Source organism: Dreissena polymorpha, chromosome 15 (assembly GCF_020536995.1).
Source record: "Dreissena polymorpha isolate Duluth1 chromosome 15, UMN_Dpol_1.0, whole genome shotgun sequence".
In the NCBI taxonomy this organism is placed as follows: Eukaryota; Metazoa; Mollusca; class Bivalvia; order Myida; family Dreissenidae; genus Dreissena; species Dreissena polymorpha.
In genome coordinates this window covers 21,724,694-21,796,782 of record NC_068369.1, presented here as the reverse complement: position 1 = coordinate 21,796,782, position 72,089 = coordinate 21,724,694, and the positions used below count along the sequence as shown (strand labels likewise).

The following is a 72,089-nucleotide window of genomic DNA, read 5'->3' as shown; positions in this document are numbered from 1 at the left end:
ACGCTGTTTGCCAAGGCCTTTTTTCTTTACGCTAGGCATACATAGGTTAAGATTCAATTGAACAGCTAAGATGTTAAATTTGCGTTCAAATTGAACATTTTGGTGACTTTCGCAACGAAAAACATTTAATGGTTGCTGTTTGATAGAAGTTTGTACAATCACCTAAATGTGAAGAACTAACGCTCCAAGTTTTAACGTCCTTAATGACCACGGCACATCAGAATGACGTCTATCCTGTGACTGAAACAGACTTTGTGTTTCTGGAAAAGGCCCATATAATACTCAATGTCTTTATATTCCAATGTATCACCATCTATCTATCACATCTGGTGCTTGTCTAGGCTTTCTGCGAATTTTTACTGCACCAGAAACGTGACCATACAACTTCATGCGCGTGATTTTGTGTTTTCCACCAATGTCATGTATTATGTTTGATAGTATGAATACTACTTATTACTGTATTATTACTTTTGTTTCACATCACAGATTGATATGTTTATTATAATCTGGTAGATAAAATGAGGTATACACATTGTATAATCATAATCGAATAATCGTTTGTGTGATACAGCTATAATAATCAATATAATATATTGGTTTCTGTTTTTTTTTCCATTTTGTGTTCACATATTGCTGTCAGTATTCTGTATAGCATAATAAAGGGGCGTAACAACGCAAAACAGCATAAGCGCTGTTGACATAGTTCCTATAGATGAATTTTATGTTATAAAATACACACATAACCGTTGAATAATGCTAGATCTACTTATTTTGTACAAAACGGACCTTTGTTCACCAATGTCCATTATTGCCCGATGCCTTATATAAATGATAATTAATTATTTTTTTGCTATTTCCTCGTCGAAAAAGTAATGCTACAATGTTTTAAACTGTTACCGGTGAATATTTCGAACTGTTGACCGGACAATAGTTTGAACTGTTGCCCGTTCGTGCAGACTACCCCTGTGGTACCTCATATTTTATATTATAGATTATAATACATTTGTATATAATATATAATATTTTTTCTTTTATACTTTATGATAAAATATGCCATTTCTGCAGTGAAATAACAGCAGTGAAAATAAACATATTGTTATTTTCACCGGTGAAAACACATTTTCGGAACTCCTTTTTCTATGTTTAGATTATCTTATCAAGATTTACTTCCCTTGTTTATATCCTTGTTTATACTTTTGTCTATGAGCACGAGTGAAATAAAATCGATATTCCACCGAATCCAACCCCCTTTTTGCTTTTTTACCGTTTATTTACATTGTAAAAGAGTTTAACTGAAGAATATCGCTGGAATAATGACGTCATTTCGTCAACAAAATGACGTAATTTCGTCAACAAAATGGCGTCATTTCAATCTATTGAGGTACGCTACGGGAAAAAAGGGTAACATTTTTTAGCGAAAGGGAAACAGCTGTTAATTATTTTCATAGAAAAATAATATTTTAACTCGTGGCTGCGCCACTCGTGAAAATATATTTTCGATGATCACTCGTAAAATAACAAACAATCTTACACTGACAAGAACAAATATCCTCTATATAATACATAATATATAATATATAATATATTATATATATTATATATAATATATAAAATATAATATAAAATATATAATATATTTTATATGATATATAATATATAATATAATTTAATTTGCTCTTTTTTTCTATGTATGAAATTTGATAAGGTAAAAAAACAGTTATGTCATGGATGGTTGGTTAACAGTAAAAAAACTGTTGTCCATCGGTATCAGAGCTGACATTTGCAACTGTTGCCCACGGCCTATCGGTTCCAAAGTCATCCCTGATACCTTCGGACAACAGTTTTGACTGTTCATCGCGCATCCACGAAATAACTGTATATTATTTGCAGTCTGGTCATAGCAGCTGTCCGAGCAACAAACACCGTTTATGACGATGGGATTGTTGCATTGGAAAGGCGAAACAGGCGTGCTGCCGTCTCTACTCTCAACTACAGCGGATGTGGTCACTGGACGGACTGGATAAGTCGACAAACACCAACATTGTCCTCACCTAACGAATACGAGCACTTTACGGACAACGACTTAGATGTAATGTGCCCATCAGCGAGCGGCAACACTGTAAAAAACTTTCGTTGCAGGGACGAAAAGACTGAACCGATACATGATAACATTAATCGAACAGATGTATACAATGCGTACGTGTACATTTGCAGTAATATGTATGCCACGTGTTTCATGGTAAAACAAAATGCACCGAATTCCACAGAAAAGTGCCCTGACTTCGCTATTCGAATAATGTGCGTTTGTCCGCCAACGACATCAACATCGAGTTCAACGTTACACACTTCTTTAGGAACCGGCGGCCGATCAGTGACAGAAATTGGTACTAACGGAAGCGGTACCGGGGTAGGATCAGTGACGAGTACTGGTGGAAGCGGTACCGGTGGGTCAGTGACGGGAAGTGGTACTGGTGGAAGCAGTACCGGCGTAGGATTAGTGACGGAACGTGGTACTGGCGGAAGAAGTACCGGCGGAAGATTAGTAACGGAAATTGGTACTGGCGGAATAGGTACCGGCGGAAGATTAGTTACGGGATATGGTACTAGTGGAAGAGGTACCGGCGGGAGATTAGTGACGGGAACTGGTTCGAGCGGAAGTAGTACCGGTGGTGGATCAGTTACAGGAAGTGGTACTGATGGAAGTAGTACCGTGACCGGGCGTGTATCAAGGACTGGAAGCGATGCTGGAGAAAGTGGTTATGAATCCTTCAGTGGATCAGGGACGGGGAGTAATTCTGGAAGGGGAGAAAGTGTTAATGCTTCGGAGATAGGCGGAAATACTTCTGGTACTGGTCGTAAATCTGGAGCCGATAATCAAGGTAGAAAAGATATTAAACACTAATCTTACTAAATATATTTAAAGGAACTATGACATGCCCATTAAATATTTCGTTCTTCACACTTCAGCATTACTGTTTTCCATTTTTTTTTCAGAAAATCACAAATGTTTATCCGGATCGTCGTCCGTTGACGGGAACCTCTCATTAGGCGGCATCAGCCTGCAGTGGTGGCTCATACCATTGGTTGTGTCCTTGATGATTTTTGTCGCCAATGTGATACTGGTCCTTTGTGTGTACATTAAGCTGAAAAGGCAAATTAGAAACAACAAAGTTAGACCTATATTACGATTGTTTTAATGGAAACTTGTAATTATTATTCATTCCATTTGTGTCTCTGGAACACCTTTTCATTATTAATTTTACTATTAACCCAACGTCATAGTCTATAGCACTGACGCAAGGATATGTACATTATGTTGTTTTTTTTCTGTGATAATCCAAATGGTTATACTCTTGTATCATTTTTTGTACCATGCAAGATGTGTCATCTTCAAATATAATGACTTGTTTGATATATGGAGACAATTTATGGTGCTGGGTTTTATTAAATAGTTTAATGTCAAGCCTTGTTCTTTTTGTACACAAATATTAAATACCGTTGAATGTAAATAATTGCTAACGTAAACACGATGAAATTTTCTTAAGGGACTTGTTCACAGATTTTGGCATGTTTTGAAGTTTGTCATTAAATGCTTTAAATTGATAATTGTTAACATCAGAACTAAATAGCTTCAGTATAAAACAAGAAGAAAAAATAAAGAAAGACCAAAAAGTAATCCACGCCGGAACTCGAACCACTGACCCTTGGAGTAAAGTCTAGCAATTCTCGTAATGTCATAAAATATGACGATAACAACAGAACTCTCCAAATTATTCAATCGTTTCGCGTTTATAACGCTTTATAATTCTCAGGTTTTAAAATCGTCAAAATATGCATATAATGGATACATTAGAGCAAGGTAAATGTTCAGCATTACTGTTTTCTTGCAAATATCATACCCACAGCGAAAATTTGCAGATCTGAAACTTTTTTGTGTGTCATGACCAGGTCCGATAATCAGGTAATTAATATCTTTGAAATTAAATATTTATTATATGTATTGTAGTTACTATAACAATTTATCCGTAAATTTTAGGAACACGGATACCATACAGACCCTTCTAAAAATGTATACCACACAGATAATATTACAATGAGAATGTTTTTCTTGAACTGTTTTTCATAAATATATAACAGAAACCTGAAAATGCATACAGTACACAATGATATATTATAAGCTCCGCTCTTAACGTTTATTGCTTAATTTTACCAGAGGTGATGTTTCTGTGTCAAAGTAATATAAAGTGCGGACATTGATCATTCATTTTTCTACCCGTTTAAACGCGCGGTTGCACTTTACTGACAAAATACTTATTTGTTTAAAAAAAATTATGAAACATATAGAAAACTCACACGAATTATCCATTAAAAATGGTGAAATATTTAAAAAGAAATCCTTGAAAATGTTACCTGAGTCGCGCTTTTGTTGATGTTTTTCTCCCCACACAGATCCCAAAAAAGACACGTGGTATAGGCACCGTGTAAACGTCGGCTCTGAATATAATATTTGAGTTCTTCCTTCAACAACGGCAGTATTTTGCCCGTCCTGAGTGACGAAAGCACCGCCTGCTAAAATATCAAGTCTTCGGCAGTGTTTGAGGTCCACATGTTTCTCAGAAACTTGCACGGTGGTTAAACATTGCGCCGTTGTTGAATTACGCGTGCGTCAGCATTTAGGCGAAACGTTAATACTGAGATCGATGAAGTCACGTTAGTTCTTTTAAGACGTTTGATATTGTGTTAACGACGCGGGTAAGCACTATTTTTAGTCAAAATATGTTTGGTGTTTAGTTTAAGGGAAACAACTCGTGCTTTCTTTGTGTTTTGTTTGATAAGAGTTAGCCATTCCATGCACTGAGTGTTTCAGCCTAATACACATAGACATTCAGGTTTGTTTTGATTGACCGTTTTGAAGGTAAAAAAGACAAAGAATTCAAATATCAGACTGTTTAACGTTTACGTCGACCGGTAGTCAATAAATGCATCAGCCAATATCGCAATGCTTTATGCATTTCAATAAATACTTTTTTGATGAACTTTGCCCGAAAAACGAACGCGCTTGAATGGTTTGAGAGGCGCATTTAGGTGGGGGGCTATGGGGCTAAAGCCCCCCTAGCTGGCTGGCTAGATATGATTTTTTAACAAGAGCACCGCCTTGCGGGTGCAGACCGCTCATCTATTTTCTTTTTAAAGGTGAAGGGACTCTCATTTTCAATCACAAAGGAGGGAGGGGTGGAGTGAAGAGGGATGTATAGTGTGGGGGGAGGACATTTATTACATTATTTTCCAAAAATGCGAAAAAAATGGGGGGGTGGGGGGGTTCAAACATAAATTAATAAAAATTAAAATTTGTGTTTTTAACCGTTTCAAAAAAAAAGAAATTTGGGAGGGTGGGTGGGGGGGGTATAGTGTGAGGGTGTGGTGGTCATTTGTGAGATGATCTTAAAAAAAAAAAAAATTAGGGGGAGTGGGATTCGGGTGGGGGGGAGGGGGGGGGGGGATTCTTGGATGCGATGGTTGGACGGTAGTTCAAACATAAATTAATGAAAATAAAAATTTGTGTTTTTTAACCGTTTCAAAAAAAAAGAAATTTGGGAGGGTGGGGTGGGGGGTATAGTGTGAGGGTGTGGTGGTCATTTGTGAGATGATCTTAAAAAAAAAAATTAGGGGGGGGTGGGATTCGGTGGGGGAGGGGGGGATTCTTGGGTGCGATGGTTGGACGGTAGTCAGGCTTTTTCCGCTCCATTTTGGGAACACGCCATACTGGAATTTTGGGAATTTCGCGTCGTGAAAACCCCCATTTTGGGAAAAAAAATATTCGCAAAATTGGCTCAATTTTGAAAAATTATCGCATGTAAATAGTGTTTCTTATATTTCCAAGAAGCCGTTAACTGGTAAATAACGACAATTTGATAACTTATTATAAAAAATTTACAAAGTATTATGAACATGTGAGATAAGTGCAGGTTTTTTAATCTGAATTCGGGGAAAAGGCCTGGCCTTTTTGAGGTGAAAAAAATCGTGCGAAGCGCCGGATTTTGAGGAAAATAAGGAAAGTCTTAAATAATCATTAACATATTTTACAGTTTTTTAAACAAATTCAAGGCAACAGATAATTTAATTATGCAACACTTTCTATTTTCTACACTGGATCAGGTTAACTTATATATTTTAAGGTAAAAAAAAAAAAAAAAAAAAAAATTTCTTTTGGAATTGGGAACAAAAAATTCAATTGGGAAAAAAACAACCAGATTTGCATTGGGAATGGGGCCGAATTTCGGACCCGTGGCATAGGGCGGAAAAAGCCTGGTAGTTCAAACATAAATTAATAGAAATAAAAATTTGTGTTGTTTAACTGTTTCAAAAAAAAAAGAAATTTGGGAGGGTGGGGTGGGGGGGGGGGTATAGTGTGAGGGTGTGGTGGTCATTTGTGAGATGATCTTAAAAAAAAAAAAAAAAATAGGAGGGGGGTGGGATTTGGGTGGGGGGATGGGGGGATTCTTGGGTGCTCTGGTTGGACGGTAGTTTAAACATAAATTAATAAAAATAAAAATTTGTGTTTTTTAACCGTTTCAAAAAAAAAAAAAAGAAATTTGGGAGGGTGGGGTGGGGGGTATAGTGTGAGGGTGTGGTGGTCATTTGTAAGATGATCTTAAAAAAAAAAAATAGGGGGGGTGGGATTCGGTGGGGGGAGGGGGGGATTCTTGGGTGCGATGGTTGGACGGTAGTTCAAACATAAATTAATAAAAATAAAAATTTGTGTTTTTTAACTGTTTCAAAAAAAAGAAATTTGGGAGGATGGGGTGGGGGGGGGGTTAGAGTTGAGGGTGTGGTGGTCATTTGTGAGATGATCTTAAAAAAAAAAAAAAAATAGGGGGAGGGGTGGGATTCGGGTGGGGGGAGGGGGGGGTTCTACGGTGCGATGGTTGGACGGTATTTCAAACATAAAATAATAAAAATAAATCTTTGTTTTTTTTACAGTTTCAAAAAAAATAATTTGGGGGGGGGGGGGGGGTGGGGGGGTATAGTGTGAGGGTGTGGTGGTCATTTGTGAGATGATCTTAAAAAAAAAATAGGGGGGGATTCGGGGGGGGAGGGCACGGGGGATGGTTTGGGTGGAGTCTATTGTGGTATGTCAGGTAAGAGTAGTTTTGTCAAAGTATCAATCAAATCTAATCATAAATAAAGAAGTTATGGCAATTTTAGCAATATTTAATAATTTGACCTTGAGAGTCAAGGTCATTCAAAGGTCAAGGTAAAATTCAACTTGCCAGGTACAGGAACCTCATGATAGCATGAAAGTATTTGAAGTTTGAAAGCAATAGCCTTAATAGTTAAGAAGTAATGTGGATCGAAACACAAAATTTAACCATATATTCAAAGTTACTAAGTCAAAAAAGGGCCATAATTCCGTAAAAATGACAACCAGAGTTATGCATCTTGTCCTTTTACTGTACCCTTATGATAATTTGCGAGTGTTCCAAGTATGAAAGCAATATCTATGATACTTTAGGGGTAAAGTGGACCAAAACACAAAACTTAACCAAATTTTCTAAGTATAAAGGACCCATAATTCCGTCCAAATGCCAGTCAGAGTTACATAACTTTGCCTGCACAGTCCCCTCATGATAGTTAATAAGTGTTGCAAGTATGAAAGCAATAGCTTTGATACTGTAGGAATAAAGTGGACCTAAACACAAAACTTAACCAAATTTTCAATTCTCTAAGTATAAAAAGGGCACATAATTCTGTCAAAATGCCAGTCAGAGTTACATTACTTTGCCTGCACAGTCCGCTTTTGATAGTTAGTAAGTGTTGCAAGTATGAAAGCAATAGCTTTGATACTTACGGAATAAAATGGACCTAAACACAAAACTTAACCAAAATTTTCAATTTTCTAAGTATAAAAAGGGCACATAATTCTGTCAAAATGCACGCCAGAGTTATCTAACTTTGCCTGCCCAGTCCCCTCATGATAGTAAGTAAGTGTTCCAAGTTTGAATGCAATAGCATTGATACTTTCTGAGAAAAGTGGACCTAAACGCAAAACTTTACCAAAATTTTCAATTTTCTAAGTATAAAAAGGGCACATAATTTTGTCAAATTGCATGCCAGAGTTATCTAACTTTGCCTGCCCAGTCCTCTCATGATAGTAAGTAAGTGTACCAAGTTTGAATGCAATAGCATTGATACTTTCTGAGAAAAGTGGACTTAAACGCAAAACTTAACCGGACGCCGACGCCAACGCCGACGCCGACGCAGACGCCGACGCCAAGGTGATGACAATAGCTCTTTTTTTTTTCAAAAAATAGATGAGCTAAAAATGAGTTTGAACTCAAGTTTTTCTTTTACATGCACTTTTATCATGCAAAATGCTGATTAGATAGCATGAAATTGCATCATTTGAAGGTACCATTTAAAAAAATCAACGACGGAAGGATACACCCCTCCCGCACCCTCCCAAGTTGAGCCCCCCCCCCCCCCCCCCCCCCCCCCCCTCGGAAAAAATTCTGGATACGCTTATGAGTTGTGTCATGACCGGCGCCTTTCATTCATTTCCGAACAAGCGCGGCTCGCGTGAATTTATGTACATTTTGTTTAATTACATTTGCTCAATAATTTTTTTTGTTTATCATATGTCTTTTTGATTGTGAACAAATGCGCGTCTTTTTCATCAGCAATTTGTTTATTGCTTTAGGGGCCTTTTCACAGATTTTGGCATGTTTTAACTTATTCATTAAATGCTTTATATTGATAAATGTAAACATTGGATCGTAAAAGCTCCAGTAAAAAATCAAGAATAAAATTTAAAAAAAAGGAAAAGAACATTGTCCGGAGCAGGTTTCGAACCAGTGACCCTAGGAGTCCTGCCAGCGTCCTAAAGTAAAAACGCTTTAGCCTACTGAGCTATTTCGCCGAGTACACATAATTTACGTATTTTATACATTAAATAAGCAATCTTTGTAGTTGCACAAAATTTAACGACAAAAACAGAACTCTCCAAATTATTCAATCGTTACGCGTTGCAACGCTTTATAATTTTTAGGTTTTAAAATCGTCAAAAGATGCATATAATGGCTATATTAGAGCATGGTAATTGTTCAGTATTACTGTTTCCTCACAAATATTATAACTAAAACGAAAATTTGCGAATCTGAAACAACTTTTTTCAATTTTGTAAATTTACCAAAGCGTGAAAAGATCCCTTTAATATATGCTTGTTTGATCTTTGTAAATAAATGTAAATATATATATATACATTTATATTTTTGTCTATTTTATCCTTCAGTAATAAATATTTTCTCCCATCATAAATTATTCGTTTTATTACCGTCTTGATTAATTCGAACTACCAAGTATCTTTCAAATGGGTCAATTATCACGATAACGATGCTTGAGATACACAGCTTGAATATTTAAAGTGTATCATTAACAACTTGTGAACAAACGAAAGGTACACTTCTTGAATCAGATTTTCGCACCTTCATTTAAAGTGATATTATGCGCATTTTTTACTGTTAAATTGGGCCGAAGCTGAGAAGAATTAACAGGTCAAAAGAGTTAGTTAAAATGTGGTAACTGACCAATTACCAACAACTCATTTTTTTTACCAGTTGTTTATAAAAAATATATATTATATCCGATATTTTACATGACTGTCCCAGTTCTCTAAGCCGAAATGATTCGTAAAACAAAATTGTGTCTTTGTGTCGTATGAATGAATTTGCGCTAAAACTAAATTTAGATTCACATCATTTCTGTCGTCAGTTGTCAAAACGAAAGTACGGTTGATATTCAATTGCACTATTTTCCTCTTTCCGGGATATTGTTTTAGTATGTTGATGCTGCATTAAAAATTATAAGTATATATGAAGTGAAAATTAGGGATGGCATCGAATACCAATATCGGTATTCGAATGTTCGCAAATTCATTCAATCGAATATTCGAATATTCGCATAAAACGGCTGGATTGATTTTTACATTGTTATGTGTTAATTTACATTGGTTTGTAAGTTATATCCGTTTGCTAAATACGAGGCTGTTTATTAACGTTGCTATCGAATAATTGTATCGCTGTCGACTAATACTATGACCGATACTGTGATCGGGCACAAATAGAATGAAAAACACCGTGTCATAGAATTTTATTTTTTAATGATTCCACAGATTTGTAGCAGACCGCGCATATGTAAAACTAAGTTTACACACATTACACGTTGCGGTCTTCTTATCCACAGACCGTGTAAAGTATTCCATACTGCAGAAGGGGCTGGTGGCATTTTCAGATTTGAATTATGATTCCTTGATGATTGTTTAATTTATATCATCTGTTACTTTTGAGTAATTCACATATTTAAATGTCTGTTCAAACTGTGATCACATAAACTAAATTATTATTCGCAAGTAAATTGAAGCCCTTTATTGGTACCTAATTGACAAACAACAGTTCGGGCCCTTTCCTATAGTAAGTATATTGCATTGCGCGATTTGAGTAATTCACACATTTTAATGGCTGTACATACTGTGATCACAAAACTTAATTATTAATCGCCAGTCAATTGAAACCGTTAATTGGCACCCCATTGGCAAACAACAGTCGGGGCCTTTCTTAGAGCGTGTATATTGCATTGCGCAATCAACACTGATACGGGCCGCGTTATCAGTTTGACACGAAGAACGTCACGTCAATCATGTTACTCCCAAGTGATTTCGGTTGCTTTTTAGTAAGCGATTCGCAGGTCATTAAATATTAGTGAAATTACGTTTGAAAAAAAAATGCGAATATCATTTTTATTATTCGAATGCTGACCATTCAATCGAATATTCGAATAATTTTGCCATCCCTAGTGAAAATACCAAAAATAAACAACGGTTGCGATGGACACCTATAAAAATAGCATATACTGTTAGATGCGCATAATATTACTTTAATAACGCATTTTTGATAACACTTAGGAAGGGGGTTTATTCCGCCTGTCTGAAAACTTGAAGGGGGTTTGTTCCGCTATGGAAGGGTGTTTCTTCCGTGTATGCAAAATGTGAAAGCGGGCTTATTCCGCTATGCCGTTTTTAGGGAAGGTTGCTTCTTCCGAAGGGGGTTTATGAATATATACGCACGTTTTACTTGTGTTGTTGTGTTATGATTTGATAAAGTAGCACTTTTTGTAGACTTCATATCTTTACTTAATGCAACGTTTCGCCAGAACAAAATCATGTCTGTTAACAGCAAGGATCTAAAAAAAATGACAAGTTGCATTTGTAATTGATTTTAATTTAACTATAGCCATAAAACAATTTGAACTGCAAACTCTTAACTTACGATATCATTCATTTATAACTATATTAAAGCATAATCCGTTAATAATTAATTAATTAAAGTAACACTGATATCCCTCTTATTGAAATTATTAATTCGTGGCGAATTCCAATTTCATAAATAAAGATTGTCTCAAAATGAACACCCATAAAACCGTTAATTTTTTTTATTAAAGGTCTGGTTGCGTCAGTTACACAATAATTATTATTGTGTTATTTGCTTCAGACCTTCAGGGCTTGATGTGTAAGTAGGTCCATAAACAATGGCTCGGAAAATCTAAAAACAAAGTGCACATATGTATTTACCTTGACGATATGTTAGCATTGTTAATGCAAATCATAGACATCGGGATACTTTGCAAGAATAATGCCTTTGAATCATTTAGCCCCGAGAATGCCTACCGGCCTCTTATAAAACCAACATCGCATGAGACATGCTCCCATGTATTGGTTTGTTAAATTACAACCAATCAGAATAGTGATTCCAATCTCCACTCAGAGTTGTCGTTCCTTGCTCTCACATACACGGGAGGCGGAAAACTACAACGGGCGAGGCATGGTCAGGGGTGATAACCCCAAAAAAAGGTTAGGGTAAGGGTTAGGATTAGGGGTCGGGTTAGGGTTAGGGTTAGGGTTGGGTTTAGGCTAACCCAAACCCTAACCCGACCCCTAACACTAACCCAAACCCTAACCCTAACCCTCTAACCCCCCCCCCCTTGCGCAATACCATACCATGCCTCGCCCGTTGTAGTTTTCCGCCTCCCCACATACACCTATGCGGGTTCCAGTCAAATCTCTGCGAGGTGTTTGTAGCGATGCTGGCCACCTACCGCCACTCCTAATGACATTTAAGTATATCACGAGTTGAATACCCGCTTCGGATTTTTATTTAACACACACATTTACGGGTTTGTTTTATCGAATGACGCACGGAATTATCTATTTAATGTACAAGTTTAGCGCACCATTATGATCTTTGATAACGTATGTTATTATAGTGGATCAGAAAACACATGTTTCGTTGTCCCACTGAGTCCCTTTAAATGTATGTTTAAGCGCTGAGTCACGCTTCCTCATGTTTACAAAAGTATTCTGAACGAAAACGTGCAACTTACCTTGTACTGAAAAGGATCCGCTGATTGTCCTAAAATCGCTGTCGCGGCACAACTATGCATTGATCCCAATTTTATATTGTAGTGTTTTTACCGGTTAGCTATTCGTGGGTTTCGTCTTCAACAACAGCAATCACTAGCAACGACACTTAATATAATACTCACATGGGCATCGACTGGAATCCACGTCAGGACTGCAACAATCGTCCTCGTCGTCTTCGAGGGAACTCGTCGGCTTCACGCGTCGGGTACCCTCGTCGGCTCGTCCGGTACACTCGAGGGCTACGGCTCGTCCACGTCACGGAATGGCACTTAACTTCTGGGAATGGCCTTCCAGGGAAATACGTGTCATTGACACAATCACAGGCAAACACTTACAACTCACAGACTCACATACACAGTCACAGACTCACTTATATCTTCTGGGAATGGCCCTTCAAGGAAATGCGTATTGAAACACGCAGTCACCGGTTTACACACACAAAACATGTACCATAAAATACAATATAATACAATTTAATACAATATAACCTATACACAGGCTCACAATTACACACACATTACTCATATAGGGACATAGACACATAAACACATCTACTCACCTCAACTATGAATGGTTGAAATCATGCCAATCATAAATTTTGCGAAATAATGGTTAGATTTAACATTTTTTAAATCAGAAATTTCTTACCACTTAATTTGTAAAATCTTTTAAGCAATTGTAAATCACGGCAGTCATCTTAACGAAATATCACCAATCATATTAAAAAAAAATATTGTGCACTCAATATTATTTGTTAAAATAAATGTAAATCTGTCGTGATTTTTCGTTCATTTAAACTAACATAAACACGTTAACGTCTGCGCTTTACTGTATTTAAAAGCTGTATACGCACTCAGACCAGGGACCTATTTGTCTGTATAGGTCCCTGCTCAGACGTAACCTCACTATCAGTACAGGCCGGTTACATTCCACACGTTAATAACTTTTACGACGTACACATTAATTTACTAATTTAATCTTACTGTCCTCTTGTGCGGTTTGATCTCCGTTTGGAACACAGTATTTACTAATAATCCGCCGACATTTATCAGAATTAAAGAATTATAGGCGACAAAACTTACCTCGGTGTAAATACATCAGAAATAACGCACAGAGTCCCGTTGGTAAACACTGCTATTTATTGATCAGCGTATAAGTAAATTTATAATAACGACTCTCTGATCACTTATCAATTACTAAATGCAAATGACAAGGCGCTCCGATTTGATCCGGATTTGATGTGTAAATGACATCGTAAGCTTGTTAAGAAATCGTGGACGACGTCAAATAAATAGCGGTTGCTGTTTTCAAAAGGATTACCCGAGCTATTGACCAATAAAAACGCCAAGTTTAACTGAAACCGGATAAGAAACGTGTATTTGGAAAAATACGTGAGACAGCGTGGACGTTTGTGCAGCGTGGACGTTTGTGGTATCGCTAATTGTAAATACTCGCAATGGTTAAATTGAGCACTACTTATCAAATTGAACCGACCAATCAATGTTCAGGGTGAGAAGGCAATTTTCCGTTGTAAAACTATATATTGGAGAAATAATCGCATACTTTTTAGATTCTTTATGCAACGAACTAAAAATAATAAGGACTTCAAAAAGAAATGTTCAAGTAAGTCTTTAGAGTAATGATATTGAGGTAAATGATGATGATGATGATGATGATGATGATGATGATGATGATGATGATGATGATGATGATGATGATGATGATGATGATCATGATGATCATGATGATGATGATGATGATGATGATGATGATGATGATGATGATGATTAATATAATTATTATTATTATTATTATTATTATTGTTGTTGTTGTTGTTGTTGTTGTTATTATCATCAGTATTATCATTATGCTAGCATTATTATTATTATTATTATTATTATTATTATTATTATTATTATTATTATTATTATTATTATCATTAATATTATTATTATCAATTATATTATTTTTTAATATTATTTATAATTAATCAGTTTTGTTATTTTTAGCTCGGCTGTTTTCGGAGAAAACCCGAGGTATTGTCATAGCCAGCTCGTCGTGTCCGTGTCCGTCGTCGTCCGCTAAAACCATAACATTTTGTTAAGGTTTTGAACATTGCTTCTAACATAAAAGTGCTTCCACCTACACCATTTAAACTTCATATGTAGCTGCACCTTGATGAGTTCTACACACCACACCCATTTTTGGGTCACTAGGTCAAAGGTCAAGGTCACTGTGACCTCTAAAAAAATCCAAAAAAAATCTGATAAGCTTTCGCAGCAGAGCGTGGCACACGTTATGCGGTGCTCTTGTTTCAAATGACTTTAGGCAAAATTATAATAGTTTGCTATCAATAAAAGGTAAAATAGGATGATTTATTCAAAGGTGACTTCTCATTGTTGACGATTTATTTAAATGATTACACATGTCTAAGTTTTCTGATATTTTTCGTTGAGCTTTTATTTCTATACGTATTTTCAATTTCTTGTTATGCAAACCAGTTACATTATTCTCCGAGGTTGATCGGTGTTGTGCAACCTGATATTACGTACCAAGTTGCTTATAGACTTTGTTTTAATTAATAACTTAAAATAAATGGTATTGATTGTATTTCATACATATATTATACATTTTTTTTAACATTGACGCCGGCAAGAAACTATTTGATTATTTGTCAGAGATATATCTATTGTTACAGAGCTTCCAAATCGTTGCAGCGAGTAAATTATGAATACTTTTAATTTGTATTCAAACTAGTTTATTTGTCTACACTTATGTTCTTTGTACACCTGTTAATCATTGACAACACAGAAAAAAAGCAAACAGGGAAGAGAAAATATCGTTGTCACTGAAATTGACGAATGCAACCTTAGATATGTTTTGATTGTACGTCATTGAGCTCTATACTCCCTCTGAGAAGTTCATTCAATATTATTTGTGGAACTATTCGAGAATTTTCGAAACGCACTATAAACTCCAAAATACCGATTAATGGTTTATGCCACTCAGCACTAATAAAGTATTGCTCTGTATATGAACGTAATAAAATGAACCCGTTATATAGTTGATAGTTTTTGTACTTTAACTACGCACTGCCGCATATTTGTTCTTTATCGTTAAACGTATAAGTTCCATTTGAATCCCAACTATGCGTGTGTACTAATAACTTACAAAGTAAATTATACAAAGGACAACCGCTCCCTTACAAAAGACTTCGAGTGTTTAATAATGCTTTATTAAGGACGTGCAATACATTGTTTGTCTTTGCAAAATAATGCGAACTCGAAATGTATTTCTTGCTTTCACTTTTCATTTTAAAGGGACCTTTTTCACAGAATTTGGCATGTATTGGAGTTTGTCATTAAATTCTTTAACTTTGATGATTGTAAACATTGGCTCTAAAAAGCTCCATGTATTATCCGGTACAGTTTCGATACCTGATTTTGTGAGTGTGATTCGAATGTATAATGTGTGCTCCTTCGAAAGTATAATTATAGCTATATTTCGAAATTAAAATTATTTTTATATTTTACTGATTATAGACTATGCCGATGTATTATGATACAAGTTCAACTATAATTTGTAATTGTGCCGTTGCTACTTAATTGTACGTGGTTTGGATGCGCACTGTTATATTCTATGCTCCTTCAAATTACAATTAATGTTTTACCTTAATGATTACAAAAGTAGTAAAAAGCATTCATATGTAGCAATATACACTGTTAACATGTGATTTAAAACGAGTTTTGTTTAAGCATCTGTTAAGTTCATTCATAACTATTATATAACATTTCTGCTAAATCCACTTACTATATTCATGTATTTTGTATTATTGTTTTTGTTTAACACTAGAAACTGTAAAGTTTATGTGTAATAAAATTATGTTCTGTTTTGTTTAGTATAAATATAATTTATCTAGATGGGATTGGACTTCAGCAGGTGACTTGCCTACAATAGCCATGTCGTCAGCAAATAATAGTAAAATCAACACAATATCTTCTATTCTCAATCAAGAGTTAATATTATCTTGTAAGAAAAGTTCAAGGTCTTCGACAAATAAAGAAAACAAAATCGGCGACATTACCTCCCCCTGCCTCAGTCCAGCCGCAAAACTAAAATAATCAGAATAACATGAACATGATTTAACACGTGACTTAACTTTTGCATACACATCCTTCACAATTCTAAGCAATTTGCCTTGAATACCCGACTTAAACATTTTCAACCATAATGCATTACGGTATATGCTATCAAAACATTTCAACATATCGACGTATATAACATATAGACGTTTATTTTCATTTAAATAATTGTGTACAATCGACATCAATATATAAATAGCATCAACAGTTAAATATCCTTTCCTAAATCCGAACTGTGCATCCGAAATAATGGTATTCTCATTGCAAAAAGATTCAATACGTTTGTTTAAAATCGTGGTAAATAATTTTGAAAAACAACTCACTAGAGTAATCCCTCTATAGTTATTAACATCATTTACATCACCTTCTTTATGCAAAGGGATTATAATTCCTTCTGTCCTTTTATCGGGAAAAAAGCCCGATACAAAAATACCGTTAAACATATCACACAAATGTGCGGACAAAATATCGCTACATTTAAGAAAATATTCATTCAAAATACAATCACTACCCGATGATTTATTGCGTTTTAAATGTTTAATCGCATTGCGAACTTCCTCAACAGATATAGGAACGTCAAGTTCTGGGAATGTACAATTTTCCAAATTAAAATCATTATTTAAACAAAATTCTTCAGCTTCATTATTACAAAAATCAGACATATTGCTACTGAGGTTTTTAAAAACATTGTAAATTCTTCTAATGATATTTTATTTGATAACACATTATTTTTATATTTGAAACAACGCCATAAGTCTCTCGGTTTTTGTTTTTTTAAATGTTCAATCTTTAACATCTTTTGCCTATAGCATCATGCTTTCGTCTTCCGGATTAAGTCTTTATAATACTTTTTACGTGTACATAAATGTTCTCTGTTTGTATCTGTTTTACTTGAGTTAAAAATACGTAAAGCGTCGTGGTACAATTTTTGTGCATCGTCGCACTCGTGATCAAACCATTCTGCATTCTTGATACAGCTATTAACATGAAAACTAGGATCTGTTTAATACACAGATGTTTTTGAAAATAATGGGTCCGCAACACTGCGAATAGTTTCAGTAAATCTAATCAAAACTTCATTAATTGACGTTCTACGTGAATAATCAATATGTTGTACAATATTGTTAAAAACAGGTAACATACAAATAATCCTTGAGCGATATGGCCCACATAATTCATCATTCCATTTATATTTGACATCGGTGTAAGACTGATACTGAGTCGATGCATTGTTACATAATAAAGTAAACTGTAACGGGGCGTGATCACTAAATACGTTAAAATCGTGCACGGTAAAATCTGCTATAGATGAAAAGTTGTATTCGTTTGTCAATAAGTAATCAATGACACTAGTACCGTTATATGAATAAAAAAAAACTATTACCAACTCTACCATTAACAATACGTAGGCATGTGGATTTACATAAATCAAGTAATTTCACACCATGGTTATTAAGAACATTATCTACTGAGGCCCTAACAGAGGCAATATCTGGATAGTAATCGATATCATCATTAACAGTATTGATTTTATCATGCACAATATAATCGCATTTATTACTAACTCTACTATTGAGATCGCCAGCAACAAAAACGGAAAAATAAGAGATATCGTTTTCTAATAATTCAAACAAATCTACATTGAATGTGTTATATACGGGAGACTCTTGCCCCCATATATACGTTGCACAAATATACAACTCATCTGATATATTAAAAAATGTGTGGTCCAGTTTTAACCAGATAATTGTGTCATAATGATTTTTTACAATAACAATACCTTTAGCTACTTCTTCTTTTATGTATATTGCAATGCCACCACTATTTCTGCGAGATTTTCTATTCTGGAATTTTCTAAAGAAGTTAAAAGATATGTATCCACTCTAGTCAATATCACTACTACTATTCGTCAAAGTTTCATACAAAAAGCATATATCATCAGTACACAAAATATTCACATAGGAAGGGTTACTTTTTTACAATTCGTAAAGCCATTCACATGCCACGAAAGAATGCTAAATTCTCCCCCGTCGTGCCCCTAATCGCGCACTGGTCGCCCATCGACGTAGAGAGTGTCGTAAGTAATTTAAGAAATGACTTAAGATGTTTATGAAATACCATCCCAGGACTATTGTGTGTACTCAAGCGCCCTCTAGCAAAATCGTCAAAAACGCATCATTCTGGTATGCAGTTTTCAAGCAAAAACATTTGTGCCGCGTTCTGAGAAAACTGGGCTTAATGTATGTGCGTAAAGTGTCGTCCCAGATTAGCCTGTGCAGTCTACACAGGCTAATCAGGGACGACACTTTCCGCTTTTATGGTATTTTTAATTTCAAGGAAGTCTCTCCTTACCGAAAAACAAGTAAAGGCGGAAAGTGTCGTCCCTGATTAGCCTATGCGGACTGCACAGGTTAATCTGGGATGACACTTTACGCTCGTGAGTTAAGCCCAGTTTTCTCAGAACGAGGCTATTTTTGTTTTACTTAATTTCTAACGAACATTATTTGAGACATTTATTAATCATATTGTCAAATAATCATTTTCAAAAGTGCTAAGACCAGACGATGTCAATCGGAAAATTTCAATTACCGGCTAATGGATGTTGCTAAAGAGAGACCAACGTAATTTAGCGTTGTAATTTGGCATTTTACAACCTGATTGCGGCTTTTTCCTAAATTGTGCAACGATAATCTTCATGTTAAACTATATGTTGACATGTCTCTAAAACTTTATTATGAAGACGAAATTAAGTTAATTACGGTTTCATTTCCTCGTACCTTAGATAAGGTTCTGGTGGTCTGGTCTGTTTATAACCATCGAGCCGTTAAATGGTAACTAAAGTGTATTATATTTGAATCTATTACATTTGAATTGTAATGTTGTGAGGTTAGTTTTTTAACACTTAAATTTTTAATGAATAATTCTTGGCAAAGTGTGATGTTTGGAACTCCTTAAAACCGTCTTAAACCTGTATTGCTTTGACATGACCATGGTGACCCCAGTCTTGTTAGTTTTTTAGTTTTTTAGTATGTTGTGTACGTGTGTGTCTTGTGAACATTTGGTTTGTACCTCGTTTTTTGGCATTTTATTCCTTGCCATATATAAAATAACTCATTTTTCTTCTATTGTTGGTAAACCTGAAGTTCACTTTGTTTATATTTGAGTCTGAGAAAACTTGGCATAATGCATGTGCGTAAAGTGTCGTCCCAGATTAGCCTGTGCAGTCCGCACAGGCTAATCAGGGACGACACTTTCCGCCTAAATTGGATTTTTGCTAAGAAGAGACTTCATTTAAACGAAAAATTTCATAAAGGCGGAAAGTGTCGTCCCTGATTAGCATGTGCGGACTGCACAGGCTAATCTGGGACGACACTTTACGCACATGCATTATGCCCAGTTTTCTCAGAGCACCTCTGATTTCGGTGCTTATTTCAACCACTATAAATAACTATCGTTATTGAACTCTTTGTTTTAGTTGTGGTTGCAAATGTTCAGCCCAATTGATGCGCTTCCTCACTTTAGGCTTCTTTATACTGAAGAATGCTCATGATAAATATAGGATCTGGCACAAGTTGCCATATCATACCATATTTTATTAAACGAGTTCAGGAATTTTGTTAGTAAGCGAGCCTTTGGCGAGCTTACTAACGAATTTTCTGGACGAGTTAAATAAAATATGGTATAATATGACAACGAGTGTCAGATCTTTTTATCAAATGCTTTGATATGAGCAAATTAAATAAATATTTACGCAAACATAATGATAAATCCCGAATGTTGTTTAAATTTCGTGATGTCATTTGACGTTGCAACGTCATTTCAGCAAAATAAATAAATGCGATTGGTCAATAAACGAAAACTAAGCCAATGAAAACGCTTTTAAATGGTTTATTACACATGTGTAATATATACGGAATATTACGCTAGTCAATTGTTCCAAGAGTTTGTATTCAGTCGAGTGGCTTGTGTGATGACGTATCACACGAGAAGCGGAGCCTCGAGTGTGATGCGAAATAACACAAGACACGAGACTGAAAACAAACTCTTGGAACAATTGACTAGGGTAATATTCCTTTTATTATATACACAACTAACGAAAACAGTTAACAATTGTATTTTTGCTTTAACAAAACTGACAAAACAATAACTTCAACGGTACGCCATAGTAAAACGCGTATGAATACAGTTTATGTAAATTACCGTGTAAACATTTGAACCGGGAAAACACAGGGTTCCGACACGCTTACCTTAATGACATCGTTAATCCAATGTTTATACATGTAACAACTAAGTTGATATGATTCGATGTTTATAACAAAAGCGTTGAAACGATATGCACTTCCACTTCTATTCTTCCATGTCTCTATCGAAACTTATTTTAAACCACACTATCTTATTGTATTCCTATCGAAATTTATATTGATGCATGATAAACACACACTCTGAAAAACGTTCTGCATTCGTTTGTTTTAAACAAATAGTTAACTGTTAAAAAAACACCACGCCCGACTGTATTTAAATTCCAGAGAGTTTAAATGAAACTATTGTATTTCGTCATATAAATGACGTCACACGATGTACTACGTAATATATTGCGTAATATGGGGGTTTCCTATTTTCGGTGCGCGCTATGTGACGTCATTAAATGGATCGAAGAAAGTAGTCCGGCTAGTATGGCAATACGGAATCGGAAACAGCGAGTAGCGTAATACGGGATTTTTTATTTCAACGATTGATACAACCTGTATTTTGTTAAAAGCATTAAACAGGTATATAATTAAAAAATATATGTAATTGTTGTATTACATCGGAAACAGGGTATAGCATGTGATACACATAGCTTATACTTTTTACATTCAGCGTAGTTTTGATTAAAATGACGTTGTATTGGATCTTCAATTTCTACAAATGAATGTCACGCATTCGCTCAATTTTTATAAATTCAAATGGATACCATATTGTTTTGATTGCGTCATTGATACGCGCGGATGAATGTACTTAAAAGCATAATGCAAATTCAATATTTTCAAGTATAAACATTCGTTTTATAAATAAAAAAGGAAATATCATCTTTTTTAGAATTTAAACCGTATAAGCGATCAATTTGCCCCTTTAGGAGAATTAATTAACGCCTGCACGAATGCAGCGAAATGATAACGTCAATCCAAATGCTTACAAACAAGGCAGGATTTCTTAGCCCTACCATGCAACGTTCCCTATTGCCAATTTATCCTTAAATGTTCGCAATGATCCTTCGCCGTTGTTATCGGGAATCGAACTTGATTTTTCGATGTCGCAATATTTCAATATCAAACAATCCTTTACGGTTATCCATCGCAAATATCGAGCATGTTATAAGGCTAACGTTTACTCGGAAAAGAACAATCATGCACAAACGCACGTATCCGTAAACAATATGACACACCACATTTTGCCTTCTCAAAACAGCAAAAAGCGTCGGCTCGCGGGAAATTTGATGTCATACTGTTAAAGAAGAGATTTACATGTCATTTGCATGCATACATATGGAAGTGTAAATGTAAAATTCAACAACAAAGGCTTTTGCTGTTTTTGCAACTTAAATTAACCTGTCCGCACTAGCTATTTGTTTGGATTGATGGTCAAATAATCTTTACATCATACAACATTAATATCGTTCAGCGGTTATCTGAAATTTCAGGGATCCGTTCTGTTAAAAGATATCCGATTATTTTGAATATAAACACTAACAAAATAGCTGTATGCCTTTATTTGTAGTATATGCAACTTTGAATGCATTAAGTACTGGCATTACAGACGTTACCAATTTGAAGAAGGATCAAATTATTTAAGATAACGGAAACAGTACACAATTTTTGCAGCTTTAAATATAGTAGGTAAACACCCCTTATATTGCAGTCTTTACAAGACATTTGAAATAGATTAATGGTTGACCTATCATGTATTGATTTTAATGCCAATCTTATGTACGGAAGATCGTGGCGGTTATTTATTGAATATTTATGTTTACCCAAAGACAATCATTAACGGAATTTTAGGTAAAAGCCCCTTTTATTGCAGTCTTACAAGACATTTGATATAGATTAATGGTTGACCTATCATGTATTGACTTTAATGCCAATCTTTTGTACGGAATATTGTGGCGGTTATTTATTGAAGATTTTTTTTTGCCCATAGACAAACATTAACTGAATTTTAATCAAACCTCTCCAAGTAATAACAAATACACTGGTAAGACAGTATTAGCTGAGCCATTTATCTGAATTTAGTAGCTTTATTTCCAATATTTTCACTGCCAGTAAAGTTGACATTCCTATTATAGGTATTGCGTTTATCTCCTAAGCGGTCAACGGTGTTGACATAGAGATAACTATTATGCAATAAACTTTCAATTTTAATATACAACATTTAAGTTAAAATATATAATGCATGCATCTATTGCATATTGCATACAAGAAGCAAAATTCACAGTAAACATGAATAAGAATGGTAGAGGTACCAACATCCAAAAAACTATTTGTCCGTCAGTTTCTTCATATATTTGGAAAAATGCATAAATGCGTTGTTGTTTTTTACATTAATTTGAATATTGATTGTGCAACATTTCGGTATTTTTTATTTCGATGTCAGCATATCATCTAGGTAAAAGGCCAATGAATGACGATTTACTCTAGCTTCCAGAATTATTGTGTGTTTTTTAATTTATGTAACATACATTTTTTATCTTTACATTGTAAATCAGCTGCATTACTTGTAATGTAACTTTAAACTTTATTTTTGCGTCGCCGAAATTACAAGACGTACGCATGTCTGGATGCCTATGCAACCAAAACAAAGCGTGAGTCTGTCGCTTATCTGCATACCTTGTAATACTTTGCGAACCCAGTGACCCGTCTGCTTTCTGGGTGCAAAACTGTTGACCTTGAAACCACATAATGCGCATGTTTTCATTCCACAGTTAAATCGGTCATCAATTTTACTATGATTTATTGTGATAATACGTGCACGTTTTTTTGTCATGGTCATTGCACATTTTCTTCTGCTTCTATAAACGTCAAAGAACCATAGTGTTTGTATGATACATCAAAGCTTATTTAATGTTTGATAATTTTGAATGGTCGGTTGTGTAGATTTATATCATGCGAATCGAAAAAAGTATTTAATTGGCACACTTTTTACATACGTTTAAATCTTTAATTAAAAAGTTAAAATGGTGTAACAAATTGTATTCGTTTTGTTTTGTTCCTTTTTTTTTTGTTATGACTTTTGACAGTTTTGAAAAGTACTTCAGACATAACACGGCTTTTGGTTAACCTTCTTCCAATTCCCTGAATAATCTGGTTTGCTAATACCTAATGCATTTACGTATGCTAAACAGCGTCAACGTCCCCTCTTGCATCAGAGATATGGGAGAGAATGGCCGTACAAATTATTGCATAACCAATGCCTACAAAAGTAAAGAGGTAGGACTTAAAACTTTTATTCAGGAGTACCTTTGCTCGTGCAGCTGAAGTTTCATGTTGTGTATATTTCTTGTTGTAATGTGAGACAATGACGCACAGTTGCAACAGTTCACTGTCATAAACGATAGAGCCGATGCTTTCAGTATAACATATCTTCTGTTGTCGAAGCGCTTTGTAGGAGTTTTACTTTAATTTGCACACAGTGTAATTTTGTGGCTGTATTTCTTCATCAACGTTCCTTATTTTAACTCCAACGCACATCCATAAATGATTAATGCCACGTGCAAGAGGAAACTGTCAATGTGATGTATTGATGATTTCGTGATTCATTTACACATTTTAAATTTCGAATTTAGTTTATACGACAGCCCGCTTAAGCATGAATGCTAATTTTCTCCACCACCATGTGTCGAAATCCTTCAATACTGCGGTTTATTGTCGCTTTTATTGGACCCTGTACTTCGTACTAGTATTTACTTTAACAAGCATTAAAACATACAGACTTAGAGAAATACAATTGCGGAGCGCCATGCGAAAAATAGTGTTATGTAGCAAGCGCCTTTGCAGCTTCAGATAAGCCTGCGTTGTCGCGCAGTCTGGTCAGAAGCTACCTCGTCCGCCAATGATACAAATAACCCTTGCGTGATGTTGTAGCAGATAGGGTTACTCCTGACTTGACTATGTGGACACGGCATATGACGATTTTAGAATGACGCGGCTTAAACATTGATATAAAACATCGTTCTTAGTAAATTGAGGCTTGTCGCGCAAGCTTTGGCATATAAAAATTCAAACTTTCTGGATCAAACCTCATTAATACATTATGTGTTAAACAAATCGAGATCACGGGATCCATTTCAAGACTAAAATTCAAATACAGAGCAAGTTCATTTACTTGTTGGACATAAATAAACAACATCTATGCCACATACAGTGAATGAGGGGGTCTAAAGTGATACTACTGACCGGCCAACGGCCTTGACCTTTTTAAGGTGTCTTTACGACAAATGGCACACGTATGCATTTTAATACTGATACATTGCCCATTCCCGATGTAGTTGTACGAAGTCAGTTCGGTGTACATTTATATTAAACTTATTGCGTCCATCTGTATTCATAGCCCATGTAATTAACTGCCTGATACGAATGATTGTTTCATAATTCCAAAGGCATATACATTTAGTATGACTACGTATTTATTATTGCTGAAAAAAACCATTTAATAATCTGCACTTGGGCATCAATATATTCGTAGCTGAATTTTGACACATTTCTTTCATTTAGTAAAGGCTTATATATGTGTAACTTGTCAAAGCTAAAATTAATACTATTAGCAACGAACGAAAGAAAACATAACTTTCAACTTGTAATATGTAACTTGTTAAAGCTAAAATGTCTACTACTATTAGCAATCGAACAGAACGAACTAAAGGAAACATAACTTACAACGAATCTTGCTTTTAATGAAATCGCAGCGTTAGCCTTTGACATACATAAAACTTTAAAAAAAAATAATTTATTATATATTTGATTGCTCTATGAGATATAGTTTTCATTAGTTAATACAATGACAAATCATAAAACATAAAAAAAAAACAATTATAAATACCTGGAACAGCGTACGCGTTAATTAATGTTATATTTATAAGTTTAACCTGTAATTGGGACACGTTAAATGCACATGTAAGTGACTGTGTAAATTGAGTTTAACGAGCTACATGCATTATAATACTTAATATGAACTAATAATCGAAATGTACTCACCATTTCGCGGTGCCCGAAGCCTGTTTTCATTTCTTGCAGTAAATAAAGTTTGATGTGTCATTGTATTAAAAAAAGTAATCAAGAAACCACTTTTAAAGTATGTTCGTAGATTACATCAAGTGTTTTGAGAGGGGCGATCGTGCTTATTTGTATCGCTCTCAACACAAATTTAACACGTTTCGTTAATTTACATCAAACTGGCTTCCTTGGGGGCTATTGTCTATTCAGCAAAACACGTGTTGTACTTGAGGTTACATCGGATATCGTACAGCAAAACACGTGTTGTACTTGAGGTTACATCGGATATCGTACAGCAAAACGCGTGTTGTACTTGAGGTTACATCGGATATCGTACAGCAAAACACGTGTTGTACTTGAGGTTACATCGGATATCGTACAGCAAAACGCGTGTTGTACTTGAGGTTACATCGGATATCGTACAGCAAAACACGTGTTGTACTTGAGGTTACATCGGATATCGTACTGTAATACGTACAATTAACTGGCCACGCGCTTTGATATAAGTCCAGATTGCCTAAAATAGAGACATATTTGGACTCAAACTTCCCTCATAAAATAAGTCAAACAATCACAGCCTTAACACGTATTACTATATATATTTTATCGCTTTAAGAAATCACTTTTCATTTCAATTTTCACAATGAAGAAAATACAACATCATAAACTATAGCCTTACATTTTAATCCTAAAAGCCGCCTTGTAGAAAATAGTTAGTATTTAACGACCGGAATTCAGGAAAGAAAATATAATAAAAATCCAGTACTTTAACGGAAACGTCTGAAACGTTACTGAACATAAATGACGCTCGGCATGATACACAAATGGGCTCATTTGAAAAAAGTTGTTTCACAAAACGTTTGTATGGAGAGGCTTGTATTACTGTGCTACATCAACACTTAAACAGCTTGTTAACTGACGTCCCCATTACGTTACGTGATAAACGCTGAGTAACGCGCATTGACGGAAAAGAAACACACGGCATTGCCCTGTCGAACTGTGCTCAATCAGCAATTTGAAAACAGTCTTAACTGTGCTATGATTTTTTTTTAAATAGGTCTCAAGAAAATAGTATTCGTTGAATAATATGTGTAAAGATATGCAAAATGGCAGTCACGTCTATGTATGGTTATATGACAAGCTGAGAGTGTATATGATAAATTGTGTGTAATTATAGTGACGTGTAGGGGAGACGGTTTAATTGTTTATTTATAATATGCTATTATAGGAAATATGATAATTCTGATATATTATACTTGCATTTGTCAATCAGAAATATTGCTAATATTAATAATTGGTAATAAACATGTATGTCGACGGCAAAAGTAAATCTGAATTCTATGTGAGTGGTGCTATCTATGGATTTTAAAATATCAACGCTAGTAAAATTGCTAGAGCATAGAGTACTATTGTGAAGAAAAACGTGTATTTAGTGTTTGAATTTCGTTCAGCGATAAACTTTGAAATGAATCATGTTGTCACCAACATTAAGGTGAATAACAGCATAACAGTTGATGGAAATAGCACACATGGGTAAGATGATATTAAACTAAAAAATGACAATTATATATCCTTCTTTTCTATTGTTTCATCCATTCCTATAGATTCATCCACCCCCTTATTTTGGTAATTATGACATATTTCTGATAAAACTTAAGTTAGTTATGCTTATTTAAAACAATCTATAACATAGATGTTGTAATTTGGTTAAAAACATGTGAATTTTGAAAAAAAGGGAAAAATTAAATTTAGGTAGAAATAAAGTAAAATCAGCTACACATGCTGTGTAAATACCAATAATTTTGAAAATATATATGTTTAAACAGTAATTTTGTGTTTATTAGTCTATATGTATATTTATTTATTGACTTATGTCCAAATTACTTACAAAGTTTTATGTTTTCCTATAAAAATGATGACTGAACAGATTGATAGGAAAGACAAATTAGGTTGCTAGGGTGCGCACATAGAATTGGCCTGTTACTGAGGAAATACCTGCGTTGTAAATTATTTTGCCATACATTTGTGGGGAAGATATAAAATGTTTAATTAAATGTCTCACTTGTGCTGAAAATCTTTTCATTCAGTAGAAAAAGTCGATTTCACTCTTAAGTGGTCGAATATACAGGAAAAGAAGCTATGTTTGCAATAAAGATTTGGATCAATTATAACATAAATATATGCATACGTACTATGAAAAATGAGGCCATGGTCGTTTTTTATAAATATATAAAAACAAATCTATTATAAAGTGTTTTTTTAGGATTGAGATATTCATTAGTTAGTATTAGCTTATCAATTATCTTTAACATGGGCGAAATATTTTTATATCTTTACCATAGTTGTTTAGACATGTGGGTTAATTTTATTCATCATTATCATCATCGTCACCGCCACCATCCTATAAAAACAATGTAATATAGTTAATGGCACATGCTACTAAAACATGATGCAATCGTACACCTTCGTATGAGTTAAATATATTTGGACGATTGGGCTGACAAGCAATTCAATAAAGACAATTAATAAAACAACATTTTTGTTTGTATTCCATGATTATAATGATCTATACTCAAGACACGCGGAGCGAGTTGAGGCTGAAGCCGTTGTATCTTGTAAACAATTTCTATGCTCAACACTAACAGTTGATGAATCAACATCCGACTCAAATACATGATCTTTCTAAAGGAAGGCGCCCAGTTATTTTAAACGTAACATATTTAAAACTAAACAATTCTGGCCGGATGTATTATGTCTCTATCTCACTCTTTCCATTTACAGCATGCCGTGGTTCACAGCATTTCGTGGCAACTTTGGCAACGCATATTACGGCGAGTACCGGACGTCCGTCACTGCGGACATCTCGTTCGCCGCCACCGCTTACACGTGCGTCCTAATCTCCATAGCTGCCATAGTGGCCGCGGCCGGTATCAGAGGCCGAGAGGTGAGTGTGCATGGTGTGAAATTATTGTATACGTTTAACTCTTATTTTTATTTTGCGATGTTCTTGTCGTTTTTTTAGTTTTCTACTACTACTTCTACTACTGCTACTACTACTACTACTACTACTACTACTACTACTACTACTACTACTACTACTACTACTACTACTACTACTACTACTACAACTACTACTACTACTACTACTACTACCACTACTACTACTACTACTACTACTACTACTACTACTACTACTTCTACTACTACTACCACAACTACCACTACTTCCACTACTACCACTACTACCACTACTACCACTATTACCACTACTACCACTACTACCACTACTACCACTACTACCACTACTACCACTAGTACCACTACTACCACTACTACCACTACTACCACTACTATCACTACTACCACTACTACCACTGCTACCACTGCTACTGATATTCGAATATTCGTTTGTCATTATTCGAATATTATCGAATATTCGATTTTTAAACCTTATATTAAAATGTCCGAATTTATGACCGTCCGGAGCAAACTATTCCTGATTGCCACAAATGCCACTATAAATCGTATCTTATGTGCAGCTTTGAAAAACAGGATCGAGTAAAAAAAAATAAGATCATTGATTATTATGCTCTTTTTAAAATAAATACTGTTTAGTTTCATTAGATGTAAGATATTTCAGGAAAGCACATAGCCGTACTTCTATTTTATTTCAATACTTATAATTGATCTGGATTAAGTTCCATAATATGTATGCTTTTGGTTTCGCTATTTTTTTCTGGTATAAAGAACCTTTTAAGAACGATTTAATTGGTTTAGATTTGAGAAACTAAATTCTGATTAGATAATCATTGATTTGCATATATGGATAACGAAATATGCCATTTCTCGACGGGACAGTCCCGCCAGTTTGGTGATTGTTCCAGCGTCCCGATATGAGACAATTTGTCCAGTTAGTCGTTAAAACGTTCTTTAAATTCACAATAAAATTCGCTATTCAAGCTTTGTCTCAGTCTGGCTAAAAGTTACCATCGCTATATATATAATCCCTTATTGCCCCCTATTGACAACCAACTTCTACTTCTCGAGTGCAACATTACCGGTATGTTAGGCGTAGACAGCTCTGTTAGACTGCATTTAAGATTAAAGGTTAACCAATCGCGAGAAAACATCACCATTTACAAAGCTTTAACAATGTTTTGTTTTCTGTACTTTTCAATATGCATAAGGTACAGCAGGCTTAGTGAACAAAGCAATAAGTAGACTTATCAACTATGTAAGAATGTAAATATATTTTGTTAAATCTATGTTACCAGACCATCACCCCATTGGTGCAAAAAGGTACCATGTTCACATTTTGGCTATTGCTTTAAGGAACAATGATTGTGTATGGGTCAACTTTATTTTACGAAATATTTTATGAAATATTCGTTGATTTTGAGTGTTAATGGGGCTTTAAATAATGTCTTATACCAAGTTTCTGACTACAACGAGCATGGTGTCCATTAGTTATTAGGTAACGAGTGGCCGCTTTGGTTTGCTTTGAGTTTATGAAGATTTTCTTTCATTAAGTTCTTAAAAACGTCCACCTCTCGGTCACTAAAGGGTTTAGCCCGTTTTTCGCTTATTTCTTTTGTGACAGAGTAAGAGGCCATATTGGACAATGTTCATCTGAAAAATTCCGCGAAAACGACGTCATTTTCAGGGTTGCATTGTTGGTAATTTTACTGTGGTAAGTTAACAAAGTTCAATGGTAAGGTTACAACGAAGTAACCATCGTTTATACAAATACAATTATCTTGCGGTAACATAACCATGTAAATAACTGCGTTAATCAAGTAACTAAAGTTAATATTAACCACTGTTTATACAATTGACCGCTGAGGTTAAAAAACCTGTCAAAACACATTTTTTTTTAATGTTTATCAACATACGTAAATGCTTTACATAAATTTACTTTCATTTTCGACTGATTTTCAGAAAACAGTTTGTACATATTGCATAACTATGAATTGATAGTAAATCGACGATTAGTCCCTCTCCTTATACCATCCCGTCTGCCAATTATCATCTCGTTCATTGATGGAAGCTGTTATCAAAGCAATGACTTATAATGGAAACCAAAACTGCGACTTTGCACATGTACTCATAACTTTTTGGAAGTATATTTGCATAAAAATAGAATATTCGAATATGAATTTTGGATTCGAATATTCGGCCGATTTTCGAATATTCGGATATTCGGTCCCATTCCTAATTTTTAGTCTAAAGGAAGTCTCTTCTAAGCGAAAATCTCATAAAGGCGGAAAGTGTCTTCCTTGATAAGCCTTTGCGGACTGCACAGGCTACTCTGTGACGTCATTTTACGCACGTATTAAACTTCTTTTCACAATGGAGGTTCAAATACATCTTTGTCATTTATTATGTTCAATATCATCAAAAAACACAATTATCATCGCTTTGGTCAGATCCTCATGCTGAGAAGTAGCGAAATAATACCAGCATTACAGCGATATATAAACGAGCATACACATGTATCTAGTTTTCTTTGCTTATGCCAACAACATTACAGTTGTCGCCTAACCTACGTATGCTGTCATTAAATAACGCATTGCTCTATATTGTCTTTAACCGACTATTCGTTTAAGGTCTGTCCCACGGTTTAACGTTGGTTTAAAGTTGCGTTTGTCAAATCATCGACTATTTAAATTATGAATCGGAATGTGCTATTAGCATTAACGATGCTGCGGAATGCATAAGTCATTAAACGACTACATTTTTCATCTTAACACCTGATTAAATTGCAATTAAATTTCAAATGTAGTTCGAATGATGAATGATGCATTTGTTTTGCAGCATAAAATCTTCCACTGATGAAACATTTGATGCACAACTGATCAGCGAAAATCAATTTCTTTCCTATTGGTATAAAATGATGTTTTAAGCGATTAACACGATCGCATTGACAGTTTAATTTTGAATGTGTTTGTGCTGGTATCTTGTTATTCTACAAACGCAAGTGTTGACATCAAGACCTAGTGAAGCATTTGCAATAAACAATTTAAAACGTCATTACTTTCGAATTTTACCAAGCTACTGGAATGCAATCGATACATTCCTGTTCTGTCGCATACAAATTTAATTTATTTTCGCATTGACACCCATTCAACCACATTAACATAGTTACATCTTCATCATTGAGCAACATTAATCTATGTGACATACTTATATCCCCGCGAAAAGCAGGTAGGGGTTTTGCGTAGCAAACAATATTTCCGTCAGTGTCTCATTTAAATCTAAGTTAGGCAAAATTGAAAAAACGTATACATCACTGCTAAATTGTGGCAGCTTTACCGTTGTTAAATCAATCTTTATAGCAGTGTGTAGCGCCGTTAAATGTCGCATCGCCGTTATATGTCGCAGGCTACGAGATTTGTCGCAATATTGACGATAAATGTCGCAAGGAACGATACATGTCGGAAATCCTAATGACGATATATGTCGCAACTTTAACGATGAATGTCGCAAACATTTCAACTGCCGATATATGTCGCAACCTTAACGTTAAATGTCGCACACCTTTGTAAGTCATGTTAAACATGAAAAGTTGAAGTAAAAATAACTAGAAATGGCGCGGCAGAGGCCGACGCGTATCCCCACGCCGAATGTTTGACCTAGGTGTGCCCCAGGGTTGGTAATGGGGCCATGCATAGCTGAGATTGACCGTATTGTCATAAGAGAAGTTCATCATCAATTAGAAGTGAATTGGTGTAGAAATGAAGAAGTTATAGTAAAAGGCAATTTTGGGTGGGTGTGACATATGTGGGCAGGGCGCCCCAGGGTTGGTAATTGTGCCATGCATAGTTGAGATTGACCGTATTGTCATAAGAGAGGTTCAGTATCAATTTGAAGTGAATCGGTGTAGAAATGAAGAAATTATAGTAAAAGGCAATTTTGGGTGGGTGTGGTCTATGTGGGCGGGGCGCCCCAGGGTTGGTAATGGGGCCATGCATAGTTGAGATTGACTGTATTGTCATAAGAGAAGTTCAATATCAATTTGAAGTGAATCGGTATAGAAATGAAGAAATTATAGTAAAGGCAATTTTGGGTGGGTGTGGTCTATGTGGGCGGGGCCCCAGGGTTGGTTATGGGGCCATGCATAGTTGAGATTGACCCTAATGTCATAAGAGAAGTTCAGTATCAATTTGAAGTGAATCCGTGTAGAAATGAAAAAATTATAGTAAATGGAATTTTTTGGTGGGTGTGGCCTATGTGGGCGGGCGCCCCAGGGTTGGGATTGGGGCCATGCATAGTTGAGATTGACCCTAATGTCATAACAAAAGTTCAGTATCAATTTGAAGTGAATCCGTGTAGAAATGAAAAAATTATAGTAAATGGAAATTTTTGGTGGGTGTGGCCTATGTGGGCGGGGCGCCCCAGGGTTGGGAATGGGGCCATGCATGGTTGAGATTGACCGTATTGTCATAGGTGAGGTCCAGTATCAATTTGAAGTGAATCGGTGTAGAAATAAAGAAGTAAATGTAAAATAACCTAAAAAAATGAGTGATAATTTCTGACGCGGCCCCACCCCAACCCCTATAACTTTTGACCCAGGGGTCAGATCAAAATTCCAAATAGTGCCGGGTCGCACATATGCTCATAGCTACCATGTGTGTAAATTTCAAGGTTCTAGTGCTTTTAGTGTAGGAGGAGATAGTGGCCAGGACGGACGGACAGACGGACGGACGGACGGACGGACGGACGGACGGCGGAGATCACCACAATATCCCCACCTTTTTTTCAAAAAGCGTGGGGATAACTAAAACTTTAAGGTAAGATTACCCGACGAGGTTCTTTGGGCCGACTTCCATCACAATGGTCAGTTTTAGTTAGCATTTTAATAAATTTCCATTAAGTCTAATGCCCAGGGTTGCGAGAGAATTTACATATTTTACTTGCATATATTAAGTTAACCCTTAAATTTTATGTAGTGTCATTTTAATATTCAGGGTTGCTCATGCATTGAAAATTATTTTTATATCTTGAGGAAAAATATTATTGTTATGAGTTTTCACCAAATTTAATGTTCAAAGCAAGTCGCAATATTTAGCTTACCAGGATTTTTTTTTTAAATCTTGTATACAATATATTTTGCTTAATAAAAGAAAGAAAATTACTACCAATCTTGTGCTATATATATAGATATAAAGTCTATGATTTTTTTGTTCGATTATTTATGCGTGAAAAAAACGCATGGGTAATAATACACGTATTGTAAAATCGTTACCATGCGCTATTTATAGAAATATTAACTACTTAATTTACAAAATCCGAGTTTTTTTAGAACGTACAATACTCGTTTTACAAAGAAATTAAACGTTAGCCAATGTAGTAATTGCATCTCGGGTGGCGTCAGGTATTCCGAATCAAGCCACTTATTCCGAATCGCAATACTGGTGGTATTTTGTCTCATCAACCTTGTAAAAGTATTGAACAGGCTTTACCATTTTTGGTTCTTCATTCCACTTTTATTGCACGTCAATTTGATTGTATTGTGTTATAACTGGCGCTGCACTTAGACGTTGTCTTATATTTTGTTTGATAGGTGGATTTTCATGTACATTTAGCTTTCTAGAGCGCCACACACATGGAAACGCAAATCAGCTTTGTATGGAAGCGTGACGCTTGTATGTAAGTGAAGTTACCAATGTATCCGATTGAGGTAATATACCGTTATTGAAGCATGTCTCTTTAAATCGTAAAAAAATAACAACTTATTCGGTCGATTCACCATATTTTGCTAAAATACCACTTTTAAAATATTTAGATACAGGTCACAAATCCAATGTATGTAGTAAACAGTCACTTTGTCGCTTTTATTATTTTGTTCAATGTCCTGCGCCCATAGCTCAGCAGCCAAATCAAGTCCAAATCAAGATTTTTCTCGAACAATTGACTATCAGATTCTTGTAGAAAACTCAACAACCACCACGCTGATAGTGACGTTCCGTCTGAATTCGTCACATGCACGTGACCATTAATGCACGTAAAAGTTCCTTTTTTTTATTTTAACGTTTATTATTGCATAAAATGTATCTATAATGCCCTCTGGCGGGGTGCAGAAACTTGGCAAAAGGAGGGCTTGAACGGGAGAAATCGTGTATTAACAAGGCGATTCCCTGCTTTGTGTTTTTCATATCCATAAACTGGTCCACGCGCAGTTACTTACCTTAACTTTGTTAATAACACCAGCCTACGACGACTATCCAAGCATAAATGGGGAACTAAATAAGCACCATTTTCTCATGCATGCAGGGATAAAGGCAATGAATATTTAAATCCACTCCAATCAAATTATACCATCTGCACTCTCTTGAAAACAGCTTTATTTAATTGGGAACGTCAATGAAGTTAAGGTTATTTACTCAACACTTTCAAAAGACTATGCTGTAAATGTAAGTGTTTATGTACCTTCAACGTTCCTGCTGTATGCTTGTATACTTCAGTGACAATATGTTGGCAGTAAAAGCCAGTATTAATTTTAAGAAAATTTAGTTGGAACGAAATAAGATAGACCTGTACGAAAGAAACATCTATGAAAACAATTACTTATTCTGACGATATTTTTATCCGTCACAACCAGAAAATTCCAAAATAGTTCCTCATTTCTTACTTTGCGCGGCTGCATTTCAAATTTGCATTAATCCACTGTTTTAACACATTTTAAATCGAAAACTGCCTATCCGAAGGTAAAGCCTCGTCATTTCTGATGATGACCGAGTGAGGCATATGTAAAACACAACCTTGAACTGCATGACGTCATATGAAATAATCGAATAATTTTGTCGATGTCGAATGAACATGACATATTTTTTTGCAATGTTATTTTAATTTATTTTGGTATGTGTGATTTGTTTTGCAATAATACAATTATACACACAAAAATACACATTTTCTCGGACATGATCATCTGCGGACGCTCTCAAAATCCGTTCCTGACCTCTTGCTGCGCACTCGGGCAGGAACGGATTTTTCGAGCGCCCGCAGATGATCATGCCCTCGAAAACGTGTATTATCCCTGTAGTGCCAATGTTTCAGTTGCCAAAAGTTTCATACAAGAGTTTTCCAACCATCAGCTTATACGTGCTAGTAGAACACATGACAGCCACGTGACTTTATCACCGTGAAAGCTGCTTGTCTCATCTACACGTAATTTTGTTATTGTCGTTTGGTTATTGAAACAAAGTCACTGTACGTGAAAAGTCATCCGTCTACACATTTTTATCTAGTGTTTACTGTACATATTGCCCATGAGTCTGAGAGATCATGGACTAAAGACTAACACAAGTCCCTGCAACGTTGGTGTACGTGACAGACCATTAAGCCAATTTGCTTACAGCGCAAGTATTTATATGGTAACTTACAGCGACCAAATTGTAGAAGCCTTAGTCCCAATTAAGAATTTTCCCGGTCTATGGATGAACACGTACTCGAAGAGAACACAAACAAATATAAAGCTGATATAGGCACACGCCATTTGAATTCGTCACGTCCACATGGTCATTAATCCAATTAAGCGTTTGCATAGTTTTTTTTTAACGTACAGTGACCATTTAAGTGGCCAAAAGAAGCAACCGAGAGTTTCCGGACTAAGGCCCTTTATTTGCTTGTACACTACCAGAACATAATCGTTACAACTCAAGTTCTTTACCAGCGAGTGTTTACTGATCCATGGCTAACTCCCCACGGATACTAGCGATACTCACTGCCATCACAAGAAAATCCATCCAGAGTTGGAAGGATTTTTTGTTTAAGTTTTCATTATGAAAAGTAGTATTATTTACTTTAATATTTTGAAAATAGCGTATAAGTTTAGGTTCACTATAAAGAAATACCTTAATTAAAAGAAAAGTAAAAAAAAAACAATTAGTTGGTCGTTGATACTGTAAGACGCAATTAGTGTACCACGTGGCTCAGCTATCATCACGTGGCTGGTTATAACGGCAAGATTTGATATATACAGCTATGCTCGGAACCAGTCAAATCTCCGCGCGGAGGTTAGAACCGCGGGGCTAATACCTGAAGTTCTTACTTTCGGTAAAATTAGCTTTAGTTTGATATATTCGAAAAACAAACGTTTCGCGTGAGACAATTAGTACAGAAGATAGTGCACGAATACACATGATTTAAAGTTTAACGTGGTAAAAGAACCAAGGTAAAATAAGCAATTAATTTTAACACTTTAATATATATCACATTTCATTATTTTGCAAGTGATTATAATCTACCAGGGACATTATTTTAATCAATATGATAACATAGTATCACTTTTACCAGACATCTTGAAAGTGTTCTAGATTTGGGAAACCTATTTATCCGGTTAATGTCGGCTTTGAGTTGAATAAATGTAAACTATATTTTCTGTAACCTCACTAGTCAGTGAACATATCAGGTTATAAAACACAAATTGCGCAAAGTACTTCACTTTATGGCATGTTAATGGGTTCGGGATAGGTGGGTTTGTTACGAAGGGATGTTTAATAATATGTTTTTTATGTCGATATTTTTGGATTTCAGCTATTTTGTAGCCTTTTAGGCGCTGTGTATGTCAATATTATTACGATAGTATCTTTAAATGCGGCACATGTAATAAAATAACCACAAATTTACCATGTTTATTGGAACCTTATAGAAAACATGAATGTCTGAATTAATCAGTTTTAATCAGTCAGCAATACTTAAGGTCATCAAAATGTTATTCAAATAATTATGTTCTTTGGGTAAAAATACTGTGGGAAAGAAAACACATTTTTTTATTGCATTTGAACAAATATGAATATTCATAAAATCCTACTAAAGTTAATAGAACATTTAACAGTATTTATCACTGCTCCTGTATGTACATGCATATAAACGCATGCCCTTATCACACTGTATTTTTTTCCGGACTGTTAATGATGTATTTGCGATTTTAAAATAACTTGACACAACTGATTACCATGTGGAGACAACTTGTTGCACAAAACACCCGTGCCTTAAGCTCCTAGGGTCAAGATGAAACATTAAGATCAAAACGAAAGAATGGCAATTCTACTAGAGGATTTAATTCCGTGACGAGTACGAGTTCAAATTCCAAAAGGATCGGGAGTCTAATAAAACAAAAATACTGAGCACGGAGGATGATCTTTTACACTGTTACTCACCAAATATTTTTATATTCACGAAAGTAAAGGAAATAACTTACAGAAGGCTAAGTTCACTGATAAACGGTGATGAGGTATTTTTCACTAGATTGATACTGTGCAGCGAGTCAGTGACTTAGAATACCGATACCTATATGTTAAGCATTAATTGAAGGCAACGATATTGAAAAAATAAAAAAGAACATATCAGTCTTCAGACAGTTCTTCAGTATTCCAGTACAAACTACGGCATATGCCAGTGCGTCTGCAAAATAGTAATATATTAACTAAGAAAATGATACATGTACTACAGTCATGTAACTAATATACAATATTCAATACAATTTATCGTAATTTGTGTTGCTGTAATATGTTACAGTTTTATCACATCTTACAACCTTGGACAATCTTGATGACAGCAGTCCATTTAGCACAGGAAAATCATCAACTGGCTACTTGAGCCAAGAATTATAAAAATTGATGGGTAAATATTGACCACAACCGACCATTACGGACAATACTGACCGCAACTGACATTTATGGAAAATACTGACCACAACTGAACATTTCGGACAATACTAACGAAAAACTGACCATTCTGGTGGAACCTTGTCGTGTAATCTAGATCTAACCTTAAAGTTTTACTTCAAATTTTATTTTTTTTATTTATGAGCAAAGCTTACAAATAATGCAGACGCAATTTTGCAAATCAGTATGGCTTAGCTACGGAAAGAACCGTAACCCATGACTGCCTGTGTGGATAACTGCAGTAAATTTAGCAGACGACCAATGCTTAAAGCGTTTGCTCTAACCACATCATCTGCCTGTTCTCACTAGTACACTACATGGTGTGTATTTAACAGCTTGTAAGACAACGTTTGCCAGTCTAGTGTTTATCATTGAAATCTGTACATATTGGCTGCTTTCAGGGAAAACGGGGATTAATGCATGTCAACTAAGATTAGCCTGTGCACACTTATTAGCTGCATCAATGATTTGGAAAAAAACACACACATCTCGACCTGTGCTTTAAGACACACTCTTTATAAATTTAAATGGGTTGTGGTCATTTCAAACTTGCGATATTAAAAGCTATAACATAATTTTGAAAACTGAGTTGCGTCTAAGGTTATACCACAGCGAACAAATTCAGTGCCTTCAGCACTTTGATTACATAACTTACAAAGGTGAGCGACATTTATCGTTAATGTTGCGACATATATCGGCAGTTATCGTTTTTGCGACATTAATCGTTTAAGTTGCGACATATATCGTCATAAGGATTTGCGACATGTATCGTTCCTTGCGACATTTATCGTCAACGTTGCGACAAATCTCGTAGCCTGCGACATATAACGGCGATGCGACATTTAACGGCGCTACACAGTGCAAAATAGATAACAACAGCAGATAGCACGATTATTAAAAGAAAAAGTTAATTCAAGACGCTTTAATGTCTAATGTCGGGAAGCTGTCGGGACACGACCTAGATCACAGTTAAGAAAATCGTCACGACTAACTACGTTTAGATTGTTTACCTTTAATTATCGCCATCGTACAATCGCATTGTCGCCATCGTACTATCGCATTGTCGCCATCGTACTATCGCACTATCGCATTGTCGCCCTCTGGATTTTAATTTGTAACCACGATGGCCCTAACGGTATTCAACAGAGCAGAGAATGTAAGCTATCTCGAAGGAACGACTTAGCTAACTCGTGGCCACGAGTTAGTCAGCCGATCAAATTGTTTGTTATGTCAATATAACTTTGACTTATGAGCATCATGGTCGACAGAAACGGAATTCTTCTAGTTTCATATGGTCGTCCATGGTGATCTTTATATAAATGGAAGTAATCATCACTGTTGTCAGAAAGTGAGTGAATTTAATTCATTTACAGTAAAAGCTCGCTTTGGCCAGCTATATTTATGCGTACAGAATATTTGCAAACATGTTACGCAATTTTTGATTAGCTGACTAACTCGTTCCCTCGAGAAAGCTAAAATTCTCTCCTCTTTTGTTTAATGCACCCCTCCTGTATTTACTGCACCACTCTTTTTTAAATCGCACTCCTCTTTTATTTAGATTTACACTCCTTTTTTTCTATCTCGAGGCCACGAGATAGAAAAAAGAGGAGTGAATGTCACCTCTATGCCACCGTATAGATGAGATAATAAGATGTTTTGTCCCGTTTCAGAGGTGGTACACTTTGGTCCGTCTTACATACAGTTTGGCCGTAGGAAGCATAATTCTGGGTATGTAATATATGTTTTATGAACTCCACTTTTAAAGGATCTTGTTAAAAGATTTTCGTTTTTGTGAAAATTACATTACATTTTATGTAAAATAATTTTCTAACAAAACTGTAATATCTGAAATAGTTTTCAATAGTTGCGATCAAAAGGCAACATATTAAAAAAATCTGCATTCCCGGGGGACTAACTCGGTACCCCTGGAAGCAAAAACTAAAGCGCATCCACAATTTAACGAAGGTTTTTGAATAAGATTGTTGTGTTAACGCAGTCGGCAGTGCATGTTTTAGCAAAACTTTCTATGAAAAGCGTTACAAAAGCTTTATTTTTTCCGACTTCGATTGATTACTATCAACAAGTGAACATATATTTAAAACATTGTTCTTAACCAGAAGTGTTATTTTGTTTGCTGAATAATATACAAACATTCTTGTTTTAATCAATGACTTGTTTGTCATTTTGCCTTAACTGTGAACGAGTAACAAAATTGAGGGGGTCATATATCCATACATCCGACTATCTTTACATCCGCAAAATTAAAACCCTGATCACAGTCATTGGGCAAACATATGAGGAAGGCATGAAACCGAATAACTAACACACATTTAAAAAAAGGAAAAATGAAGTCCGCTTGTAACAAATTCGAGCGGACCATACACTTATCATCGTGGCTGTATCCGAATTTTGTCAATCTGCAAACAGGCAACTAAGGCAATAGATAGGGACAATATTTAAGTGCAACATCACATCAATAATATTTAATAATGTTAATTATATTACATGGAGACTATACACAATAATATTACCGTCCATTGAAATCAAAGAAAGGTAATCACGAACGTGTAAATAATATAAGGTCACATGACATTCCTGGCTGTCAATAATGTCGATGGCTATAATTGTTGAATTAAGTAAACGTTTGCGATTTCTCTCCGAATCCGAATAAATAAAGTGGTGTGGGCAGGTCAAATATGAGTTTAAATAAAGTACAAGATAAGTATTGATGCAAAGCATCAAAGGGCGTCGGGAATTTCAGTGTAAAAGGCACTCAATGAAGTTACATGGAACGATTTTTTTTCTACTGTAAATATAAATATATTGGCCGATTATTTTAAACAAAATAGAAAAAGACAATGGTATAACCATTATCTATGATTTTGTGTTATAACCCCCAAATAACCATTATCTATGAGGTTGTGTTATAACCCCCAAATAACCATTATCTATGATTTTGTGCTGTAACCCCCAAATATTTTATAGTTCATTTTATTTACATTGGTTTCCCTTTTTTTACTGGCACCCGTGTGCAGTTTTCATTAATGGAACAGAACTGTGTAGATTTAAAAAATCTGCTTCATCTTGTAAGCGTAATTTCATATTTTTCTCAACTTCAAGGGGAGATGATTCTGAACGTACGACCCCCCCCCCCCCCCCAACACTCTCACACATATATTTCATGGGCATAATAAAACAAAAATGGTTGCAATAAAACAGCATATTTATTTTAACTAAAATGTCTACATCAAAACAAAAAGTTAACATAGAACACAAATAAAATAATTTGATTCTACTGGAGTTCGAACCTTGGGCCTCACACATGTGAAGCTCGCGTGTAACCACTACACTACGGAACCGCTTGAAAAATCACCTTCTAACTAAGATATTAATAAGCTATTAATAGTCGGTTTAAATGTAAACCCGGAAGTTTAAATGCTGGATAGTGAGCGGGGTTAAAGGTCCATACCAAAGGGTCCGTACCACTGGCAAGATACGGGTCAGGCCTGCGGCCTTCTATATGTGGTTCTTAAAAAACAAACACTGTAGGATGACTTGATAGTAATGAGACTGGGGTGCTGTGATGGTGCTCCTCATTGATAAGCGACTGCTTCCTTTATCAAGACTCATTATTACAATTAAAAATACGTGTCGCGCTTTGCGCTCTTTGGCGCCTTTATAAGTAACTAGGTGGTTGCTAGGATAGTGGAACAAAGAAGTTTTTTTATACAAAACATAAAGTTTCACCGGTTCGCGTATTTGCCCAGTCTCTGTGATCTTTTATTATTGCCTAGTCCCTGTGATCAGTTATTAATTAAAAGAATTAGCTTTGCATTCATGGCAATAAATGTTGTAGTAAATGTAATAGGCACAAATGCAGTACTTATTTACACTAATTTACACAAAAAATCACCACTATGCAAGATATTCCGACAACAAAAATATATACATTGATCCTTAAAATAACTTCTCCTCCCATAAGCGAAAAAAAAGTATTACATACTAGTCGCCGCACTTCAGTGCGACGCCAATAATTTTGTTAAATCTGTGAACCGTTTCAGTTCAAGCATGTTTAAATATACTCGAGTGCAGCTTTTAAGTAAAGAAGAATGATGATATTAAATAAACCACGAAATATGCTTTAAATGTCCACGTTTTTGTGTTTAATCGTTAAACTGCCTTTTACCCGCTAAAATAATGACACAAGAGGTTTGTTTTTGTTATGTTTATCAAAGAAATACAAATATGTATCGTGCTGAAAGGCATTTGTTTGTTCAAATACGGATGCTCCTTGATAAGAAGTGCACTGTGTGCACTTTGTACGTTTTTGTTCAGTGTTAAGCACGGTTTGCTATCAAAGTTAAACAGGAAGATTGAAAAGGAGGAATATATTTTTTGGTCGTAATTTGGTATATGCACCCATTGAACAATTATCAACCGAAATAGCCTTATATCTATTGACAAAACATGTCTGTCAAAAGATGTTTGGACATGCACGGTTTGAAGACACGATTTTGTGCACTTAATCCTCGATTCTCCGCAGACCATCGAAGCGCGCATGTTATTCCAGTTTTTAATTGATTATTCCAGAATTAGCAACGAGACGTTGAATTTTGATATACGTTAAGTTTATTTGAACGTATTGGTATCAGTGTCTGTATTTCGAATAATACGAAGAACCACGTGTGTTAACGCTTCATTGTCCATAGAAACAGAAAACCGTAATCCTTGGTTACGGTTGTCTTGAAAATCATAATGGCATTCATGTGCATGCATTGCTGCGTCTGTCAATATGGTACGTGAGTATTGGCATTATCGTTCCATATTACGACATTTTTTGTTCATCAGTCATCATGACACAACATCTGGTGTACATAGCCACCCATGTTATCAACCTATCTATATTTAGCATGACTTGGATAAAGCCAACATGCGCAGTTCAATTAAATGATTTGATTTTTTTAATCACGTCATTTCATGGCAATCGTATTTTATGCTTTTTTCTCTTATTTTGTTTATCAAAACAAAGACAAGACAAAATGTAAGATATTGGCCAAGTAGAATACTAGTACTATTTACATGCCGACTACAGAAAAGGGAATATTTTGTTTTCTGGAAAACGTGTACGTCAAGGCTCTTGGTTAAGGTTTTTAACTCTTTCAGTGCTGGAACCGAATTTTGAAGGCCTTTCCAAACAGTTTGGATCCAGATGAGACGCCACAGAACGTGGCGTCTCATCAGGATCCAAACTGTTTGCTATTCTAATAGTATTCTTTGAAAAAAAATCGAAGAAAATGCTAATTTTAGAAATTCAGCAGACGACATTTTAGCAGACGACAAATTTCCCAGCATGCAAAGGGTTAAGCGTCGATACGTAAACATGTATCTCTATTTAACACTGACATAGGTCTCTGTTTGTCGATTTGCCCGCAAGATTTGATAACGACGATTTCCTGGTAGTCAATATTATAAAATATTAACAGTGCAAATACATGCATCTAAACAAGAAATCATTGGATGTACACTGTTTGCCTTATGCGATAAGCCGTTCTTGAATCGGATAATCTTAGCGTCTATAACTGATAGCCACGAGTGTGTGCCCCATGTAAGACTTGCACTTAATCCAATCGGTTGCACTTTATTTGAACTTCCTGTTCTTGTCGAAAAGTGGGTGCGTTAATTTCTTAGACTGCCATTATTATCTACCTTGATACTGTTGACTAAAACCATACCATGACTAGAAATGGCGCGGCAGAGGCCGACGCGTATCCCCACGCCGAATGTTTGACCTAGGTGTGCCCCAGGGTTGGTAATGGGGCCATGCATAGCTGAGATTGACCGTATTGTCATAAGAGAAGTTCATCATCAATTAGAAGTGAATCGGTGTAGAAAAGAAGAAATCATAGTAAAAGGCAATTTTGGGTGGGTGTGGTCTATGTGGGCGGGGCCCCAGGGTTGGTAATGGGGCCATGCATAGTTGAGATTGACCGTATTGTCATAAGAGAGGTTCAGTATCAATTTGAAGTGAATCGGTGTAGAAATGAAGAAATTATAGAAAAAGGCAATTTTGGGCGGGTGTGGTCTATGTGGGCGGGGCCCCAGGGTTGGGATTGGGGCCATGCATAGTTGAGATTGACTGTATTGTCATAAGAGAAGTTCAATATCAATTTGAAGTGAATCGGTGTAGAAATGAAGAAATTATAGTAAAGGCAATTTTGGGTGGGTGTGGTCTATGTGGGCGGGGCCCCAGGGTTGGTTATGGGGCCATGCATAGTTGAGATTGACCCTAATGTCATAAGAGAAGTTCAGTATCAATTTGAAGTGAATCCGTGTAGAAATGAAAAAAATATAGTAAATGGATTTTTTTGGTGGGTGTGGCCTATGTGGGCGGGCGCCCCAGGGTTGAGATTGGGGCCATGCATAGTTGAGATTGACCCTAATGTCATAACAAAAGTTCAGTATCAATTTGAAGTGAATCCGTGTAGAAATGAAAAAATTATAGTAAATGGAAATTTTTGGTGGGTGTGGCCTATGTGGGCGGGGCGCCCCAGGGTTGGGAATGGGGCCATGCATGGTTGAGATTGACCGTATTGTCATAAGAGAGGTCCAGTATCAATTTGAAGTGAATTGGTGTAGAAATAAAGAAGTAAATGTAAAATAACCTTAAAAAATGAGTGATAATTTCTGACGCGGCCCCACCCCAACCGCTATAACTTTTGACCCAGGGGTCAGATCAAAATTCCAAATAGTGCAGGGTCGCACATATGCTCATAGCTACCATATGTGTAAGTTTCAAGGTTCTAGTGCTTTTAGTGTAGGAGGAGATAGTGGCCAGGACGGACGGACAGACAGACGGACGGACGGCGGAGATAACCACAATATCCCCACCTTTTTTTCAAAAAGCGTGGGGATAATAAATTGGGAGTGACAAGTGGCTCAGTCGTTTATTGCTTCCGTATAGATACATGTACTGCTGATCATACATCAAAACGCTGATCGCATGAACAGTCTTGATCCAAGAAAAGGAAATCGAAGCCAAACGTAAATTATGATATAAAATTAAACTAAACAATAAAGATTTTTACAATGACATTTGATTCCTACATTGCCATTTTACACTATTCTGGTACCCTGCCTCTTTTAATGCGGTACAAGAAGTTACGTAGTGAAAGGGGAGGGAACTCCAGACAAATTTTACACATGATGCATCAATGTTGTATTGATATTTAATTGCCATAGTTGATCATGTTCTATGTTCTCTTTACCTAATTAGTTATATAGACACGTAAAGACGTGTGTGCAATCCGCTACATTCAAATATTGTTATGTACACAAGAGATACGCGTCGACTGATCCTGAACGAGCCTAAATACGCCTGGAAATACTTTATTTATGCTATAAATAATAATTGATGATACTTAGAATAATGACAACAAAGGTACATGTATAACATAGGTATATTATCAAAGGTGTAACAAACGTACATGATAAAAAAAATCACCAAATGATCTGTAAAATGTGCTTAAATTTGAATTAAATTAAGTAAGATATGCATTTGTTTGTCATTTGTAAACATTATTTCGTGGTATTGTGTTTCGAGATGTTTGACCGCAATAGCCGGCCTGCTAAGTTGCGCTTTGCTGCTAATCCGAGGATCTCGGGTTTTATCCAGGCCCGACCACATGACTTGTGAGAAGATAATTCATGAAGCCCTTTTTACTACTGATTTGATAAGTGCAGTTGTCTTCTACTGGCACACGTATGTGCACTTACTTTTTGTAAAACATCTTACCCAAGTATTGGTAAACTTTACGCCTATATATGACTCAAATACTCTTAAAATTCTGCTAAAATACTGTTAAAATTCAACTAAAATACTGTTGAAATTCAGCTAAAATACTCTTAAAATTCAGCTAAAATACTGTTAAAATTCAACTAAAATACTGTTGAAATTCAGCTAAAATACTCTTAAAAATTCAGCTAAAATACTGTTGAAATTCAGCTAAAATACTGTTGAAATTCAGCTAAAATTCTGTTGAAATTCAGCTAAATACAAACAAATGCATAATTAATCTGTTTTGTATTTTAAGCAAGCATAATTGTCCAATCCGTTGAGCAGATAATCTCCATGTATAAAGAACCATGACGTGCCATGACATCATGTTTCCAAATTTGTAATAAAATACATGTCATCTATTAAAAATAGTTCCGTGGTATTGCGATTCGCCGAACTGCTTTTACATAATAACGTTATCACCGCGAATTTTCTTTGATTTCGAGATATCAATTTTTCACATTGGCCAAGTTCTGGCCAATCCAAAGCGCATACATTTTGGGGTTATAACGTGCTTGGTTTCAATGTACTCATGATTTTAAACATTCTGACGAAACATGTGTTGAGAACTTAACCCGACATTTTTACGTTTCTAAACCCATAACATATGACCTCAGTTTAGTGCGAATCAATCTATAATTTGTAATCTTTAAAACATTTATATTATAATCACTATTTGGAAAGATTTTAACATGTGTTAATCAAGACAAAAAATCACGATATGCATGCACTTGTTGGCGCTATCATATCTTTTTGATAATGTTTGGTATATTATCAGCTATTCGGCTTTTAAAACCGTCGTTTTGTTTTCCGATTAAAGGGACCTTTTCACTTGTTGATATATTGAAAAAAAATGAGAAAAAAATGTTTTAGATTTGCAAATTGTGTTGTAGTTATGTTTTTGGATAGGAAAAAGTAATACTGAACATTAACCAGTCTCTAAAAAATCCATTATATTCATCTCTTGACGATTTAAAACCTGAAAAGTATAAAGCATTACAAACGCAAAACCAGTGTATACTTTGGATAATTTGGAAAGTTCTGTTGTTATCGTTATATTTTATTACATTACGATGATTTCTTATATAAAGAAAAAAAATACATGGATTGAATCGTGAGCACAAATGGCAGAGTGGTTTTAACGCTAGGCTTTTACTCCAAGGGACAGTGGTTCGAGCCCAGGTGTGAATGACTTTTCTTTCTTTAATTTTATGTTTGTTTTATACATGATCGTTTTAGTTCCGATGTTCACATTTATCAATTTAAAGCATTGGCCGACAAACTTTAAAACAGGACGAAATCTTTGAAAAGGTCCCTTTAAGATTTTCGTTTGGTAAACATATTATAAAGAAAGGCTCTAAAACCTTATCGCGTAAACGCTAATAATAATGTAAAAGTTACCGTAAATATTTTGTTATTTGTTGATACCAATAGCACACTACAAAATGGTTTATTTTTTCTAGGAAAATATGTGAACTCTCCTGAGTGTATTATATGGTTAAAACATGCCTCTGGTGCTGTCGTTAATGTCACCAGTTAGTGCAGTTTCAGTATGGCCTCACGCCAGGGTTGGTAGTACTCAGTTTTTCTGAGCATATTCACGACCTCTCCGACGGCAAACGACATCAGAAAGAATAAAAGTACGCCTCTCTCTGGAAAAACGGGGCTAAATGCTTGTGCGTAAAGTGTCGTCCAGAAAGCCTGTGCTGTCAAAACAGGCTAATTTGGGACTATAATTTTCCCTTTTTATGTATTATTCTTTTATAGTAAGTCTTTCCTTAACAAAACGTCCGTGTTTGCCGTAAGTGTCGTCCGTGATTAGCCTGTATGGACTGGTTTGCCGTAAGTGTCGTCCGTGATTAGCCTGTATGGACTGGTTTGCCGTAAGTGTCGTCCGTGATTAGCCTGTACGGACTGCTGTGTTTGCCGTAAGTGTCGTCCGTGATTAGCCTGTATGGACTGGTTTGCCGTAAGTGTCGTCCGTGATTAGCCTGTATGGACTGGTTTGCCGTAAGTGTCGTCCGTGATTAGCCTGTATGGACTGGTTTGCCGTAAGTGTCGTCCGTGATTAGCCTGTATGGACTGGTTTGCCGTAAGTTTCGTCCGTGATTAGCCTGTACGGACTGCTGTGTTTGCCGTAAGTGTCGTCCGTGATTAGCCTGTACGGACTGTGTTTGCCGTAAGTGTCGTCCGTGATTAGCCTGTACGGACTGCACAGTAAGTGTCGTCCGTGATTAGCCTGTACGGACTGCACAGGCTTATTATGAACTATACTTTACGCACATGCACTTAACCCCGTTTTATCAGAGCGAGGCTCAATTTAATGTTTCAATACTGTTTAAGCACGTCCTCATTATCGTTTTCGTTCTTTTCAGTGAGCATCTTCGGATACTGCTGGCAGATCGGAGAGGTAGGAGTTCATTCCCCCTACATATACCGGAGCAAAGGTCAGATTTCAGGACGACTGGGCGTCCACGTTGGTTTGCAAACAGTCAATCTGACTCTTGTAGGTGAGCGTCGTGTTTTTGTTTTTCTATTATGTAAATTATCACGTACTTTATCTGGATTTGTCCGTATGTGTTGCAAGTACAACTATAGTTACGTAAATGTGCAAATGTTCGATGTGTCGAACTCAATACTTGAACAATGGCCGATGACATCTCCCATGCTGTCAATTTTGAAACTCGGAACATTTATTAAGTTGGTATAAATGTATAATTTTGCCTTTCGGTTCTTAGTCAAGCATTTTGTTTTAAATCAATTTGATTATGTAACCGTGTGTTTTCGATTACCGCTCACATAGAAACCGAATATTGGTTAAAGTTGGAATATCAATAAAATATGTGACACGCAATTAGAGCACTGTCATAAAGTAAAATTCTTCTTGTGAAGATGTTACACAAGACAGCTTAATATTTCTCATTATAATATAGGCGCAAAAGGATATAATAATAAACTTTAGGAATAAATTAGCCGCGATTAAATGTATTTCCATGTTAACCTTGGATCGCGCATGCGCATAAAACGGATGTTGGCGTATGCTTTCTGTCAATTTGAAAATGTTTTGAAAAAGCTGAAATGATGAACAAAGAGTACATTAAAAAAGATAGTACAGTCAAGTAACCATTACCGGATTATTACCCATAGCGGATCATTTTGATGATCAAGACTGCGTATCGCGATAAATAGTTGACATTTTTAGATGATATTTTGCACACAGTATATTCAGGGCATGTTCTTTGAAACGCATTGATATAGTCGTAATCGGAGCTACTCTTTGTCAAACATTTCGGTATGTCTTGCTGACATGTATATAAAACTTTGTTGACTTCCGTCTCGTTTCCTAATCGAGGTTGAACATTGTTCGCGGCCAAATGCTATAACTCTGTTGGAAAGTAAGAAGTTTACGCATTAATTTAAAGGCCATTTAGTAGTCTTTCTGCCTGCAAAAGTCCATTTCAGTTTTGATTCATGTTTAAGATTGTGCAACACCTTAAATGAAATGAAGAATTAGGGCAATAACGGATCAAGCGTGATAATATGCGTATGGATAATATATTATATTAAAATAGATGCAAATTTTGTTGATTCTTACAATAAATGATCTAAATCTTAATGTTGTATTTATGTTCCATGTTCACTATCGATGATTAGATATGATTCAAACAATTTACATGGTTTATAAGATGCCCATATCTTTTCGATCTTTTTAGGATTTTCAACAGATACTTCACACAAGAACACCATGCGTAAAGTGTGGATACAAGATCACATATAAAAACAATTAATAACATGAATTCTGCGGCGATAAATGGTATCACAAATACATTTTGCCTGCGTTTAAAAATAAGACTATGTTATGAATCAGTAAGCAAAGGTAATATTTTATCAAACTGGTGTAAACAAAGTTTCAAAACATTTATTGCTTTTCACCAGAACAACTTAATTACGCTACTGATCCGGTAATGGTTACTTGACTGTATCAATTCTTTTTTTTTCTTTTCTGTAACTCTATTGCATTTTTGTCATTTATATTCTTACTGCAAAACACTGCTTGGTTGGTCACTTTGCTTTACAGGCCTTATTGCAATCTAGTGCAGGCTTGTTTATTTTATCATATGAGGTGATTAAAGGTGTCACTTTAAAAAAATGCACGATTGCTGTATTTTAGGAACTTTCACTACCGATGGGAACAGATTCAAATACAACGAAAAGATCACGCTAGGAAATAGTAAGTCTTAGTCCTGATTTATAGATCCATATGTAAATTCATCACTGGTACGAGGCGCTACTGAAATGGCACGGAATGGCAATATGATATAGTCATTTCTACTAAAATATACAACTAAAGTATACACTAAAATGAAGCTTTATTTGTCGTCCTCAAAGTCATAATAACAGCTCTCAAAAAAGGCATCAACTTCAATAAACAACCCAGTTTGTCAATATTTTTAAATTCTTTATCAACATAAACACACGGTTTTCAGCAATATCGGCTTTTGCTGTAAACACTGGTCTCTAGTGCTCAACTAACAAGACAAAATAATGTGCGCTCTCTTACTAAATAATTCGGCCAACAAAATAAAACCAAGTATAGCGGATCTTATTACATCATTAAACCAAGTATAGCGGATCTTATTACACCATTAAACCAAGTATAGCGGATCTTATTACATCATTAAACCAAGTATAGCGGATCTTATTACACCATTAAACCAAGTAAAGCGGATCTTATTACACCATTAAACCAAGTATAGCGGATCTTATTACACCATTAAACCAAGTATAGCGGATCTTATTACACCATTAAACCAAGTATAGCGGATCTTATAACATCATTAAACCAAGTATAGCGGATCTTATTACACCATTAAACCAAGTATAGCGGATCTTATTACACCATTAAACCAAGTATAGCGGATCTTATTACACCATTAAACCAAGTATAGCGGATCTTATTACACCATTAAACCAAGTATAGCGGATCTTATTACACCATTAAACCAAGTATAGCGGATCTTATTACACCATTAAACCAAGTATAGCGGATCTTATTACACCATTAAACACGTCGAGGATCTTCATACTCGTTTCAATTTGACAAATGTTTGACTTTGTGACACTTTATCTTGCCCTAAATGAGAGCAATAAACATGTTATTAATCTGTAAATTGTATATAAAAATACCATTAACGTTATCAAATCCTTGTTGTTCAGTCATCCAAGAGAGTCCGCAGCTCTGGACGGCCCTTGACCGCGGGCTGCCTCAGCCGCTGCTGTCCATGATAGACCATTTTGACACTGACGAAGGCGGTCTGAGATACGGACGTAGCTGCTTCATGGCAGGCTACTTTGCCAACATTCTTCTCTGGTAAGTAACGCGACTGAATGTTTTAACCCAATAATGCCTGGCGTCTAGAAAAAAAGGCCTTTGCAAACAGCGTACACCCAGATGAGACGTCTCATCAGGATCTGCGCAGTTTGCTTAACGGAATTTCTATAAGAAATATTCTAAATAAAGAAATAAATATACTAGACATTCCTCATTTTGGAAATAACTTGATCCAATTTAGAAGGATGGGAGAGTCCACTATGCATAAATGGGTTAATGATAACTAAATACGACGAAAAGGTAACAGTTTGGGATATGTTTTGAATCACAGGAACCCGATGTCATTAAAGGTTAGGTGTAATGAACAATGACTTTCCGACGTCATTAAAGTCAGACACTTTTATTAAACCGATGATTGGTTCAAATGTGGAAAGTTTTTATCCTGTATAGCTGTGCACCATTAAACAAAGTATTTAACTTTAATTGAATATAATAGTGACAAATGGGTTATAAAATTAACACGTCTTAATGCGACTTTCGAACTATACCCTACTGACACCTTTTGATTACTGTCAATGAAAATATCGTTATGATACTTCTCGTGAATGCTATAATGACTAGTCAATCAGTTAAGTCTTGAATGCTATAATGCCTAGTCAACCAGTAAAGCATTTGCGAGTGTAGAATGCTATAATGCCTAGTCAACCAGTAAAGCATTTGCGAGTGTAGAATGCTATAATGCCTAGTCAACCAGTAAAGTCTTGAATGCTATAATGCCTAGTCAACCAGTAAAGCATTTGCGAGTGTAGAATGCTATAATGCCTAGTCAACCAGTAAAGTCTTGAATGCTATAATGCCTAGTCAACCAGTAAAGCATTTGCGAGTGTAGAATGCTATAATGCCTAGTCAACCAGTTAAGCATTTGCGAGTGTAGAATGCTATAATGCCTAGTCAACCAGTAAAGCATTTGCGAGTGTAGAATGCTATAATGCCTAGTCAACCAGTAAAGCATTTGCGAGTGTAGAATGCTATAATGCCTAGTCAACCAGTTAAGCATTTGCGAGTGTAGAATGCTATAATGCCTAGTCAACCAGTTAAGTATTTGCGATTGTGTGATACTCTTGAATGCTATAATTACTAGTCAACCAGTAAAGTATTTTCGAGTGTGGAATCGGGAAATGAAGCGTTTTAGTGTCAAAGTAGCATTTAAATTAGATTATTTAGGAATTCATTTATACGCGCTAAAAGGAATTTATTACAGCGGTGTATTATGGATCGCCAAAAACTGCCTTTTGTTGAATAAGACTGATATGTTGGGTTAAGTTGACATTATGTTGGGTTAAGTTTACATTATGTTGGATTCATTTGACATTATGCTGGGTTAAGGCGACACTATGTTGGGTTAAGTTGGCATTATGCTGGGGTCATTTGAGATTATGTTAGGTTAAGGTGACATTGTGTTTGGTTAATTTGACATTATGTTGGGTTAAGGTGGCATTATGTTGTGTTAAGTTGACATTATGTTGGGTTAAGTTGACATTATGCAGGGTTAAGTTCGCATTATGTTTGGTGAAGTTGACATTATTTTGGGTTAAGTTGACATTATGTTGGGTTACGGTGACATTATGTTGGGTTAAGATGTTATTATGTTCGGTAAAGTTGCCATTATGTTCGGTTAAGTTGACATTATGTTGGGTTGAGTTGGCATTATATTCAATTAAGTTGGCATTAGGTTCGGGTAAGTTGACATTATGTTGGATGCAGTTGATATTATGTTAGGTTCAGTTTACATTATGTTGGGTTAAGTTTACATCATGTTCGGTTAAGTTGCCATCATGTTCGGTCGTCATTACAATATGTTCGGTTTATTCGGATCTCCTCGGTACAGTAGTTTTAAAATGGCGGATCGACTCACACGTGCGCTAATAAAGATGGGGCTTTCTGATCTAATTGCAAATTTCTGCAATGAAAAAAATTACGACGAAACGGTATCAAAACTAAAGACCCAGTCTTACAATGATGCCGGTGGAGCCCCGGTGCGTGATCCGGGATTTATCGGGATGAACCGGGGCTCTTCCGGGATGATCCGGGGCTCCGCCGGGGAGGACCGGGATGAACCGGGGACGACCGGGGACGACCGGGGACGACCGGGAACGACCGGCGCTCCACCGGGAAAGTATTCAAATGTTTAATACCACCGGGATGAACCGGAAGTAATCGGGAAGGACCGGCAACAACCGGCGCGGCATCGGGAACAACCGGGACGGCACCGTAGCTCCAACGGGGCCCATAAAGACCTCGACAGAGCTACGGCAACGCCCCGGTTGTCGCCGGTGTTGCCCCGATGAATGCCGACAGAGTCCCAGTATAGCTACGGTACATCGGTAAACCGGCGCTCTGCCTGGACGCCACCGGCATTCACCGGGGCTCCGCCTGGGCAATAACGGCGACGACCGGGGTTTAAACGGGGCGTTGCCGTAACTCTGCCGGGGTCTGATGCCGGTATAGCACCGGTTAGTGCCGGTGGAGTTACGGTATACCGGGGCTCTGCCGGCTTTCACCGGGAATCCACTTGGGCATTACCGGCGACAACCTGGGCTCTGCCGGGGCTTCACCGGGATAAACCGTAGCTAGTCCGGGGTTGAACGGGACTCTTCCGGGTGGTTGACCGGCTTCAACAAGGGCGGCACCGGGAAATAGTGTGACCGCGTTAAAAAATTGCTACTAATCATCCCGGTTCTCGCCGGTCGAACGGCGTTAGCAAACCGGGATGGACCGGGGCTCTACCGGCTATAGTGAGACTTGGGCTTAAGCGACGCCGAACTATTTAAACCTTCTCGGGTTGAATACGATTGGAGATAGACACAGATTTCTTGAAAAAATCCGATTGAACCGGACATAACGTTATGACAACCGAACATGATGTCAACTTAACCGAACATAATGTAAACTTAACCCAACATAATTTAAACTAAACCTAACATTATGTCAACTGAACCCAACTGTTCCGCTCTCGATCGCCATTGGCGCCAAATGGCGCTATTTTTTTTAAGTGGCTCCAATTTTTTTAAAGTGGCGAATTTCAAAAAATCGGTAAAATCCTATCCGAAAATGTACTGCGAGTCGAAAAGCACGCGACCGAGCATAAGCGGCCAGCGTTTGTCAGTTGTAAATATTGATTTACGACGATGTAAGCGACCTACTTTTGGGCCAGTGGAACCCCTGCAACATAATGCCAATGTAACCGAACATAATGCGAATTTAACCCAACATAATGTCATCTTAGCCGAACATAATGCCAACTCAACCCAACATAATGTCAACATAACCGAACATAATGTCACCTTAACCCAACATAATACCAACTTCACCCAACATAGTCACTTTAACACAACATAATGCTTACTTAACCCAACACAATGTAAACTTAACCAAACATAATGCCACCTCAACCCAACATAATGCCAACATAACCGAACATAATGTCACCTTACCCAACATAATGCCAACTTAACCCAACATAATGTCACTTTAACCCGACATAATGCGAACTTAACCCAACATAATGTCAACTTAACAACAAAAGGCAGTTTTGGCGTTCCATAGTGTATACCTACCGCACTGACATTGTCCGATGACACTAAACTCGATTTAGTTTTGATATATTTCAATCGTGAAATGAAACTTAATGAAGCGTTTAAGTTCCGTTGAAGCATGTGACGTAGGTTGAGCAAGACCCAATACAATGTATTCGCTGGAAGAGGAGGCATCGATCATCATCCGTTCAAAGATGCATTCCTATCGCAAACCTACCGCACAATGTGCGATGATATTAAAAATCGATTAAGTTTGGATATATTCAACGTTTCTCGATCAGTTCTTCGAGTAGAGGTCTCGTATAGCCGTTTAAAGGACTATCTTCTGATAAAGTCAATGTCATTATTTATCAATGGGTCGTGAAGAAGCCAATGTTCTTAGAATTACAAACATAATTTTCTAACGCTTATATTTAAATGATGTCATTTTTTAAGAATTATATTGATTTGCGCATGACATTCAAATTGCAAGGTTTTTATACTACACGGATATTAACGAGATAATAAAGGGCCGAACAGTTAGTAATCTAAATGAAGCTTTTGATAACCGTATGTAGGGATTTCTGGTTATTCCGGTAATTTGCGTGACGCGCTATGATATTACATACGCATTACTCAACATATTTTAAAGACTGTTATCATGCTTGTCCATAAAGTAACAGTTTTCAAACATTTTTATTCACATGCAAAAAAAAATAAATTACACTAAAACATCATCAGGGAGCAAAGTTACACAAATGACGGAGAGTAATACCCTTGTTTGGCGGACATTTAAAACGCCTTTTACAATAAAAGTGCCGTCATGATAACAACGCACTTAATTTACTAGTTTGATGCTGATGGAGACCAACAAACGAACTGGATTCGTTTGCGTACTTATCACTGCTGAATTGTTGACATTATCAACTGAGAAGAGCGTTAAAGCTTTGCTAACGAACTCTTAACCTAGAAACGTTAGCATTTAAATTTTATGTAAACAGTTTCAATTTGCGTTTGGTGGAATGTTGAAAAGATAATGTAAGCATCCATCCGGACTGGCACGTTTAATAGTGTTTACTTTGTTGTCTTGTTGGTTTACTGGGCGTCATCGCTGTTTTAACAAACATTTTAGCCAATTAACCAGCTTCCATTTCTTCTGTCTAAGCTATTTTACCTGTACTAAGTGCACCCATTAACCAACTTCCATTTCTTCTGTCTAAGCTATTTTACCTGTACTATGTGCACCCATTAATCAACTTCCATTTCTTCTGTCTAAGCTATTTTACCTGTACTATGTGCACCCATTAATCAACTTCCATTTCTTCTGTCTAAGCTATTTTACCTGTACTAAGTGCACCTATTAATCAACTTCCATTTCTTCTGTCTAAGCTATTTTACCTGTACTAAGTGCACCTATTAACCAACTTCCACTTCTTCTGTCTAAGCTATTTTACCTGTACTAAGTGCACCCATTAACCAACTTCCATTTCTTCTGTCTAAGCTATTTTACCTGTACTAAGTGCACCTATTAATCAACTTCCACTTCTTCTGTCTAAGCTATTTTACCTGTACTAAGTGCACCCATTAACCAACTTCCATTTCTTCTGTCTAAGCTATTTTACCTGTACTATGTGCACCCATTAACCAACTTCCATTTCTTCTGTCTAAGCTATTTTACCTGTACTAAGTGCACCTATTAACCAACTTCCATTTCTTCTGTCTAAGCTATTTTACCTGTACTAAGTGCACCTATTAATCAACTTCCATTTCTTCTGTCTAAGCTATTTTACCTGTACTAAGTGCACCCATTAATCAACTTCCATTTCTTCTGTCTAAGCTATTTTACCTGTACTAAGTGCACCTATTAATCAACTTCCATTTCTTCTGTCTAAGCTATTTTACCTGTACTAAGTGCACCTATTAATCAACTTCCATTTCTTCTGTCTAAGCTATTTTACCTGTACTAAGTGCACCCATTAATCAACTTCCATTTCTTCTGTCTAAGCTATTTTACCTGTACTATGTGCACCTATTAATCAACTTCCATTTCTTCTGTCTAAGCTATTTTACCTGTACTAAGTGCACCTATTAACCAACTTCCATTTCTTCTGTCTAAGCTATTTTACCTGTACTTAGTGCACCCATTAATCAACTTCCATTTCTTCTGTCTAAGCTATTTTACCTGTACTATGTGCACCTATTAATCAACTTCCATTTCTTCTGTCTAAGCTATTTTACCTGTACTATGTGCACCCATTAACCAACTTCCATTTCTTCTGTCTAAGCTATTTTACCTGTACTATGTGCACCCATTAATCAACTTCCATTTCTTCTGTCTAAGCTATTTTACCTGTACTATGTGCACCTATTAATCAACTTCCATTTCTTCTGTCTAAGCTATTTTACCTGTACTATGTGCACCCATTAACCAACTTCCATTTCTTCTGTCTAAGCTATTTTACCTGTACTATGTGCACCCATTAATCAACTTCCATTTCTTCTGTCTAAGCTATTTTACCTGTACTATGTGCACCTATTAATCAACTTCCATTTCTTCTGTCTAAGCTATTTTACTTGTACTATGTGCACCCATTAACCAACTTCCATTTCTTCTGTCTAAGCTATTTTACCTGTACTATGTGCACCCATTAATCAACTTCCATTTCTTCTGTCTAAGCTATTTTACCTGTACTAAGTGCACCTATTAACCAACTTCCATTTCTTCTGTCTAAGCTATTTTACCTGTACTAAGTGCACCCATTAACCAACTTCCATTTCTTCTGTCTAAGCTATTTTACCTGTACTAAGTGCACCTATTAACCAACTTCCATTTCTTATGTCTAAGCTATTTTACCTGTACTATGTGCACCCATTAATCAACTTCCATTTCTTCTGTCTAAGCTATTTTACCTGTACTAAGTGCACCTATTAACCAACTTCCATTTCTTCTGTCTAAGCTATTTTACCTGTACTATGTGCACCTATTAACCAACTTCCATTTCTTCTGTCTAAGCTATTTTACCTGTACTAAGTGCACCTATTAATCAACTTCCATTTCTTCTGTCTAAGCTATTTTACCTGTACTATGTGCACCCATTAATCAACTTCCATTTCTTCTGTCTAAGCTATTTTACCTGTACTAAGTGCACCTATTAATCAACTTCCATTTCTTCTGTCTAAGCTATTTTACCTGTACTAAGTGCACCCATTAACCAACTTCCATTTCTTCTGTCTAAGCTATTTTACCTGTACTAAGTGCACCTATTAATCAACTTCCATTTCTTCTGTCTAAGCTATTTTACCTGTACTATGTGCACCCATTAATCAACTTCCATTTCTTCTGTCTAAGCTATTTTACCTGTACTAAGTGCACCCATTAATCAACTTCCATTTCTTCTGTCTAAGCTATTTTACCTGTACTAAGTGCACCCATTAACCAACTTCCATTTCTTCTGTCTAAGCTATTTTACCTGTACTAAGTGCACCTATTAACCAACTTCCACTTCTTCTGTCTAAGCTATTTTACCTGTACTAAGTGCACCCATTAATCAACTTCCATTTCTTCTGTCTAAGCTATTTTACCTGTACTATGTGCACCTATTAACCAACTTCCATTTCTTCTGTCTAAGCTATTTTACCTGTACTAAGTGCACCTATTAATCAACTTCCATTTCTTCTGTCTAAGCTATTTTACCTGTACTAAGTGCACCTATTAATCAACTTCCATTCCTCTGTCTAAGCTATTTTACCTGTACTAAGTGCACCCATTAACCAACTTCCATTTCTTCTGTCTAAGCTATTTTACCTGTACTAAGTGCACCTATTAATCAACTTCCATTTCTTCTGTCTAAGCTATTTTACCTGTACTAAGTGCACCCATTAACCAACTTCCATTTCTTCTGTCTAAGCTATTTTACCTGTACTAAGTGCACCCATTAACCAACTTCCATTTCTTCTGTCTAAGCTATTTTACCTGTACTAAGTGCACCTATTAATCAACTTCCATTTCTTCTGTCTAAGCTATTTTACCTGTACTATGTGCACCCATTAACCAACTTCCATTCCTCTGTCTAAGCTATTTTACCTGTACTATGTGCACCCATTAACCAACTTCCATTTCTTCTGTCTAAGCTATTTTACCTGTACTTAGTGCACCCATTAACCAACTTCCATTTCTTCTGTCTAAGCTATTTTACCTGTACTATGTGCACCCATTAACCAACTTCCATTTCTTCTGTCTAAGCTATTTTACCTGTACTAAGTGCACCCATTAATCAACTTCCATTTCTTCTGTCTAAGCTATTTTACCTGTACTTAGTGCACCCATTAATCAACTTCCATTTCTTCTGTCTAAGCTATTTTACCTGTACTAAGTGCACCCATTAACCAACTTCCATTTCTTCTGTCTAAGCTATTTTACCTGTACTAAGTGCACCCATTAACCAACTTCCATTTCTTCTGTCTAAGCTATTTTACCTGTACTTAGTGCACCTATTAACCAACTTCCATTTCTTCTGTCTAAGCTATTTTACCTGTACTAAGTGCACCTATTAACCAACTTCCATTTCTTCTGTCTAAGCTATTTTACCTGTACTATGTGCACCCATTAACCAACTTCCATTTCTTCTGTCTAAGCTATTTTACCTGTACTAAGTGCACCCATTAACCAACTTCCATTTCTTCTGTCTAAGCTATTTTACCTGTACTAAGTGCACCTATTAACCAACTTCCATTTCTTCTGTCTAAGCTATTTTACCTGTACTAAGTGCACCCATTAACCAACTTCCATTTCTTCTGTCTAAGCTATTTTACCTGTACTATGTGCACCTATTAATCAACTTCCATTTCTTCTGTCTAAGCTATTTTACCTGTACTAAGTGCACCCATTAACCAACTTCCATTTCTTCTGTCTAAGCTATTTTACCTGTACTAAGTGCACCCATTAATCAACTTCCATTTCTTCTGTCTAAGCTATTTTACCTGTACTAAGTGCACCCATTAACCAACTTCCATTTCTTCTGTCTAAGCTATTTTACCTGTACTATGTGCACCTATTAACCAACTTCCATTTCTTCTGTCTAAGCTATTTTACCTGTACTATGTGCACCCATTAACCAACTTCCATTTCTTCTGTCTAAGCTATTTTACCTGTACTAAGTGCACCCATTAATCAACTTCCACTTCTTCTGTCTAAGCTATTTTACCTGTACTATGTGCACCCATTAATCAACTTCCACTTCTTCTGTCTAAGCTATTTTACCTGTACTATGTGCACCTATTAATCAACTTCCATTTCTTCTGTCTAAGCTATTTTACCTGTACTAAGTGCACCTATTAACCAACTTCCACTTCTTCTGTCTAAGCTATTTTACCTGTACTAAGTGCACCCATTAACCAACTTCCATTTCTTCTGTCTAAGCTATTTTACCTGTACTAAGTGCACCCATTAACCAACTTCCATTTCTTCTGTCTAAGCTACTTTACCTGTACTATGTGCACCCATTAACCAACTTCCATTTCTTCTGTCTAAGCTATTTTACCTGTACTAAGTGCACCTATTGAAGTCAGTAATAGACAACTTTCCTACTTGAATCAGGCCGGGGTAAGGGGAGAATGGCCGTTGACAAGGTTGTTGTTTTTTCCAAGCAGCATTAGGATATACAAAAAAGACATAGCTTAGCAAGCACCCTTGATTGGGTTCTAGGTCACATGATGTCATGTAGGTACGCTTCATGCACGTGCGTAAGGGACAATAAGGATATGCCTTTTTCATAACCGCCAAGGCTTGTTTAGAGTCTGCCAATTTGTTGGTAAGTGAGTACATATCAATCTATATTATTGAAATACTAGTAATGAGTTACAGTAGTGTCACAATATGATGGTGGTACCGTAAACTCCCTCAAAAGCGAACCCACTAAAAACGGAATCGTATGAAAATGGAACAAATGCGCCTTACCGTTGTTATCTGAAAACTCCTTGGTATACCGTATTATATCAATTTGAGATACCGATCAGCCTCAGCGACTTATTTCTTTCATTGTTCACAATTACCTCTGGAAAAGGAAAAGGGTGGAAAGTTATACAAATTAAAATACGTATCAATGAACTTTTGATTTGATTTGTTTTCCACTGCCTGATCGGTAGGCTTCCAATATGAAGATATCGCTGTTTTAACTCTATTTTGTAGACATGTGTACGTATATGTACTAATTAACCTGTATCGAACAATCCGTATGCTTTTCGCGACACTTTTTATTATGTAACCGGAAAGTCCACTGTTACTTGTTTATATACATACATGATTGCTAAACAAAATGTGTCCATTATAAATACAATTACGTCAAAATCTTAATAATTCGCATCACGAAAATAGGTCGCCCAAACTGGATTTTTGCTAAGAAGAGACTTTCTGTAGACGAAAAACACCATACAAGCGGAAAGTGACGTCCCTGATTTTCCTGTGCGGACTGCGCAGGCTAATCTGGGACGACACTTTACGCACATGCATTAAACCCCCTTTTTACAGAGCACGGTGCAGTCTTTTATATATTAAAAACATCATAATTATGCTCACTTCAGGACGGCGTTTGCTTTCTGGGTAACCGGAAACATCCTGCTATGCAGTGTCGTCTGGTACGGCGCCGCCTGCTTCACTCTGGCGGGCGTCTGCATGATACTCGCCGCCGGCGTATACGACTTCCTTTGCCCGCAGCGCGCTCTACGGATGCCCTGCTCCGACGGTCCTATCGAGCTTCGCTTCGGTTGGTGCTTCTGGGCAACTCTTGTGTTTGGTAAGATATTTATTTATACTCTTATAGACTTCCCTATTCATTTCTTGGATAACGAACATGAATTTTGCAAACATGTCAATATTATGTTGCTCACTACAAAATCGCTATATCGATCATTTAAGAAAATACTTTTTGTGTCATTATAACGCAAAAGGCGCATGGTATCATCTCAAGTAATATTGTAATCTTATAAGTGAAATTATCCATTGCTCTGTTTGTGAAACCATTCGAAACACACGCGGGAGTTTGCTTTCAAGTATATGATCGATTATGCATGAGTTAGTAGGTAGCGGTTATGACATAGCTTACTCTTGAGAAAGACTAAGTAACTCGTTGGAACTACTTATTAACTAGCTTGCACAACTAAGTAACTCATGGGGACGAGATAATTAAGTCGTAGTAATGAGGTAACTAGCTATTTAAAATATAGGTTGTTTAACGCATGTTTTGAATGGCTAATAAAACGCATACATTATTTATGATATAAATCAGACAAATGCGCGTTTTAAATGCTTTTAGATAACTTAGGATATGTTGATTATATCATGACCACGAGTACATTATCTATTTCGGACTGGTTATTACGACTTTATTATTCGTTTCTGCGATTAAGATATGTCGTTACGACGGCATTCTAAGTCGTTCTCACGATACACTATGTCATACGTATTAGTATGTTTTCTCGTCCCCACGGCATACTAAATCGTGGGAACGAGTTACTGGGCTACTGAGTGGGGCTACTGACATGTTGAGGTTTATCTGTATCAACGTAGAAAATACACTGTCGTTAGAGAATACATGGGAATATAAGAGCCTTGTTCTGAGAAAACTGGGCTTAATGCATGTGCGTAAAGTGTCATCCCAGATTAGACTCTGCAGTCCGCACAGGCTAATCAGGGACGACACATTCCGCTTTTATGACATTTTTCGTTTAAATGAAGACTCTTCTTAGCAAAAATCCATTTTAGGCGGAAAGTGTCGCCCCTGATTAGCATGTGCGGACTGCACAGGCTAATCTGGGATGACACTTTACGCACATGCATGAAGCCCCGTTTTCTCAGAACGCGACTCATGTGAATATAACAAAACATTCGCAAGAAAAACCCACTGCTCAATCGTCGCAATAATTTCGTTCCCACTTTCAGGCATCCTCACAACAGTCGTGGGGCTGGTACTATTTACGTTGGAGCACAAAGTTCCCAAGAAACTTGCAGAGTTCCTCCTTTTAGACACGGCCCTTGAAGACGATGAATACAAACAACTCTCTAACGCAAATCCGCTTGATTCCGTTGTACGCGAAGACTTTGTGCGCAGGGTAGGTGCACTGCGGACAAATACAAAGGTGATCCGCATGATGTGATTTAAAAAATGTACAACGCCCATTTTTTATTGATTCAACCAAAAGCACATTGATGACGTCTACATGGAAAATTAATTTGGGAAATTAGTTTATTGTTAATACATTCTATGGAGAAACATAACTAGATAATATAAAGAGTGGTAAAGCGATTTGTAATATTTTGTAAAATGATAATTATGAAATCAGCATTATAATTGAACAATAAATAACATTATTTATTAAAATTTACGGCTATGAGAAACGGTATGACAAATTTTACAACTCTAGTGTTGTTTTTTTTCATTTATGACTTCTAATGAAAATTAACGAAAAACCGCAATTTTCAGATAACCCACATGTTTATTTTTTCCGTGGAAATACTTGATCTTGTTTATATTTATGCGGAAATAATATCTCCATGATCGGTTTTAAGCAATGACGCCAAGATATTAAATCAACCTAAATGTTTTATACTGGCGAATAGTGAAAATTGCTCAATTTTCGTCGTGTAGTGTTATTCTCAATGTGTACGTTCGACACTTACTTATTAAGTTTTTAAGTGATTATAGATTGGTTTACCTTACGTCATTTTATGAAATATAAATGACTCTTTGAGATATAGGATATTAAGCAATGATATCAGCCAAGATATAAATTCCATTTATGTACGTAAGCAATCTTGTGCTCTTCTTTTTTGATTACGCGACGAAAAGATGTTTAAAATATGCATTTTTAAGTACCGCTATACCATTTCTTTATGTATGTAAGCAAGAAAGTGTGTTTACGTGACTCTTGAGAGTTTTCTTTAAACAAACGTGGAATTCGTCAATGAATCAATACAAAAAATCGAAGGTCAGTGACCTCAATACCTTGGATATACTAAATCCGAAACTAAAAATTGCGTTACTCACCTGAAATCATTGGTTTACAAAGATATTAGAAAGTTAATGGTTTTGCACTGATTTGTTTTACATTCAAACGATTGATAAAGATTTTAAAATTTGTATTATTTTATATAATTTGTGTTATGAAATACAGGTTTATTTCCATTGACTTCATCGCGTTGTGTGATCTTAGAGTACGGCAGTTTCCCGCATTTATTACTCCAAACGTAGTTACTCAGCCAGTTAAAATACCAATGAAAAAGTTAAGAAGGAATACAAAATTGTCTTTTATTCCTGTGTTAAAGAGTACGTATATAAATACATTAATATCGTGTAAACCCGATTTAATTGAGCGTATCTCTCACCGAAACACCATTTGTAAACAAGAAATATACACATATGAATTAATAAAAGAAACTTACAACTATTGATACGCAAATTTCATTACTAACATTCACAAGGATTACAAATAACTTGAACTGTAACACAGAATACTTGGATGTTACGTCTTTGCTCTTCGAGCGATATTTTATTTGAAATGCGCTATTTGCATTGCGCACCACCTTAATACGATCACTTTATAGTGTGTGTTGAAGTATTTTCATATTTAGTAGACGTTTATGGACCATTTGCTAACATGAATTACCCTTTTTACTAAAATGCTAAAAAATTCAATAGCTGTAAACACGCATAGGTATAGGAGAACAATAACATCTATATTCATTGAATTAATTGAACTCGTAGATACTACTACTATTACTACTACTACTACTACTACTACTACTACTACTACTACTACTACTACTACTACTACTACTACTACTACTACTACTAATACTACTACTACTACTACTACTACTACTACTACTTCTACTACTACTACTACTGCTACTACTTCTACTACTACTACTACTACTACTACTACTACTACTTCTACTACTACTACTACTACTACTACTACTACTACTACTACTACTACTACTACTACTACTACTACTAGTAGTAGTAGTACTTCTACTACTGCTACTATACTGCTGCTGCTGCTGCTAACTACTACGTACTACTACTACTACTACTACTATCACTACTACTACTACAACTACAACTACTACTACTACTACTACTACTACTACTACTACTACTACTATTACTACTACTACTACTACTACTACTACTACTACCACCACAACTAATACTACTACTACTACTTCTACTACTACTACTACTTCTTCTGCTACTACTACTACTACACTACTACGTACTACTACTACTACTACTACTACTACTACGACTACTACTAACTACTACTACGACTACTATAATACTACTTCGACTACTTACTAGCTACTACTACTACTACTACTAGTACTACTACTACTACGATCTACTACTACTACTACTACTACTACTACTACTACTACTACTACTACTACTACTACTAACTACTACGACTACTACTACTACTCTACTACTACTTCTACTACTACTACTACTACTACTATACTACTACTACTACTACTACTACTACTACTACTACTACTACTACTACTACTACTACTACTTCTACTACTACTTCTACTACTACTACTACTACTACTACTACTACTACTACTACTACTACTACTACTACTACTACTACTACTACTACTGCTTCTACTACTACTACTACTACTACTACTACTACTACTACTACTACTACTACTACTACTACTACTACTACCACCACCACCACCACTACCTCACCGCCACCACCACCGCCGCCACTCCCCCCCCACTCCCACTACTGCTACTTCTTCTTCTTTTGATACTTCTAGCCTTCATACTTTTTTAAAGCAAGTTTTTTTTTATTTCAGGAAAGCTACGCATTTGAGATTTCCAAACCAAAACTCAACCCAGTCTTCGCCGAGAATGCACTAAACAGCAAACCGGATACTGATTCTCCGCGCACCTGGGCGTTTTCGAATATTCTAGAAGAAGACCCCGCATCGGAGCCGGGAATAATACACTCAAACGGTGTATCCAACGAAAGTCCCGCTTGTGACAGTAGCAGTGGTTCAGAACGAGATATCGGGAGACTAACTGAGATTTACGTCAACATAGACATAGACAAACGGTTTGTTTCTGCAAATCTCAGCAAAACCAGACGCGCGTCAGTGTGGTGATTTAGGTCGTGAGATCGCGAATTCATATGGAAATTTTGTCTCTGTGTTGCTCATCGTCTTTCGTTTTTTGTCAACAAATGTTCTTTCCCATAAAGGTCTTGATGAAGTTTTGAAAGGGGATTGCTTTGTATCCATCCACAGCGGACCTCTGAACTGACCAATACACGAGCTCCTTATGCTAGTCCATAATCATTATGGCTATTGTATGTGAAATGTGAAATGTACGCTTTTTAACAACTTTATCATATGGTACCTTCAATAGTGTAAAAGAACCGCGTCTATACCATATAGCCCGGAATATAGCTTACACTGCCGTCTATACAATAAAGTAAAGTCTGGCATTGTTTCTACAAAAGTTTATCACATAGTTCAGAAACGGAGCCATGCTAACTGTAATGCGAAGCATTTTACTACATAGAGAATAATAGGTTAGTGTTGATTATAGATCAGGTTTATCATGCGAGGCTTAGAAAAAAAAAGCACGAGCCTTGGCGAGTGCTTTTTCGTTTTCGTGCCGAGCATGATAAACCTGATCTATAATCAACACTAATCTATTATTCTATTTATCGCACTTTTTATTTTGTAAACCTTTTTGTTTAAACAACATTAGTTAGACTGGATAATTTCGCTGGATTTATGACGTCATTTCGTCGAAATATTGACGTCATTTCCTTCCGTTGATTATAGATGATATTTAATCGACGGGGCTTTAATCAACCGAATTTGCTGTAAAAGTGGGATAAAATTATTTCATCCTACCCAAGCTACGTGCGCATTTAATGAGTCCTTTTTGGTGTGGAAGATACAAGATTGTATGATAATAATTAGTAAATGTAGTTTAGAATATGTCCTTCATCATTATGATCGTCATTTTGAACTGTTGATTTGGTAATGCTATTTAAATGCAATAGAAAATACATGTGTCAACAAATAAAAATGCTACGATATGCTGAGCATATATATATATTGTTTGCCTTTATGGATTTGATGAAACGTTCTGAGTATATTAAGGAAAAATAATATATATCTAAGGTTTAGTGTTAACGATATCGAAAGGTCTTTCAAGACATCAGTGCATATGTGAGGCAAAAAAGGTTTATCCTGATCACTGTCTTAATAATTATTAGCAAAGCGATGTTAAATGTTTACAAAAGACTACCATAAGTGAAGTTGCAATCACACTTCAGCCTATAATTATTAGCAAGGCGATAGTTAATGTTTACAAAAGACTACCGTACGTGAAATTGCAATCACAAGGCAGCCTAATACAATCGTTATTGTTTGTTTGTGATAAACGTGTAAGTATTTATAGAATGTCTTTTTTTAATGATGTCCATTATCTCTAGAGAATGTATATAATAATACAGCAATTGGTATTTATGTATTCGTGTTTTTCGTATGTTTGTATGCTGTGCAACTTTGTGAGACAAGTGTTTGTGCATTGAACATCGAAACAGTTGCTACGAGTCTTTCACATTTTGTATGTGCTGGAGTGATGCAGTGTGTTTTATAGTTTAAGCATCCGTTTTGCTCTTAAATATCTTACTTTGTGAGTTCTGCAGACACGCTGCAGTTACTAATCTGAATTGTTTTGTTTATTTTTGCCATTTATGAAATTAAGTTTGGTATAATAATAAATATTTATTTTTTTCATACATTTTTTCAAGGTTTAAGTCCTCCATAGAATCACTGTAAATAAGCATATATTGAAAAAAGGGCATGGTTTTGCTCATCTGCAGCAATCATTACCGACTCGTGTCATTGTACATATACTTTCCCATTGTACAAAAGGTACGTGTTTACTTACAATTCGACTCGATCCAAGAATCTAAAATTGCTGATGCAAACATCACAATCGTGTGGGCTTACACCTGTCAGACCTAAAATAGCCTTTAAGCGAACTGTTGAACACAGCAACACGTGTTTCTAGATGAACTAACATAACGCCTGTGTTGCGATACAAGACATTTAATGCCGCCAGACGTTTTTTCTCTCTCGAATTAATCAAACAATACCGTAGTGACTGACACGAATCAGTTGACCCATAAATTAAACAGTTAATATTTTATTAGATATATGTAAAACATGTAAGATTAACGTATGCTACAAGTAAGATTTTCATTACAACTTGCAGAGTTAGTTTTCACTCAAGTTCATTACATTGCCATTCCGTGTCAGACTTCAGTCACCTCAAGAACAATATAACGTATAATGATAATACATTAAGCTTGTCACATGGCAATCTTTTATATGACCAGTGACACATAGCTGGGGCATAAGGCGGGAAATGTAAAACTTTGATTCGAATTTCTCAGAATCGTCTCAACATTTCTTTTTTCTTACATAGTTTTATTGAAACGATTATCGTGTGACGCTCAAAAACGCCCGAACCAGTTGCGGATACCGTTTCATCGTTCAAAATAAGTATGCCATTTTAATAAAAATATTTTTTTGAAACCATGCATATCTGTTTCGAAATCGGTTCAGATTTCATTAAAGATCTATGTTGCGTTTTAAGAAGATTTCGAGACAGTTTATCGTTGACGCAGCTATGTACTTGAGCATCAGCTCATACTGCCTAAGTGTGTCGGTTAAAAAAGAACGTAACGAACGCGTGCTTTACCAACCAAATTCCCGCCTACGAACAGTATAGAGTATATTTGTCTGTGACATGCTTGTAAACGACCGGATAGGCTCACATGTTTTTACAGCATCTGAAAGCACAGAAAACGGGACCGGGTAATGATTGTGCTATTCATTTAGGATCAATAGTATAATGAAACACTATTTTGAAATCATTTTATTGTGATTGTCCTTGTTTCATTCATAGTGGAGATTCGAATAAAATCTCAAACGGACATTTTACTTTTTATTCGAGTAAATCATAATTTAGATAATCGCCAAAAATATCGTAAAAACTGTTAAATTTGTGATTGGATGTATACCAAATGATCAAATAAGTAATAACAAATAGCTTCAACAATTAATAAGCAATATGAAATAAGTCATGCGAAATATGTTCAGTACGCAATAACAAAAAGTAAATAAATAACCACAATAACTAACAACACATCCGCAGTAACAAATAAGTAATTACATGTAAATACAAATGTAATAAGCCATAACAAATATTGTAAGTAATCAGTCATGCTACGTAACAAAAAATGTTCGTCCAGACATTTTTCAAATGCTTCTATAACACACTTCTTTACACATTGAACACTTACACAACTCGCAGTATTAATTTTGTCCATAAAATTGGCTGTGTAAAGGGTATTGTGAATTCAATACCGAGCCAAAGTTGAAGACCTAACTGCGTATTTGGTATTCCAACTTTGGTGCATATCGAGCCACGGACGAATTCTTAGATGGGTATTCGAACTTCAGCCATTATCGAGCCAGGGCTGATTATCAAGCTAGGTATTGGCATTTTAATATAACATTATTTTTCACATCCGGCTGCCGTCCCAGTAAGTACGCACTCTGGGTGCAGGATCACGTGACTGTGTGAATACCGGTAAGAGGTGCTTTTTTCGAATAACTTTTTAAAATATTTTTTCTTAAGAATTTTAACTAATGCATGAAAAAAAGATTTCTATGCTGCTTATGGCACTGTAAAATACATCAGAATTACTTTCTTAAATAAGCATGTGTTCTTGATAAAAAATTATATGTGTACTGCATTCATTTATACGGTTATGCTTCACGCAACGTCAACTTTTGTCACCGATTTCAGACGTCTTCATAGAGAATACTAGGTTAGAGTTGAATAGAGAGAAGTTTTTGTTGCGAGGCTTAGAACATCGAGAGCGTGAGCCTTGGCGAGCGCTTTCGGTGTTTGGGCCGAGCAACATAAACTTCTCTCTATTCAACGCTAATCCTAGTACCGGTATTCTATTTATCCCATTGATTTTTTTTTTCAACCTGACATTTAACATAAATAGATCTAATAACCTTTACAATAATTTTAATTCATTCTAAAAAGCGCTTAAAATCTATATCTAACGAATGTTACAATGCGTAGTGATATAGAATGTATTTGTTCTGGCACGCAAAATAGTCTTAACAAATTTCACACAAAAATTGTATAACGAGAAAAAATATCAAAATATGCCTCGATTCAAGTGTACGCAGCATGCAAATCGTAACACATTACGACCGTGAGAAGAAGATTTTTCTGTAAAATAATTAATTTATTTTCGATAGAAAATAATCAAAATCCAATATGGCGGCGATTTCTCCTGACAAAATGATGTCGATGTCAACATACATGTACATGTAGATTTAAACACAGAGTCGTTCTAAACATAAATTATCAAAAAACTATACTCGCCTTTTTTTTCATGGACGCTGCAGATTTTGATGGCGTCTAGATCTAGCCTTCACATCCTAGAGTTTGTGACCCAAACACAAGATAATCCGTAATAATTCTATTAAACTGTGAAACACTTGTTGCAAACAGGTTATTCTTACTGAATAGACTTTCTGTGATAAAATAACAAAGACAAAGTTTATTCATCAAAGAAAATACCGTTACGTTTACTTACATCCAAAAGCCAAACAAATCGAATAGACTACTGAACCAAAATACACACCTATCAGTATGGCTGAATGGGTCCGAAAAACAATTGGGTACGAAACAAATTTGGGAATGAAAATATTGGGTACGAAAAAAATATGCAAAAAAAATGAGTACGAAACAAAATTTGGGTACGAAAAAAATGGTACGAAACAAATCAAATTTGGTTACGAAAATTTTGGGTATGAAAAATAATTTGGGTACGAAAATTTTGGGTACGAACAATATTTTGGGTACGAATATTTTTATAAGAAAGATGGGGTACCTGTTAGTATACCGAGGTACCCAAAAGTAAAGTATCATTTGAAAATCGGCGTACGGTGAAGCATACTTCAAAGAACCCGGGGTACGGGGAAGTAGTACCTGGGGGAACTTGGCCCATTCAGCATCAATATGTTCTACACACACAATTCCACATCCAAATAGGCACGCACATTTTGAAAATCAATAACACGAATAAGCTAGATCTACATGTAGATCTAAATACTTCGTCTCACCGGTCCCATCCGAGGTAAGTAATCCATAGAATATGCACTTTTTCATAATTACATCCAGGAAACATTAACAAGAAAAAAATACGCGTCTTCAATGTTTTATTCCCGGACATCGTGTACCAGTTTCGTGTACACCAAAAGATTACATCACATATTATTGAAAAATGTCGCAATAATTATGTCATTTTTATGACGCCATCAATCAGCTTATTCATTAAACGGATTGCGAAAAATTATGTCCCTTGACTAGATCTGAAGGTTGAAGGTAGTATAATTTTAAAGCTAACGTTTTCTCGACTCTAGAGATTTCTTATGAAAAATCATTCAGTGGTAGAATGAAAATTTTTCCGTGAACGCGACAGGTATATTCAACAAGGTGGGATACAGGTAGGTTTATTCCATGGGGTGTTATACCGTCAATGTCGCGGTGAAGATGGCATAAATATAGAATACTAGGTTAGCGTTGAATACAGAGAAGTTTATGTTGCGATGCTTAGAACGCCGGGAGCGAGAGCCTTTGCGAGCGCTTTCGGTGTTCGAGCCGGGCAACATAAACTTCTCTGTATTCAAGG

At 36.0% G+C, this 72,089-nt stretch overlaps 1 protein-coding gene across 4 annotated transcripts; it reads left to right on the top strand.

Annotated features, from left to right (window-relative positions):
- The first annotated feature begins 13,606 nt into the window (after nucleotides 1-13,606).
- On the top strand, nucleotides 13,607-66,853 carry LOC127860906 (dual oxidase maturation factor 1-like). Of its 4 annotated transcripts, none has more exons than XM_052399215.1 (9): nucleotides 13,607-13,981; nucleotides 28,641-28,803; nucleotides 40,198-40,255; nucleotides 48,737-48,871; nucleotides 50,533-50,592; nucleotides 51,579-51,732; nucleotides 61,848-62,059; nucleotides 63,205-63,401; nucleotides 66,136-66,853. In XM_052399215.1, the coding sequence occupies exons 1-9, from the start codon at nucleotides 13,929-13,931 to the stop codon at nucleotides 66,442-66,444; spliced, it is 1,341 nt and encodes a 446-aa protein (XP_052255175.1). In that variant the 5' UTR covers nucleotides 13,607-13,928; the 3' UTR covers nucleotides 66,445-66,853. The 4 variants fall into 4 exon arrangements, with proteins under 4 accessions (XP_052255175.1, XP_052255178.1, XP_052255176.1 ...); XM_052399218.1 differs by having other exon boundaries at nucleotides 13,611-14,095; XM_052399216.1 differs by having other exon boundaries at nucleotides 13,619-13,981; nucleotides 63,205-63,374.
- Nucleotides 66,854-72,089: the final 5,236 nt, after the last annotated feature.

Excerpts from the sequence above, each read along its gene's own strand:
- LOC127860906 (XM_052399215.1), top strand. The coding sequence starts at position 13,929 with ATGGTTAAATTGAGCACTACTTATCAAATTGAACCGACCAATCAATGT. Across the intron at positions 48,872-50,532 it reads AGTCAATCTGACTCTTGTAG|GAACTTTCACTACCGATGGG; the intron begins GTGAGCGTCGTG and ends GCTGTATTTTAG. Across the intron at positions 50,593-51,578 it reads AAAGATCACGCTAGGAAATA|TCATCCAAGAGAGTCCGCAG; the intron begins GTAAGTCTTAGT and ends CTTGTTGTTCAG.